The following is a 71285-nucleotide window of genomic DNA, read 5'->3' as shown; positions in this document are numbered from 1 at the left end:
ACATCTCTTCTAGTTTTGTAAAACCAAACAAAGAAATTGAATCTAAAACATAAAAACCAGAGAAAAGCAGAAAATCGTCACATTGAGAACAAAAAGTATTCAATTATTTAATTATGTATCTGTGATTGATAAGATCGACAAGTTATGGGTTAAGAAGACCAAAAAAAAAGACCAGACTAGGGTTGTAAAGGTATATGATTTTCATGGTATGATAACCATCTCAGATAAAATCAGTTTCACGGTATCATGGTATTACACTATTATTTTTATTAGTACTATTAGTAGCAGTAATATTATTATTATCAGTTACAATGACCCTTAAAGGAATGAGAACAAAATTATGATAAACAGAATTATAAACCTGATAAAAAAATAGCATGTAACTATAATATGTTATGCAACTAAAGCATGTTAGTTTACATGTTAGCAGTACTATAGCGTGTAAGTAACTAAATGAAAACTAACATCAGCTGTGAGCTTTTAAAATGGCCTTTGATTATTAACAATTATCATACACAGTAGACACACTCACTTGTGTCGGTTTTACTCAATATCGTAGACAAGCAAATGTACACGGTATGAAAACCTGGAAAAGCTGTGATTCACAGTAGATTTGCTTGTTGTGGTTTTGAGTATGTTTTGGCGTTTCTGTGCTGCTCATCTGTGTCTAAACTCCATCGCCCCTCATCAGTGCTGTGTGATAGCTAACCTCCTCGCCGTCTGGGTCACAACTCACATCAAAGGTCTGCTCAACGCGCCAATCACGGCCTCGCGCTGGCTGATAAAGCAACACTTCATCCGTAACTTCAACCACATCCCTCACTTCTGTGTAATCTTCCTATCTGCTTGAAACCGGCCTGTACTTGTACGTCTGGAGCTTATTTTTCAAGAACCCCAAACAAAACTGCAGTCAAGTGCTGGAAGTTGGAGAACTACAGCAGAAAACAGAAGGCCAGTGAGAGAGTCAATGGTTTGCACACTTAACTTTACTGCAAACGTCTGTCTGTGACAAGAAGAGATCCAGTTACATGCTTGAAATACTGTCTGGGCAAATCGGAAGCATTCAAGACACCCAACCCCCTCCCAGATATTGCTGATTAAATAATAAAAGCATGATAATCGGAGCTGCATTTCTATTAATGAAATCTAACTCACAGGCTGGTCTACCGCAGGGGCCGTCGTCCCGTCGCCCCAAATCATTCCCAAACAGTCTGCCTGACTTCTGCACCCCATGCCAAATGCAGAGAGGGAGAAGGGGAAGGAGAAAAATAAATAAATCCTCAAATTTAATGGCTCATTTCCGTGGGACACTACCCTTAAGCCTTGGGCCTGACATCAGTAAAGAGACAACCCCTCAACCCCAATCCTCCATTAAATCTTCCCATCCGCACACACTCTGTGTAACGCATAAGAGTGGAGAGTATGTCTAATCTGATTTTTCAGTTTGGTCCTCTTCTCCAGAGAGCAGACAGACAGACATTCGGACCCGCTGGTGGCAGGTGAAGCTACCGACCCAAACAGGCTGAATTCATGATTAGTTATTTATATGCTCGCTCATGTTTGTTTGTTTGTGTGTCTCGGAAAATTAACTGTGAGGCTATACAAACTGAGCTTCGTGAAACATACGAAAGAGATAAGAAGTAACAGTGATGGTTCATTAGTAGTAAAAGTTGTATTTTCTGAACTTTAAAACTTAAATCTGAACTGTTTAGCCATATCAATTATACCGCTGGTATATTTGGATATATGAATGAAGAGTTTGAAAAACATTTAGCTTGTGTTTTTGTAAAACTAATCATAATTGAAATTATAGATTACAAAATAATACAACAACAAAGGAAGAAAGGAGAGGAAATAAACAACAAACTTAAAAAAAAATAAAAAATAGTCCATGCCATGTTTACATATTTTTGAAAAGAAATGCAAAAGAAAATACAGTATATGACATGTTTTTTTAAAATGAAGAAAAGTTTGCTGTATTTCAGAATTAGTCATTTTTGGGTTAGGGTTATTATCACACAAAATATCTTCATCTATAGAAGCTGAATTTCTTTGGGACCTGCTGCTGATGTGAGCTTAAAGTCCACTGAGACGCTGTACATGTGATACTGGACTAAGCAAACAAACTTGACATGGTCTTTTAAAAAATAACCCTACTTATTAAAACTTTACTTTAACCCCACAATTTGGCATTTGTAAGCAGTTAAAAAAAGTTTATAACACACTAGTGTACTTCTAAGCAGTGACGAGGGAAGCGTTCATTTATGTATTTGTCAACAACAATCTGTGAAGCATCCATAACGGGTGTATAATGACTGACAGCATAATATAACACAGATGTGAAAATCAAATGTTATGAATTTATTTATGATATCCATTACTTGTATTTATTAATGAAATGCTTGTTGTTAATACTTATTTCAAGGTATGTTTTCTTGAGCAAACTGAGCAATTCGTCCGCCGATGAAGGCCATAAGATGTAGCTGTAAGCTCTGGAAGAAATCTCGTAGGTGGACCTCAAGTTAAGACTTCTTTTTAGAAATCAAACTATTTCCAATATCTTCATGAGTTTTTAACACATTCATAAACAGTTTAAACCGGCCTGTGAATGATTGTACAATATTTGTGTATAAATGGTTAATAAATGTTTTGTAGTGTGCTGTAAGAGAAAATGTATGTAATCATACATCATAAATATGATAACACTGTTATCAATCATTCATTAACTGTTTATACACCAGTTATGGATGCTTCATATTTATACACCAGTTATGGATGCTTCATAGGAGTTATTGAAGAATAAGTTAATAAAAAATGTAAAATGTCTGTACATAAGCTTACAACTACATTGTAATATGTTATAAACACTTATTAAATAGGGCTGCAACTAACAGTTATTTTAAGTTGATTATTTTCTCGATTAATCGATTAGTTATTTGGTCTATAAAATATCAGAAAATGGTGAAAAATGTTGATCAGTGTCAAGCGTCAGCGTCCTCAATTGTCTTTTTTTGTCCACAACTCAAAGATATTCAGTTTACTGTCATAGAGGAGTTAAGAAACCAGAAAATATTCACATTTAAGAAGCTGGAATCAGAGAATTTTGACTTTTTTTGTAACAAAATTACTCCAATTACTTAATTTAATAGTTGACAACTAATTGATTAATTGTTGCAGCTCTATTATTAAGTGTAACCACACTGCTTATAAATGCTTAATAGGGGGGTAAAAGTTAAGTGTTACCCAACAATTGATCATCAGAAAAGGGGATAGGTACATATCTCAAAATGCATGATCATTTGCCCATATAACCTGTGTGTACTTGTGTGTACTTGTGTGTTTTCCAGCACTGATACGTCCTATAGAGAGTAGTAACATAATAAACCGGCCATCTGATGCTTCAGGACGCAGATGTGGAATCAGATGAAGAAAGAAGAGAAGGAGATATTTTGTTTTGTGCAATCAGTCGCTGTATCTGCCGTTCAGTGTCACCCTCGAATGGCCTCTGCTCCTCTGTTGTCTCCTCGCAATGATGTTATGTACACACACCTGATTATTAATATGCAGCCGTGAAGCAGAGAAAAGAGGAGCGAGGGTAGAGGCAAGACAGAGGGGAGAAAGGCCTGATGGGAATCTTTTCAGGACAGTAAACACTGCATGAATTAACCTATCAGAGCGCTGACAATGTGAGGCGTGACCGGGAAACAAATGAGGAGAGGGCCAGAGGAGAAGCAATATATATACCGATAATATAATGTCCTTAAAAACATTACAATAGAGCTGTTGATAGTGTGTATATTATTGATTTAACTACAAATATCCTGTATTAGTTTAACTCCAGATGATACATTCTTAGTATTACTGCTATTACACATGTCAGAGGTATATTATATTGTTTTACAGAACGCTTATGCATGCATGTGTGTATAAGTGTGTAGAGTGCAATGTCAATCAAGCCGGTTTCTAATTAAGAGTTGCTGTGCAAGGTTAGTGATTGTTGCTAGGGAAGGAAATCACTATCAGCGTCCCATTTTCATATGAATGAGCTCTTTTAATTAAACTGAACAGCTAATGAGAGCCTATATCAAAATAATACAATGTTTTACCAGCTATGTAAGAAGTGAACAAAAAAGAGAAAAAAAGGCAATGATGACATATAGGACGAAAAGGAACTGAAGAGAGAGAGAGACAAACGGAAGTGAAAGGCAGGCAGATTAACTGGTTCTGAGCAGAAAACAGATATCCGTTGTCTTTGAACCTGTAATGTTATTTCTGCGCTGACAGAAGTTCAAAGAATCCGGAGGCCGAGATTGAGTCAGACTTTGGTGCACAAAAGGAGCGAGGAGGAGAAAGAGAGGGAGAATAAATGTCGACTTGCATGTTGTAAAGTCTGCTGCGTACCAGTCTGAGAGAGAAAGAGGCAGGAAGGGAGATCTCAGATGAAAAGCAGAAAAAAAAAAAAACTCTCTTCCATTGTTGGCGTCTGTGTGTTTGTGCGTGTGTGTGGTTGTCAGGCGCATACTTGTGTGCCGGCTATAATTTCTCCATTTGAAGGTTAATTAACGCTTGAAGTAAAAGCTACAGGACTGCAAATCAAAGACAGTAAACAGTCTTCCCGCCGCCTCAGGGGATTATTAGAAAAATAAATGAAAGCTGCATAAAACAATTAAAATATTTGAAATGTGAACTTTGAGCGGCAGTTTTCCCTCCGCTTTCCTTTGATAGCACTAAAATGATCAAGGACAAGTGAAATAAACTTAGAGGAAAAGTGTGTGAGCATGATGACGTACAGAACCGTACACAATGTGGAGGCTGTCACTGCAATGTATTAATAGAAAAACAACATATAGAGCAATAAAACAAAGTGTTCTGAGTTTGTTTACATGTCAATTTACACACAATTATCAATGCAAATTACAGTAAACTTAATTTCAAATACAGAAAAATGACAATAATAATCATAAACGGCGAGGTTCTCCACTCTGCATCTGCCACTTCAAACAGAAAACAACAGATTATTGCAGCAGCCAGTGGGCAAGCAGCGAAAAAAACAACAGGGGGGGAGGCACTGAAATGCAATTTAGGGCTCCTTGAAAGTAGAATAAGTAAGAAAGTGTGTTAGTGGTTGGGAGGGCAGTATATTTATTTGAATTGGGGCTGTGCCGTGTGCATGTCAACACCCTCAATCTGGCAAACCAGAGGGATATGAGCTAATTAAGGAGGAAGACAACCGAAGGGGCAAGAAAAAAATCAAATTAAAGGCAGGAGGGGATTAGTGAGAGAGGCAAAGTACTTTCTACTTTTTCTAGAGTTTAGCTCAAACATTTGGAAAAAGAGAGGACAAGACAAAAAAAAGGGAAAAAATAGTTAGAGAGCTTTTGCTAAAACTGGTTTAGAAGTCATTTCAGATCACATTTACGTACATCAAATGAAACCCTGTTTTTATATGTTCTGTTTGTCTCACTGTCCCTTTTTCTCTCTGTCTTTGTCTGTCTTTCTGTCTCCTTATGGTTCTCTCAGAGGAGCTGTCCCTGTCCCAGCCCCGGCGCTCATATCTGATGGGCAGCGGGCCACTGTTTTCATAAACACAGTTTTTGGAGGGCTAGCATACATACATAAACAGCAGCACCACAGGCTGCAGTGTCAGATCTCCTCTAAACCTCCGTCACTCACTCTGCTCTTCTAAAAGCACCCATCAGGCAGTGTTTGGGCCAGCCTGACAGTGCCGGGCTTTCAGACGGGTCCCAGACAGAACCAGAGCCATGTTTGGGTCCCCCTGCAGACGCTGAGCCCCCCGGCCCCGTCAGGACCCCACTGTCCCCGCCTGTCAGTCCAGGATTAACTCTGTATACACGCCGGCCCATTACAGTACACACAGCGTAGACCTAAGGGCACAATAAATATCCTTTAATCTGATAACCTTGTGTTTGCTTAAAAAAAAGAAAGTATAAAGGTTTGTGTGGGTTTAAAATGGTATGTTATTATATTACTCTATGAAGAACCTCTAAATCTGTAAACAGTTAATTAAAGAACCATTTGTGGTTTCCTACAGCTGAGAGTCTGAGGTTCTTAAGTGTGCTTTTGGTTTTCTGTGGCACCAAAACACTGCATGGCAGTGCAGCAGCTGTCACATACATGTAAATATTTATATGAATACATAAAAAAAAAAAAATATGTATGTACCTTCATAACAACAGTAGCCCAGCAACTCAGTCCCTACGGATATAAATGTTGTCAGACCACTTGTGCATCAGTGAGAGGTTTTCTCCTAATAATCAGTGTTTTAAAGCTGCTATTAATCAATTTTTTTTATATTCACAATGGATCAAATAACTACATCTGAAAGGGTCGCACATAATGATGAACCCACAGATAATTATCACTCATATTTTAGCGTCTTTCAGCTCATTGGTGTTGGTTTCAGGCCCATAACGTTACTGTTTTGGTTCACTCTCACCGCTCTCATCAGTCTGTTAGCAAAAATAAAACTCTCAAAACCAAACTGTACACTACCTGCTCAGCACCAAACAGGAGAAAGACAAAGTTAGTGACTAGCTGTTGAACATAGTGGAGCATGTAGCAGCTAGATATTTCCCTCCGGAGGTGGTGGAGACCAAAACAGAGCTAAAATAAGACCGTATATTGGACTAACATTCGTCAGGTGAACAGCAAATGAATGATAATGTTGCTCCATGTCTGCTTGATGTGTAAATAACTTTTTGCTGAAAAGTTCTCCATATCAATTTAAAAGGTGAAAATATGTCAGTATCGTGTTTACAGAGTGTTTATGCTGCCCCCAAGTGGCCAAAAAAGACTTAAGGCAGCTTAAAATTGTTTTTAAAAGGTGAAGAATTGTCTAAAGTTAATGCGACAGAACATGTCCTGCTTGTTATTGGTTACCAAAATGTCTAGCCATTAAGATTAACTTGTTAATACAACTACAGTGGTAGAAAGTAACTAAGTACATTTACTCAAGCACTGTACTCCTGTGCAAATGTGCGGTATTTGTACTTAACTTCAGTATTTCCTTCTTATGCTACCTATACTACCTATATTTTTACTCCACTAGATTACAATGGGAAATACTGTACGTTTACAGATACAGTTACTAGTTACTTCACAAATTGAGATTTTACATGACAAAACATATGCTCACAAAATATAATGCTTTGCTATAACTCAAGCTACCCAACAATATGTAAAGTAAATAAATCAGCCACACCTCCACCTGCTTCATCAGTAAAATGCTGCTTATATATTCATGCATCAGAAATAATAATCTAATTAAAAATATATAATGCTACTGTATATATTATTCTGCATTGAGGACTTGTAGTTTTGATTTGAACATGGAGTATTTTTACAGCATGGTATTGCCACTTTTACTTAGTAAATGATCTGAATACTCGCTCCACTACTGAACAACTACATTTTAGTTGTGAGATTTAACTTGAATTCAACCGCCATAATAACACATCTGTGTTTACCATTTATCTCAGGCTTGATGCAATATAATACAGAAAACAACAACAATAAAGAGATTTTATGTGTCACAACAACAACAAAATGATACATTGTGGAGCGGTTCCTTTTCTGAGGGAATTCACTATTTAGAGACTTTTCTGTTCGACACATTGACATGAATATAATCCTGTCTGCAAATACTCTAATAAATTAAAATAATTCACTAAACATATTTTAGGCTCAGTGGATTCAGAAAGCTAACAGACAGCATGACACATAAGGAGTGAGTTAGGACTGGTTTCTTTGTTTAGGACTATCATGTTTGGCGACTAATCTAAACATAACATCTACCTCTGGGTTGCGGCGGACCAAATGGACTCCCCTGAAGACATTTCATTAGATCGTGAAACAAGCATGAAAATCCAGGAATAGTTGACATCTCTTTGACATCTTTTAGAGTGGAAGTGACTTTTCACATGACCCTACACATCACACGACCCCACCAGCAGCAATTTCAGCTGAACTGGACCCCCGGTTTTAAACGCTTAAAGTCCCCTCAGCAGTAACACAATGCTGGAAAAGGAAAAGCTTCAGGCCTTTCCTTCAAATTCATTACTATGTTGGTTTAACATAATTATTGGGAACATTTTTGTGCCTACACAGGAACTCGAACCAAAATTCAGTAGTTTAATAATAGTTAGGGCTCTACACGGATCTGAAAGCTAGCTCGACAAAAACTCTTATTACGAGAGAAAAGTAAGATCAACCTACTGTTTTGCAGAGAATGTAAATTCACTTTGGAAAAACACACATTTTTGATATAACTAAACAAAGTTGTCAGGTGATAAATAGCAGTGTGCCTCGTAATATGTTGTATGGGATGTCATTTTTTGCCTATTCTACTTTTAGATAATTTTCGTCATTTTTAAAAAGTGACTAGCAGTTTATAAGTAATTGCAATCTTGTCAACTATATTGTTAATAGTATATGAGGGCAAAAATTATAGTTGTAGCATAAGTGCAGCAGTAGTTTGTAGTTATACTTTATGGGATTAAAAATATGTGAACTACAGAGAGCATAGCTGTGATTAACAAGTATGCAAGGAGGATGAACAATGAAGGGAGGCTATGGGGGAGGTGTTCTCCATCTCGTTCATATTTTTCTCTGACAACTGAATCAGCTCAGCTTCCTTTCACTCGTCACCTCCATCTCTGAGTCACAACTGCAGGTCGAGATTGTAGGTAACACTTCATTTTCCATGTTCGCAAATTTCATGGTAATTAGATGATAATTTGCAAGTAACCTATTTGACATTTCTTTGGAATTACTGCCAAATTACCCCAATATTTACCTCAAAATTTATAAATATATTATAAATATTTATAATAAATTACCAGCTATTGGGAAATAGCGGAATATAATTATTAAATAATGTTTATAATAAAGCATTTTTGATATATTTTGAGGTAAACATTGGGGTAATTTGGCAGTAATTCCAAAGAATTTTCAAATAGGTTCCTTGCTAATTATCACCTAATTACCATGAAATTTACGGTGTTACCAGATTGTGTTTCCATATGTCTCTGCCTCCCCCTCTCCTCCATATGTGAAGGTGAGTGACGTCTGCAGGTGCACAGAGTACTGGCGGGCATTTTTCAAGGTGATGCTGCAGGTGACCTCTGACCTGGACAACTGGACTCTGCTGAGCTCAGCTGTAATGATTGAATGTTATTCTTCGCTCATCAGGCTTTCACTGAATGTCCCCTCGTCCTGAGGTGACGAGGAGGGAGATGAGAGGATGACAGCGGCAGTAAAAAAACAGCCGTTTGTGTTGTGTGTGTGTGTGTGTGTGTGTGTGTGTGTGTGTGTGTGTGTGTGTGTGTGTGTGTGTGTGCGTGTGTGTCAGGGTATGGAAGCAGTATATCAATACATTGCTTTATTAAGGTGCCAGCACTAATTTGCATGTTTTTTTTTCTGACTGTGTAAATGAGACGGGAATAGATATGCAAACAATTCAGCGGTGATGGGAGAACAATGGTGGTCTTAAAGGTGTTTCTTTCATTAGGGTGTACTGCTTAGCCTTGGCAATAATGTTGTGGACATAGCAGCTAATGAGCCTCTTTGGTATGCAAAGGAAATTTGGTTTTAGTAGCTGATCGCAGAATTTCCGGTCTTTTCTAAAACTAACTGACACACTTAAAAGGCTCAAAGCGTCTGTACTAAAAATCTAAACATCATTCATCGTTCATTAAGAAATGTTTACTACGGCCATGCAGAGAAGAAGTTAAGTTGTGAATTGAAATGGTCAGATTAAAACAAAATTTAACAGCACATTAAAACAACAGCTCATCACAAAGTGAGACAGTTGGACCAGGTTCATAAAGATTCTCACTGCTATGTTTTTATTTACAAAGCTATCCTTGGTAAAATTCCTACTTTCTTATCTTCATTTATGGAAATTACAATCTCTGTTCACAGGACTTTTTGTGTTTTGTTGTTTCCAAAATCAGAACTGAATTGGGAAAGAAAGCTTTTTCGATTTTCTGCACCTACTGCATGGAACAATCTACAGACTGATCTTAAAATATAATAACCCTGAACGAGTTTAAAACTATGGTAAAACCTATTGAGTCCACGATGTCAGTGTGCAAATGTTTTATAAGTTTCAATGTTACTCAATTCTACGTGCTTTTATGTTTCTTGTTTATGTTAATTGTTGAAACTCTGTGTTGCTGCTATTCTTGGCCAGGTCTCTCTTGTAAAAGAGATCTTTGATCTCAGTGGGACAAACCTGGTTAAATACAGGCTAAATAAAAAATAAAAAGCACAGAGGCTGACTCACTGAGGCTCTGGGATGTTTGTTGTTGGCAGACAAGGTGAGAATGTTCACGTTAATTATTTTCATCCTTTTCAGTCTTATATATGTAACTTTCATTCTTAACAGTAACAACATATGATATTAGTTTTACTACTTGTTTAGAGTTACTTGAGTGCTACTCTGCTCTACTACTGCTGCAACACAAAGGCTAACTATCTAATCTTGTCTTCTTGCAGTTACATTTAAGCTGCTCCGCTGAATATATTCTTTGATAGCAGCTTATATTTTGCTGATACTGCACAAAGCAACAAGTAATGCCATACAATTTAGAGGCACTAATACTTTGCTTGAGTACTGTGAAACCTTATACTCCCACTTGAACACACCACACTATTTCCCTGCACTACTGTGCTTCTTATTCTACTTTGATTCATAGGTTGGCTGAATTCATAGATAGAATTCATTCTATCCAACAGGATATAAAGGAGTTAGAATAAGTACTAGGGGTGTTTCATCACGATGCAATATTATATTCTTTGAACAATGATGCGATATTTGCTGATATCACAAAGTCTGCCATGATACGATTTTGATTTGATTCAATTCAGAGGCCTGCGATCGATATGAGACGATGTCACTATTTAACACAAATCAGTTACATTTATATCAACTCACAAAAAGCAACTAAAACATGATTTGACAATTTTATTACTGTGCTCTTCCAGACATTTAAATGAAAAACAATCTATTATTTTTAATAAAAAAGAATAATCATATTTTAGATATTGGATCGTTGATCATTGAATCGATATATCGATCCAGATCGATGTATCGTTACATACCTAGTAGGTACAAGCTAGTGCATTAATACATACAATAATGCATAAATAAATAAGAGTAAGAACATAAGTAAGAACATTTTGCTGCTAATACTTTAGGATTACTTTCAATGCAGGACAATTACTTTGTGGAGATCTGACAACTAAAATAATACCAGAATTCAAACTATTTTAGGAGCAGTGAAAGCAAGTCTGATGTTACACCTTAATATAGGTATAATTGGCAGGCCCATATTTGTGACCATGATTTACAAAGGCATTAGTAAAAAAAAAAAAAGGCTTCCACAGCTGATGGGGGGGGGGAAGGGAGATAAGCAGTGCCGGAAATGGAGGAGTCGACTGAAAGAGGCTGCGGCGGTATTAATTAAACAATGCCCGTTTTAATCACAGCTAATTATATTTGCAGGCGAGGGTTGAGAGGAGTGAGGGGGCTGAGGGTGATTCTATCTGTGTCTGTGCTCATTAGTACGGCGGAGCTGTCTGATACAGCTTCTGTCATCAAATAATCAGCCATAAACATAATCTCCGTCGGAGGGAGGTGATACTGTTAAAACTGGTAGAGTAAAGACCAACACCGCCACGTAAACACAGCTGGTACGGGATCGACCACAGACAAATGAGAAAAAAAAAGTACTTTCAAGCTAGAAAAGTGAAACAATAAAGAAGGGAATATAATAGTCTGGAGTAAGATGGGAATATAAGTGAGCTAAAGAGAGCCGCCTAACCACCTCCCCACTGGTTAAATTGTTAATTAATGTTGCAGCCATTTATCAGTCAAACGGCTGCTAATTAGTCTTTTCAATCTCCTCTGCCTTGAACCACAATTTAAACTCTTTTCCTGCCCTCCTCCTCCGCCTTGTCAATAATCCAGCCGCCGTTCCCTTCTCTCTGTTTCTTTCTCTTACACGGCTGCCTGTTATCTCGGTTCATCAGCCACCGTTTCCCATCTATAAACATTCAGGAGCTCAGATGTTGACCCTCGACTCCTGGCTGACCTGGAGGTCACCAGAGAAAAAGGGACAGGGCTATTGAAGGGAAATCATCCTGGCTGTGTCTTATCGCTACGGTGGAAGAGGAGTGATTTAAAATCAAATTATCACGGGGGAATTGTAGTTAAGAATATGAGCACCGGGCCCTAAAACACAGGTCAAAATGAACAGGAAGAACAGTAGGTGTGATCATTTTCCCATGTCAGGTATCTAGTCTACCTCTTATCCTGGCTTGGTGACAGTGTGTGTGTGTGTGTGTGTGTGTGTGTGTGTGTGTGTGTGTGTGTGTGTGTGTGTGTGTGTGTGTGTGTGTGTGTGTGTGTGTGTGTGTGTGTGTGTGTGTGTGTGTGTGTGTGTGTGTGTGTGTCTGTGTGTGTGTGTGTGTGTGTGTGCGGTGAGCCGAGGTGAGAACACACTCCCAGCTGCAGTCCCGTAGCCTCCCTGTCTGTTACCTCCTGCCACAATCAGCTACGGCTCTAAAAGCGGATTACGGAGTCCAACCAAACCTCCTCACCTAAGCTCGGAAAGGACTGCAGTGTCTCTCTCTCTCTCTCACCACACACACACACACACACACACACGCACACACAACAGGATTAGCATGCATGTTAAAACATAGTGGGGGGAAACGCGGCGAACACAGCGTCTGTGTTAATGAAACGCGAGAGGATCTTTATCAAGATAAGGAGGATGAAAATAATCATCTTCTCACAAGACGCATTGGCAAATTGATTCAGTGTTTACAATTATATTAAGGCAAAATGCATTTTATTTTGTCAATTAAGTTGAAACGCAAGACGAGAATGGCTTTCAGCTAATTTATATACTAGTGTGTATGTTTTTTTTATAGTTTAAAGAAGGATAACATGCAGATAAAGATACAGATTAGATATTAGATATGGATCTGACTAATATGATTACTAGTTTTAGATCTACACTCTTTAGAACACACATTCATCTCCAATTAGGGCTGAACGATTTTGAAAAAAATATCTAATTGCGATTATTTTGACTGATATTGCAATTGTGATTTGCAATATTAGAGGGGATAATAATTTTTACATCATTATTCTCATTTTCATTTGAAAACATATTAAAATGATTATGGTGTGATTTTTGCAGGGATCTCTACCAAACACAAAGATGTTTTTTTTAAGTCTGAAGAATATGAGGTGTAGGCCAGGACATCTCTGCAGCACCACAATATTTAATTTAAAATGGTATTTTGACACATTTCGCCTTTAACAAATATTGTGCCTCCTGCAATTTGAAAATTGCAGTGCGCCATACTGCAATTTTGATAAAATTTTGATTAACTGTTCATCCCTATCCTCCTAATTATAATGTTGCAGCAATGGATCACATATGTGCATCGTCATGGTGTGCGTGTGAAATTATGCCATTAAGGGAAATATTTAGGAGCCTAAAAGATGATTTCCATTACTGAAGACATGAAGAGACATCAAACCAGTAATGGACAGAGAAAAAGGTTTTCAATAAAAACTGGAATGGATGGAGAATGAAAGAGGGGGGTGGAGCGAGGAAGAGAAATTGGAGAGACACTGGAGTAAAAAGCGACAGAGATTTCCCCCCCCCCCCGTCTGGTTTTCTATAAGAGGAACGAGAGGAGATAAGACTAAAAGGACTGTCACTCAGAGGAACAATCCTTCCAGTGTCCCCTCTTGCTCCTGCTGCTGCTCCTCCCTCCTCCCTCCAATTTCCACAGATTCCTGCTGAGATAGAGTCGCTGTTCACAGGGACAGTTTGCTGACATCATCCGCTACATACTGAGCGTCCTGCACTCTCACTGCCCCGCCCCACAACATGTCTGTGACAGGGTGGACACGCACATACACAAAAACACTCACAGAGACACAATCCGCCCCGTACAGTTCTCACTGACTGGCTGATTAATAGCACCATCAATCAACTACAACATGGGTTGTCATTGTTACGTTTTTCTTACTATTTCCTATTTGTTCGTTCATGGTGTACTCATTCAATGTACTCATTCAAACATGGCAAATCTTACAGTGAAAGAGAAAGAAGTTAAAACATATGCAGAATAAAAGACACATACAGTAGATAATGTCCATCTCTAAATACTCTAGTATATGATTCATTTTAGGGCTTCACAATTAATTGAATATTAATCACAAATTTAGCTTCCCACAATTAAATGAACATGATTGACTGCGATATTGATGCTTAAAATGCTACGCTCATAGAAAACCCTGCTGCATATCAAATCAAGCGTACCACTTGATATATAACTCCTTTTGACTGTCAAAAACAAAAAGCAATGAATTCAGGTGGAGAAGAACCTTATTTAAGTTTTATTTTGATGCAAAGATTTGTACATTAGCAGGAATGTAGCACAACATGGAAGTGAAAGCAGTCTGTTTATTTCATGTGGAAGTGCAATCAAAATATTTTGTCCCTAAACTCAATGAATAAGGGTGATAAATAATCGGGATCCAAGTATTGTAGGGCTGACCCGAATGCTTCGAAGCTTCGACCGTTGCCATGGTAATCGACTTCCAAATCAGTATTCAAATGCTTCGTTTTTTTGTCTTTTTTTTAAAAAATAAAATAATAATAAAGTATAAATCCCAAAATAGCCGATGAAGTATGGAATAATCCCACAACCTTATTCATGATTCATATTCAACATTAATTATTATTAGTTATTCTCAGACGGATGTCGCTGTTTGTAGAGTAGAGCGGCAGCGGCGCCGTCTCGGGCGCTGAAACAGGAAAGATGGAGACAGACAGACAAAAGAACATGTCAGCCTGCTGCGCTGTGAAGCTTCGAATATTTCTCACCGAAGCTTCGAAGCCCAAAAAATGGTATTCGGGACAGCCCTACAATATTGATCAAAATAATCGTGATTATCATTTTGGCCATAATCGTGCAGCCCTATTTATTGCTTTTTCAATTCAAATAGCAACTTTAAAACCACTATCAAAATGACTATAATGTACATAAACGTGCACAATTACCAGAGATCCCATTTCTAAATTTTACACCAGGTGTTGATCATGCTTTTGCAGACTAGTGTACTACGCTTCAGTAGGCAGTTTCAAACGGCATACTATAGTTCGGTAAACTTGTTATGCATATTAGTTACAGCTGGGATTGTATATGTATCGAATTGATTCTGGAAAGAGTGACATCTGGAAAACTCATTTAAAATGTGCCCATTATGCTGCAAAGTACGGATGGCAGCATAACAAACTAGCCGGAGAGAAACGTGGGTTAGACACGCATTAAAGTTTAGGGTTCAGTATATATCTAGTGTGTAGGATTTGCAAATAAAATATGTGGATACAGTTTTTCTTTTGACTGTTGTACATATGCCGCCGTAGGTACTGTACATACAAACTGCAGCGAGCATGGAGAAGGATTCATATTGTGTTTATGTAAAAAAATTAATTGTACATAATTACTGATGAATTCTGCAAATCGAATTTGGCACACAACTATTATATTCATATTGTGTACATCAAGGTCACTACCAATGATCACACAGAAAATATCAGTCAGAAATAAACTTTCAGCACAAGTTTGCTTTATTTGTCTTTCTGTAAAGATCAGTATTCAATTCAAGTCAAGCAACCTCTGGAATAACTGCTATTCTGGGTAAAATGCAGCTCTACAAACTGCCATTCAAGTCAAATGAAATGAAGAATATTGAAATATAGACAAATAACTTTGAACTCACACAGCCAATGAAACATAACATGACCTTTATCCCAGCTGGAGAGCAAGACGCATAACAGTGAGTACAGAGATCTGTAGAAATCTGTGAGTTCAGTGTTTCTGCAATGCTAGCTGATGTGTTTATGCCAATCAAGGCTCAGCTGAATTAGAAACATACTGATAAGTTTTCTGCAAGTCAAAAAAATGGATTCAGACTTACAAATAAGAACAAAAGTAGTGATTTTTGTTGAAGACAACTCAAATGCATTAAGGACAGATGGTCGGCTTCCACCCTTGTGATGGAGAAAACTGGATTAAGTCCATCTCCATAAAGGGAGATAAAAAAAGAAAAATCAGCATTCCACAATCATTGCATTTCAGCAGACTGTCTCCATCAGAGGCTGATAGAATAAAATGATCATACCTCTGATACAGAGGCCAGTATTCCCCTCACCTCTACACGACCTCTGAAACACTGAAGCACTGTGACACAATGCCAGGCTCAAGAGCGTGCAACGAAAGGTCAAGACTGAACCATCTTTTTATGTGGATCGAAGACATACCGCTTGAAATGCAAGTGAATGCTAACAGGCTGAGAGTCGGTTTTGGGCTCCTCTTCATTTGGTGGTTCTCCTTTGCTTCCACCCTTCCCTTTCTTCTTAGAGGTGGAGGATAACAACTGCTTGGTTCCTGGGCAAAGGCCCTCTGAAGAAAAGAGAAACAGGTAGGTCAAGCAAAAGGGTTGATTATCTAACTAAAACAGTTATATAAATAGATCCCCTTATGCAATACATCTAGATTACAACTGTCCTACACTATGTGCTTAGGTCAACCTAATCATCTAAATGTAGGTATATCTGATGTTTGATAGAGATCTTTTCTTCCTGGTTATGTGTGCTGTATCAGTGCTGGAGCCTGTTCAGTGTGCTGACCTCGAGATCAATTGATGCCTTCATCCTCCTGATGTAACTGTTGAACAGCTGCTCCTCGACTCTCTGCGTTAGTACTGTCTCATCCTGACACTCTTCCTTCACTTGGGCCTCGTTCTCAGCCTCACTGTAGCTGCTTCCTGTGAACGCTGACCTCATGCATGCACTACAAATTCTTCTACGCCGTCATAACTACCCCCTCGCCTTTCTGTATGCGGCTGCTTGTTTGCCGTTTTACACACGGAAGGTAAGAAATGTTCTGGGTTCACTGCTTCACACGCTGGCTGTCTGACCTCACGCACAATGGCGCCAGCATTCTTGTTGTTATCGTTATGCCAATGTGAGGGTTGTTATGGTTGCAGCGCAGACAGAAATCTCTTCTTGTTATCTACAATCTGCTGAAAATGTCCGTTTACCACCACAGAACACGCCCAAATTTAAATGATTTGTTTTCACATACGAGTGACTCATAGGAATTGCACTTTTACACGTCCTCAAACACATTTCTAGGTATTTGTGTGTAGAAAATGTATTTAAAAAACATGTACTATGTAGTACAATTGCAGACTTAAAAGGGAAATGGGACTATCACTGAAGCCTAAGAATCAAGTTACGTGCATGTGAAAGATAAGGATATGACTAGTGGCGTACTCATCAGACAGTGTTTATCAGACAGGGTCCAAAATCAGCACCCAATAAGCACCAAATATAGGTATAAATTAGCTTTGGTGGAAAACTAAAATAAGGTCAGTTGGCAGCAAGTTTATTTTGGAGGAGTAGTATAACATCAGGTTTAAACCACTCTTTTCTGTGCTCATAACAGATAAGTGATGAATGAATCGACAGAAAATTGCCAAGCACACTCTAATTCCAGCTTCTCAAATGTGCAGATTTCCTGTTTTATTTGTATGTTACAGTAAAATTAATATTTTAGGGTAAAACAAAACAAGGAATTGAATGGTATCATCTTAAGCTTTAGGAAATTTTGATGGACAAATGTGGACAAAACAATATTAATTGAATAATAGAGAAAACAGTTGGCAAATTAATAAGCAGTACAAATAATTGTTAGTTGCAGCCCTAGAAATAATGCAGGTATGAGCAGTAAAGGTGTGAATAACAGAAAAGCATTGACCAGTGAAGGCTCCATAAAAGCAAACATGCTTACACATTTTCATTAATTCTCTTTATCTTATATACTAGTGCAGTGCCGGTTCGGAGTGCATGCCCGTCCGGAACGGGCCGAGTGTTTGCCCACCAGAAGTCCTACTTGCAGTAGCACTTGCTTGTACCCACCAAGTGGGAAGTTGATTGGATTAACGGTTCTCAAGATATGCGATGGCACCAAATTGTCATGGTAACTCAGACATCATATCTACATGTGTCCAACAAATGTGGTCCCAATAGCACAAAGTGTTCAGGAGATTTGACATTTTTTTTTAATGTAAGCCCTGCCCACCGCATTTGAGCTAACTTTGAGGGCCAGCTATAGCAAAACTGAATGGAATATCAAAAATCCAAAAAAGTAACTTTTTCCGGCAAATTTGGTGACGATTGCTCAACATTTGTGGGAGTAGTAGCAACAAATCTGATTCGGACACAATTCAAAATGGTGAAAAATCAATCTAGATGCAAATCGGCGTGGCTTATATAGATAGATAGATACGTCTGAACCTACAAAATCCAGAAAAAAAAAAAATTCTGAGCGTTATGGTTCATAAGTTACAGGCCAGAACGTTCATTGTTGTAGCGCCACCTTCGGGCCCAATTGTACAACATTCAACACTGCCCTTTCTTGGGTACTGAGAAATACACCCGCCATGTGCGAAGTAGATCGGATGAGCGGTTCTCGAGATATGCAGAGGACACACAGAAGGACAGACAAACAGCTTGCTTTATAGTTAGATGTGTGCTTAAGAAATGACAGAAAATTAAAGAGAAAGTCTATGAAGCAACAGGCAGTCAACGGACAACATACATGATACTGACAAACAGCAACAAGTCATGCATTACCCAGCAAATCAAACAGCTTCAGAGAGATTCAACATGTTCATTTTTGCCATCATGCAAATGTAAAGCTTGCAAAAGGCTTAACTGCCATAAAGCAAAAGTTCAGAGTAAAAACGTCAGTAGTAAGGTTAGATACGCCTAAACCTATCATGACATTGACACTAGTGTATTGATAAAGTATTATAGGAGACCGTATTGGCCATATCAATAATTTGACCTACCCCTTATCAGTGGAATAGTGCCATATTTGCCCTAATGTTGGGAGTCTCAAATGAACACCACTGGATGTTCATATCATGTTCCTGCGTGAAGATGTGTGTGTTAATAATATGTCAGAGACTTTTGAGTATGTGAGGCAGTGAAGAGGATGTAGGTGAGGTTCTCTTTCTAAATGTTTTTGTTTTCTCTTCCCTCCCGGTGTGGAGCAGTGGGTTCGGAGCAACAGAAGGTAAAATAAACACAGAACAGACTTCCCCCGGAACACTGGCAATCCCCAGAGGAATCCTGGGAATGTGGCTCAGGATGTCGGGCCTACCACTCTTACCGCATCCTGAAAACTGTCCGCAGAGAGAGCCCCAACGTCCAAGGAAAGATAGAGAGAGTGCTCTGGGTGTGTGTATTGAAGAAGAGGGAGATTTGTCTATGGAACAGTGAGTTTGATATGTGTGACTCAGCCTCCAGTAAACGGTATCAGTAGTTTGATACAGGTGTGACAGAGGTGAAGAAGAAACAGTAACTTCCCACCTCAGGTAATCCTTACCTTGTACTCTGATCTTGTACTTCCCGCTCTGTCCAAACCCGCCCTCGATAACGCCAGTCTCGCCTGTCGACAGCGTGACCTTCAACCCCACAAACAGCTGGAGGTTGGTCTCCTTCTTGAACAGGCTGCGGCCAATCACAGTGTAATCGTCAGTCACCTGAGCACAAGAGAGCGGGAAAGAGCCTTATGAGCTGCAGCACTAATGGTGTGAATGTATGTGATCTAATTATGACTGTGAAAATGTGGATGTGTTTTAGTTGGTAGAGTTGTTCCGATACAGCCTAAAATGCTGGATCGGGTATCGGCTAGTATCTGCACCGATCCTATATCACGTTATCATATCATTTATCAGCTCATTTACGCTACACAGGAACAACAACACGGGTCACTCACTACCGGATCCGTACATCCTGCACTGCACATGTGCAACTCTCAACAGAGATGAGGAAGAAGCGAGATTGCTCACTCGAAACGATTGTTGCATCCGAAATCGATGATGGAAGTAGCTAACGAGTGAGCCATCTCGCTTCTTTCTCATCTCTGTTCAGAGTTGCACACGCGCAGTACCGAGCGGGCGGCTGTTAGCGGAGAGTGCAACGTTAGTCAGAGCTAGCAAAATGTCAGCAATTTGGCAATATTTCGCACTGGAAAATCTGTCAAACTGGATAATAAAAGTCCTATTGCATTCATTCTCTGTATGTATTTGTTCATGTTTTACAGAGGGCTATCCCGAATACCATTTTTTGGGCTTCGAAGCTTCAATAAGAAATATTCAAAGGTTTTCGATATCCGTCTGATTATAACTAATAATAATTAATGTTGAATATGAATAATGAATAATTGTTGGGTTATTCCTTATTTCATGGGCTATTTGGGGATTTATACTTAATTATTACATACTTATATATATGAAAAAAACCAAAAAAACAAAGCATTTGAATACTGATTTGGAGGTTGATTACCATGGCAACGGCCGAAGCTTCGAAGCATTCGAGTTAGCCCTAGTTTGACCTGAGCAAGGTCATACAACAATGATAGCAATCATATCACATCCATACAGGGTTAGCTATATACAGCTGTTGGTTTTTTTGTTTTCGTTTTTTAACACACTGGTATCGGTATCGGTATCGGGAAGGAAAAAATGGTATCGGAGCATCGCTAATTTAGTTGGATCTTGTGGGTTGTCCTGATTTCACTCACTCATCATGGCAGAGTGAGGAAGAAGAGCTGATCCTCCACCCTGTGCACCTCATCAACTGTACAACGCGCCGTAAGCCACATTCTTCGAGGCTCGCCGCCTGGCTGTCTCGCACTTTCTCTTTCATCCTGCACATTTTATGCTATATTTGTTTGTATTTCTTTCTTATCATCCATCACTAAGTCGATCTAACCCGTCACTAATCTGATAACATGAGGGCACCGCTCTGTCTCCAACTCACCCCCCCCCCCCCCCACCGCCAGCTACTCCTCTCTCTTCTGCCTAACCCTCATTCATTCTTGAACATTTGACCCAGACGTCCCTCAAGCGTGACTGATGCGTAGATAAAAAAAAATACAGTTGCTGTACAAGTCTGACAGACTGTATGAATTGTGACTGGATGACACCGTCATATCTCAACAATGTCAGTAATGTGTTCTTTTAGAAAAAGGAATTCTCAAGTCTTGAGACATAACTGCCTCTTTCTGGGAGACAGATGAAGGACAAATGTAACGTCACATGACCGCGGTCTGACCTCTCGAACGCACGCTGTTCTACTAATGAGTCACTGACTGGAGCTGTCAACAGCCTGAGGTGCTAACAGCAGGAAGCTAGTTCACACACTTGACCCCTAACCTGAGTCTGACCCTGCACAAGGGTGCACACAGAGAAACTTAACTGTACAGCGCAGAATGACAAGAGTCACAACATCTTCAGTGCGCCCACAGATAAAAATACAAACTGTGCGAAGTTGGTGGCTGTTGACTTTTTTTTTTTTTTAAAGATCATTTTTGGGGCTTTTATGCTTTTAATGAGAGAGACAGTGATAGTTCTGAAAACGGGAGAGAGAGGGATTGACATGCAGCAAAGGGCCGCAGGTTGGATTCAAACCCCAGGCCGCTGCGGTAAGGACTCAGCTTTGGTACATGGGGTGCCTGCTCTACCAGGTGAGCTACCAGGGAGCAGTGTGGACCTTTTGAAAAATTCCCATTATCAGATGTTAAAATCAATAAGAAAACAACAGCATTAGATAAGATGAGATATGGATCGGATCAGTATGAACTGGAGTGCAGGATTTAGGACACGTCAGTAACACAAAACCGCATGTGTGTGTGAGAGAGAGAGAGAGAGAGAGAGAGAAAGAAGCTGAGCCAGAGAGAAGCGAAGGAAGGTTAACTCACAGTCATGTGGGTATTCCTGTGCCACTCAGGTGTGTCCAAACAGTGCCAGCCTCTGACAGCTAGACAGGACTAGTGGCGTCAGTTGGCCACCCACGCACACCCTTGTGTCACAGCACATGCTAAGGCATGCATACCCATCCATGCCTCAAACACTGATCACCAGGGCTGCATGTGCATGCTTGTGTTTGTGTGCGTGTTTATGACTGTGTACAATAGGGGCTCTGTCTGAGAGGCACGCTCCAGTGCCACCAGCAATGAGAAACATCCAAAGAAGAAACCACAGCCAGAAGAAAGAGAACAAGGTGATAGAGAGGGCAGTGGCGCAAGGGCAACACTAAAGGGTAAGCAGAGAGGATGACAGTCAGAAAAGAACTGCTTAGTGTCCCACTCACCCTTTCCACCTGTCCCTCCTTGTGTTTCGTCTTGTAGATGCGCAGACGAGGCAGGGCCGTCTCAGCGTAGCCTTTATCTTCAAACCCCTGGAGCAGACGGCCTTGGAAGGCCAACCGGCATGCATTGGCGTGGATGTCTGTGTCCAGCTTGGAACCGATCACCAGGCAGAGTGAGGGGCATGTGACTGGCCGCTCAAACTCCAACAAAGCCCATTGCTCTGGGTCAGATCCTGGACTCACCTCTCCCTGACCGGTGACATATTCATCCTGGTAGAAGTATTCCCTCTCGAAGGTGAAGGGTGTATCCAGTGAGCAGGGCTGTAGTGGAGGTGGTTCAGCGTCTGCGGGCGGCTCTGAGGCAGCCACAGGTGGCAGGCCGAAGAAAGCAACCCTCGCCATGATTGTCTCATGACCCATGGTGATGTGGAACTTGGCACGGTTGGCGAGAGAGCCCTTGAAGTAGCCTATCTTCCTCACAGAGATGACTGCTGCATAGAGGGTGCGCAGGGACCCTGGGGTGCACACCACACCCCGCTCTAACAGTTTAGGGTCAAACTGTGTCACACACACACCCACACGATCCCCCTGCATGGCCCCTGACACAGGCTTCCGAAACATCTGCACCGACTTTATCTTCTTGGTCACCTGATGTCAGAGAGCGTAGAAATACAATAAATAACAGATTTCTAACATCAATTTAATACCTATTTAATTTAACATCAATAGAATAGATTTACTACACAATGATTCTCATAGCTCACACAATGCTTCAGCCATGTGTTTGTTTGTTTTTTACTATTTCAAAATACTTCTTCAGGTCCAACTTTAATTTTTACATTTAAAACCTAGAAACTAAAGATAGAATACAACATGAGATTAAACAAAAGCAAACTAGGGCTGCAACTAATAACTATTTTCAATGTTGATTAATCTGCAGATTATTTTCTAGATTAATCGGTTAATTGTTTGGTCTATAAAATGTCAGAAAATAGTGAAAACATGTCAATTTCAGTTTCTCAAAGTCCAAGGTGTCTTTAAATGTCTTGTATTGTCAGTCCAAAATCCAAAGATATTCAGTTTAATATGATATAATACAGGGAAAAACAGGATATCTCCATATTTGGGAAGCTGAAAACAATATTTTCTGCCATTTTTGCATTAACAAATACCTTAACGATAATAGTTGACGTTTATTTTTCTGACGACTAAACGTTACAGCTCTAAAAAAAACATGTTTTTATCTCTACAGTACAGAGATGATTTATAATATATTTAAGGGAAAGGCCCTGTAGAGGACAATAAAATATGCACGTACAGTACGTCAGTACACGGCTCATTGAATATGTACAGCTTGCAGTTAGTTATGTTATCATATCTGAATGTGTATTTCAGTGATATCAAGATTTGATTGAAAAATTAAAAACTTAATTGCTTTATTTTTTAAACTCTACATCTCCAAACTCATCACAATTACACAAATGAACAATTAAAAGATATCCGTCTTACTACCTGTCCATCTACCCATCCATGATACCACAATGTTTCTGTGGTTGTTTTTGTTGTCTGACCAAATCAACAGTGGTGACACAGATCAAGGCTCTGCAATAAATGACTGTTAATTCAGCCATTTGCTGCCACCAAGAGGTGAACATGAAAACGGCAGACAAAACTGCTGAGCCTGGCTGAAAGTGTGCATCTGGTCTAAATTACCCAACTCCTGAGCTGCCAGTCCACCCCCAGTCCCCTCATCCTTCCCTCACATTAAACTGACACATCCTCTGCACCCACTCGGACATCCCTCCCTCCGTCTGCCCGCTTCCAGTCAACTACTGAACTTCCGAATCTCTGTGGTTTTCCATGAAAGACTTTCCAGCACTCTGGTATGTTACCTGCCTGTAAATATCAGAGATTCAGAATTCATGCCCATTTTTGGAGCATACCTTTAGTGTTGGGATTTCCACAGTGTCATTGATGGCCAGCGACCCCTGCAGGATGGTTCCAGTCATGACTGTTCCCTGACCACGGATGGAGAAGCAGTGGTCCACAGCCATCAGGAGGTCACCTCCGGGGTCTCTCTGAGGGAGGTATGTCTGTTTCTTCAAAAGCTGAGACAGACAACCAAAAGGGTAAGAAGAAAGACACATTTATTTAAACACACAAAAGATAAGTGCTGTCATAATACTGCAAGGTCACACATACACAAATATGGAACCAGATCAAAGAGAGGCACTAATTAGATCCATATCTGGCTAGTCTGACTGTGTGGTGGCTTCACAAACACTGCCTAAAACACCATATCGCTCATGTTATAAGAGCTGTTCTGGTCCTGATGTGTGAGTCATACTGTCGTTATTCACAGCCCAGGAAAAAAAGGTATAACCTCTTCAACTGTGGCAGACTGTGTCAGGACTCAGGTAAGCTTGACAAGACTACAGCCTGACCGAAAAATCAGCCAGGCTGACAGTACATTGGTATCAGCGTATACGGTATGTCAGCCGATAATTAAGAAACTGCAGTACAGAAATTACAAAGATATGTGTAGGAGACAAAATGTGTTTATCGCTTGAGTTGTTTATTATTTGTATTGGCTGAACACGTTCTTTTTGGTTGCTTAAACTTCTGGTAATTGGCACAGGGGAGTGGTATTCACCTGTTAACTTGGACCGCGGGATTGAGACAAATAGGGTGAGCTAGGCTCCAATATTTTCTGTTGACCGTAACCTACTTTAGTTATTCCAGTTAAATTATTGCTTGTTACTCTTTTCATTTATTAAACAGCATAAACACATCTTGACATTAGGATTTCTTTGAACAAGTCACAGTTAAGAGCCTACTTAGCCTCTCAGCGGCTTTTGATCGATAGTAGTCGCTACAATATGTTTGCAGTAATTGATAAACAGTGTATCCATCAGAGAGCACTCGCAAGTTTATTTCTCAACTGAAAAATGTGCAGCTCAGTACATATCTTCATCTCGGTTTTTTTAAACAAATGTAAGATATCAAAAATATTTAGAGCTGCAACGATTAATTGATTAGTTGTCAACTATTAAATTAATTGTCAACTATTTTTTTAAGGAAATAAAAATTCTCTGATTCCAGCTTCTTAAATGTGAATATTTTCTGGTTTCCTTACTCCTTCATGACAGTTAACTGAATATCTTTGAGTTGTGGACAAAGCAAGACATTTGAAGACGTCATCTTGGGCTTTGGGAAACACTGAGCGACATTTTTCACCATTTTCGGACATTTTATAGACCAAACATCTAATCACCAAATCGAGAAAATAATCAACAGATTAATCGACAATGAAAATAATCGTTAGTTGCGGCCCTAAAAATATTGGTTTATGTTATGTAAAACAAAAAGGATTATCATCTTTTTTTAATATCGAAATCTGTAGGCCTCAAAATCCAGTATTGGTTAGGCTACAGACAAGAGTTGACTACGCTAACTGAATTGAATTTCTGAAACTAATGCTTCTCCTTGTTATTTGAATCATTACCTACCATGAGATAAACCACTTTGAATTTTTGTAGCACATCAAATAAGTAATATACAGTTGTTAACAGTTTGCCAGTGACCATTTTTCAAGTACAGTACACACTGTACTAAGTATATACTTTATTAAGTGAACAAAGAAAGTATTCTGTTAGTTTCAGTTGTGTGGTAGAAAACACAGCTAAAGGACTTGCTTTACTATTTTACCACCACTTGAACAATGTCTGCTGACTAACAGCACTTGCTCATAAGTGAGAACTTATGTGCTCTTTTGAGCTAAATTAGTAACAATGGAGGGGGACCAGTGTGTTTCCGGACTTTACCTCTATTAACTCTGGCACTCCATGTGGCTCCTCTGTGTCAGCAGCCTCGGGGCCCCCGGGCTTCGCCGCCACAGCAATCACTGGACATTCCTTAAATCTGGCCAACAGAAAAAAAAACAGTCATATTGAAATGACTTCATGCTTTGATGTTGAAGTAATGATTGAAGTTACTTTGAATAAAAAACAAGTGGATCTGACAGACAGACCGCTGGAATGCAGAGAGAGGAAGCTTGACAGCAATGCTGGGCCACTGGGAGAACATGGGATGCCCTAACCCACTTAGCTGTCTGGGCCCACATTTCCACATTATCCCGATTTATTCTTTTACTTGTAATAAATGCAGACCTGGTGCTCTCCAGAGTTTTGTGCAGTCTCTTGGTCATTTTCTCAATGGCACTCTGTCTTTTGTTGGGTGGCAGCAGGTCAATTTTGTTTAGGACGACCACCATGCGACGGCAGGTCAGCTCTCCTATCAGCAGACACTCTGCAGTCTGAGTCTGCACCCCTTTCACCACATCCACCACCAGCATCATCAGGTCAATTATTTGGGCACCTAGAAGAGAGCAGAAAATGCAAACAATAATCAAGAGGATGTCAGATATTACTGACATGGAAGAAAAAGCAGCAAGCTGAATCAGAACAACAGAGTCATTTGCTGTTAAAGACATTCCAGCTTTCCTGTTGTGCATCTATGAAAAGATGTAAGAAGAGAGTTGTGAGTAGAGACTCCGAAACCGACAACAGCAACATAAGTAGGAATGGACACAGATACCCAAAAATAACAGTAGAACAAGAAGAGAAATTAGGGGAGGGGTGCACAAAGAGAGTAAAAGGCTAGAGGGTTGAAACCAGAGCTGCAGCTCACTTGGTTGTCTTTCCTTTTCCTGACTTTGGCAGTCTCTCTTTCCTGTGTTCCCCTCTTTTCTCTCCTTCTATTTGGCTCCCTCTCTTTCCTGTGCTCTCCCCACTTGGGACAGGAGGGGAAGTTTAATACATACCCCAATCCACACACTTTCCTTCCTCCCTAATCTACAGCATGTGCCACCCCACTGGCTCATAGGTTTCATTTAGTATGTCGGTTACACGACATAGCAGCAGTCAGTGTTTGAGTGCTTTTAGTCTGCTTTAATACCAAGACCATTACTTCTACCAAAGTCTGAGTATTTAACAGTCTTTAAGTTTAAAAAAAGTCTGATCCTGGTTGTTCATTAATGTGACAAACAAGAAGTATTAAAAGAGAAAGCAGATAACAGAGACAGACGTCATTATCTGCTCTGGACACCACTCTAGTTATGTCTCCTCATACTCCCAACCGTCCATGTCAATATGACATGATCAACCTGGCTGCTTGCAGAGAAAAAAGGCACCCTCTGCTGGATAGTTCAAATTTGTGTTACAGTGAGGATGTAGTATAAGCAGCATCCTACAGTGACCATGACTGCAGCATTTAGACAGTCAGACCTTTGTTAAGAACACAAGGTGGGACATGTAATGATGTATCATCTTATGTTCTATTGTGATGTGTTATTGACACACTTTGCCTGAGGGAATTACCCACAATTCATAGCGTTGTGACGTTAAACACAGGGTTACCACGGTTACCAGGGGCGTAAAAAAAAAAGGTAAACAAGAGGATGGCACATGGGTGTTCAGCCAGGCATATTTAAATTTACACAGAAACATTAATTACACCTGTGTTTACCCTGCAATGACATGTCAAAATGCCTGCTGTGAAAAGGGCCTATATTGTGCATGCTGGCTCACTGTCAAACTGGCACTTGAATGTGTGCTGTTTAGCTGTAAAATGAGAAAGTTTGGTATTTCCTCATCTGATCTCAACATGGCTGCCGGGTCACAAACTTTCTCATTTACAGCTAAACAGTACACTACAAGATGTTTCTGAAAACATTTGAGGACAGAAATAGGCATTACAGTAACAGAATATTGATTCATATTTGATCAGCGCTGCCTAGTTTGACCGTTTGATCAGAGTTCGCGAGAGATTGACAGCTGCTCAGAGACGGCAGACTCCAGCTCGGCTCTCATTGGTTGTTTTCCTCCAGTCTGTGAAATCTTGCAGATGCCATTAGGAGCACCGGAGGACACAGAGGCACATGATTTTTTTTTTCCAGATTACCTGTCTAATGCACTACTGTCAGGATATAATGACTGTTTTATAAAAATATATTGTTTTAAAGTGACTGTTTGTAACTTCTTACACGTATAAATCACCTGGGTCCGTGTCCCATGTGCACTCGCATATGCGCGTTCGTGTGTGGCTACGCTGTTCAGACAAGAATCCAACCCAAACTACACGGAAGCACCAAAACCTAAAAGTTATATCTAGTGAAGCCCGTCTTGCAAAACAGTGTTGGCCGCGGTCGGAGGACGCGGGGGAGACCGTAGCTTTGGTCTTCAGGGCCGGAGTCTCTGCTGTACTCTGCTCCTCTGCTCCTCTGCCTGCCTGCCTGCCTGCCTTCACTCAGCTCGCTCCACCTCACGTGCATGCACACACACTATACACTGCAGAAGACTTCGTAGCTCTGAGAATATCTAGTGAATGTACGTTCATGTCTATGTAGAGCGAGCAAGCGCGTACCCGACGCTGACTTTCGCTGACTTAACGGCCACAGGTGTCGCTGTTAACATTTCTGATTCTTACAAACAGTCCCTTTAAATCATATTTGCTCCAATTCTACCTACCGTTGCTTTAATATAACGCAATACAACCCCTCTAAAACAGTTAAATGAACATTATAACCTTCATAAAGGTAGAATTTATTTCAGGGTCGTTGTGTTGTGACTGCATGCGTGTATAAATTAGCAAGTAGTTGCTGGTTGCTGGTATCCTGAGTGTCTCCTGTATGTGTTTACGACTTTCATTCACTGTCTGTCATCAGGGACATCTAGCACCAAAAACCTGGCAGAGAGTTCAGCTCACCCCCAATGATAGTCCGGATAAGAGAGGCGTGTCCCGGACAGTCCACCAGAGTGAACTGCAGGCTGTCATAGTGCTGCTGCTGGCCTCCTCCTCCTCGCAGCTGATCAGGCAGATCCACCGTGAAGGAGGAGAAGCCGAGGTCCAGCGTGATGCCTCTCTCTCGGGACTGCGGGTTCTTGTCGAAGGCAGCCGTGGAGGCGGTGCTGCTCAGCACCCTGGCGAGGCTCGTCTTCCCGCTGTCCACATGTCCGAGCACACCGACGTTGAAGTTCAACGTCCTGGTGCGACTGTCATCAGACTCTGACATCTTGTGTCGCCAGTTTGGACGTTGAACTCGGCTCCAACGGAAACGTCAAACGGCGGTTTGCTGCCAAAAAACAATCTTTTCCTTCGTGAACAATCGCTTATTAAACCAGAAACACCTTCAACAGCAAGCTGCTTACTTAGTTAGTGACTTACAACACGTATATAGCTCTAAAATAAGACTTTAAAGTTACTTCTACAGCACGAAAACAAGTTGAGAGAAACGTCTTCCTTGCTGTCAGTGTGCACTCCATCATCCTCCGGACAAAGCGGAACGTTTGTTTTCAGTAGCAAACAAAAGTAAAAAGAGGACCTGATATAATAAGTCTTTGATTACAACTTAACTGTAAAATGTTTATGGGGGATTAAACACCTCTATCGGTTTAGTTCTGCGTTCATTTGAGGCTTTCTTCCTAGCAGTTTCTAGTACGACAAAAAGCAACGGGGACACAACCGGAAATGAAAACTGTCATGGGCGGGTTTTTTTGTTGGTGGAAATGATTGACAGGGATTTTAGCCAATCAGCGTGTTGCATCATCCGACAACGTCCAATAGTATTACTAGATGGTCTAAAAGGGGCGGTGACGTTACTGCAGGGTATTAGTCATGGGAATTCCGGCTCTTTTTAGTGAGCCAGATCATTTGGCTCAGCTCACCAAGAAGAGCCGGATCTTTCGGCTCCCAAACGGCTCTTCATTTTACCGCTTCTGCCTTTTATAATTCAGTCAAATTTAGCACTGTTTTGATCTATGATTAGTATGTGTGCACATATATTACTTAAATTATTCAATATAATTATACTAAACCTTGTAATTTCCAGAACACCATAATTTTACATGCTGCTTAGTTTCCGACTGTCACTCATTTTGTCTGCTATTCGCGCACCGCACTCCTCTCTCTCTGTCTCTCCTCCTCTCCCTCCTGCTCTGTACTTGTAGACCGTCAGCACGCCGCGCATTCCCGCCCCTCCCTGCTTGTCTATATTTGTCTGTGCAATATATCCTTGATGCAATATACACCTCAAGTGCAACTACCTTTGTTTACATTTTATTTATTACATCTACCCTACCTATTTTACAAGTGCAATTACCTCTGTTTACATTACATCTATTTTTTATATTTTATACCTCTAGTGTAACACTTCTGTTTATATTTATTTATTACATCTACTTTACCTGTTTTATTTGCTTTATAACTGTGTGTGTTTTACCTGTTTTATGTTTTATCTGCCTCGTTTAGTCTTGTCAAGTATTTGTTTTAAAGCACTGACCAGAAGTGGCAACTGTGTATCTCGTTGTATTTAATACGATGACAATAATGCTTTCTATTCTATTCTTGATGGTATGATCCTTGTCTGTCATCACCTGATTGGTCGCACAGATGTCAATAACACAACTTCAGTCACAGTTAGTGCATGGAGCGGAGAAGATCATCCTATCATTCTGCCTTGAATTAATATAAAACAAAATAAGAAAAACTCTTATCTCTTATCGTTCACTTAAAAGAGCCGGCTCTTTTAGCCGGTTCGTTTGCGACCGACACAGCACAACAGGGTATCACTTCCGGGTTATTTTCCCTAGTAACCCCACATGGAAACCGATTTCTCTGTGTTTTGAGTTTCGGCGCCGAGTGTGGCGGTGAGAGATTATCTGAGGAACAGGAGGTATTTTGTTCACCGTAAACCTACCTGGTAGTTTTTTACATCACATATTTGTACAGTAAACAGTAACTATGAAGATCGAGGAGGTAAAAAGCACCACGAAGACGCAGCGGATCGCCACTCACAGTCATGTGAAAGGACTCGGGCTGGACGAGGCCGGCAACGCCAAACAGTCCGCATGTGGTCTGGTCGGCCAGGAGGCTGCTAGAGAGGTGATGTTTATGTTTCACTGCACCTACGGTATTCCTGTGTAGTTTGGAGGGGTGACTTTGAGAGCTGAGTATCGATTGCAGGGATTATTTGGGCTCATTGTAGGCGATCAGCTGCAACAACAAGCTAGTTCCGTTAGCACTGTGTGTGTCGCTGTTTCACACTCAGGTCAGAGGTCAGAGGTGAGATAAAGGGAAAGTTCACTCTAAACACAAGTCACACTCATTCATATATTTATTAAATATATATTATGTTAAACGTTGCTTTGTAAAGTTTTAACAGTCTCCTTTGCAGCTGAATATATATACACATATATATATACAGTACATACATACAGTATATATATTTATATATATACTATATGTGTGTATATATATATATATTTATATATATATATACACACATTAAGTATATATATACAACATTAAGTAATCCCAAAGAAGGAAACACAAATAAATAAATAAACTGATAAAAGAAAAAAATAATAATAAATAATAAAATAAATATATAAATACAATTTTATATATAAAATAATAATGTAGACACCGAAACAAGCATAAAAAAGAGTTAGAGGTTGCTGACACTCATGTTAGACTATTGGAATCTGTAGACAGGCACAAGGATATTATACTGAGGGCCTGTGTGGCAGACAGGCAGCGAAAATCACACTCAACGCACGCACTTACAAGACGCATCCTTAACTGTGGCAACCGGGTACTATATATATATATATATATATATATATTTATTTATTTTTTCTCCTCAGGCTTGTGGCATCATTGTCGATCTTATCCGTTCAAAGAAGATGGCAGGAAGGGCAGTGTTACTGGCAGGGCCACCCGGTACAGGAAAGGTAAGTGTGCAGTGTTCATTCACTAGCAAGACGGCAGTAACTGAATGTGGCCTCCGTTGTTGCTCCAGACTTTGACTCTTTTCTACTCGTTCCTCCAGACTGCCCTCGCCTTGGCTGTAGCACAGGAGTTGGGAAACAAGGTACCTTTCTGCCCAATGGTTGGAAGTGAGGTCTACTCAACTGAGATTAAAAAAACAGAAGTACTGATGGAGAATTTCAGGAGGGCCATTGGTGAGTGTCACTTAAATATGATTTGGCTTCTTGGCCATAGCTCCTACCCCCAAAACCAGTCATTGTGGCTGAAGTTGTTGTCTTTGATAGGCTCCTATCTATCGGGGTATGAGTTTGGGGGTTGTAAAACTGTCATGATTGGTTACACACAACACAAGTGACATTTTTAAATACTGGCAATTGGAAAGGAGAGTCACGCTAAAAGAAAGCAAATGTTAAAAATGCAGATTAAAAAACAGACAAAGTTATATAATCACCAGACTTTCTACTGAAAAAAGTGTCAGGGAAAACAACAGTGAGGTCTGTGAAATATCCTGGCCAAACATTACATTCCCATTCCCATTACATTCCCATTCCCATTTCAACTCCATTCCCTTACATTGCATAGGGTCAGGGCAGTATAATTACTGTTTTAAAACCTCAGCACATAAAACCCAAACTGTCTGTATGACTAGATACCACCTGGGGTAAATGAGAAAAATATATATACGTATATATATTTTTTAGACCCTCCCTTAAAGGACCTGATATGTTCAACTCGTTCCCTCAGTGAGGAATCCTTGAGCAGGCAGAGCAAGGTGCCCTGCACACACTGTTCTCATGAGCTGAAAGGCAACACTTGACAGCGGATTTATGAGAATGGTGTTGAAAAGGAAGGAAGGCTGGAGAAGGGGGAAGGGGTTTGTCTGACTGCTGATGGTACCTGTCGCAGGGTAGGAAATGGAGCTTAGGTAGAGGGAGAGGTGGTCATCAGCACCTTTTGCTCCTCCCCTAGAACAGGATCCCCAGGGGGGAAGGGGGTCTCATTTTGAAGTTGTCATCACTCTGCCGATAAGAGCACCGTGTGACAGACGGTCCCAGCCTTAAGCATCGCTGTCTGACCCTCACCACAGCGGATCAGCCACCTGCTCATACTCGGTGCCACACCGGCTGCATGAAAGAGAAACAAGAGTGTGATTACGTTACACAAGATGATGCCCAGGCCTTTCATGGTGCACGAGCACACGTGTTCCCTCTCTGTAATAAAACGCATTGTTCAGTAGACCGAAGGAAGTAGTTGATACAGGAATATAAAGGCCCGATTGAGCTCTCCCTCTGCGCTGTGCGTGCGTGTGTGACTGTAATGTCGCCCACATTCAGGTCTGCGTATCAAAGAAACAAAGGAGGTGTATGAGGGGGAGGTGACGGAGCTGACCCCCTGTGAGACTGAGAATCCCATGGGTGGCTACGGAAAAACCATCAGCCACGTCATCATCGGTCTGAAGACGGGCAAAGGCACAAAGCAGCTCAAGGTCATATTGTAATCTTTGTTTTTTCTCCTATCCGTTGCATGTAAATAAAAACACCTTCTTGCTTCCTCCACATGGTATTCTGGCTAACCCATTTTGGCACTAACGATCCAATTTCATCTGCAACTTTCACTGGTGTCTTACTCAAAAATCTCTTCTCTTGTTTCTTTAGCTGGACCCCAGTATTTATGAGAGTCTTCAGAAAGAACGCGTGGAAGCGGGAGATGTCATCTACATTGAAGCCAACAGCGGAGCCGTGAAGGTATTGTGTTACTCCCCTCACAACGGCCACACATTTTGATCAGCCGAGCCAAGTAGAAAACGACGCACATACTAGGCTTTGATTCACCAAATTGTTTAGTTCACAAACGAGACATTTGGTTACACCAAAGTTCAGTGTCTTCTGTCTTGCATGTCCTCGTCAGTCCCTTCATGGTGGCGTTCTGTCATCTCTTTCAGCTCTGCATCAAAGCTCTGCTGCATTTCTACTGTACTCTGGAATGCAGCTCTTCATGCTCCCTCTATCTCTCAATCTCCCACAATGCCTCTTTTTCCAGCAGCGGGGCTTGTGGCCTGTGTTGACAGGCCACGACGACAGTTCCTTTAATCGGCGCAGGTGGTCCGGGGGGCGCGGGGCGGCTCAAGTCAGAGGCCAAAGGAGGAGGGCTGGACAACACATTTGTTACTGTTGACAGCCGTGTCATGACCTGCCTTCTGAAACTCTTTCATCCCTCGGCCTCTTGCCCTCCTCTCTGCGATGGCCTGGCACTGGGTTCAATCATACACCTGCTCTCCCTCCTCCCCTGCACTGTCTTTTGTTTCACTGTCGTCCAGAGCAATGTGAGGGTTGATTTTTAAATTATTATTATTAACACATATTGGTGTGCTGTGTCTTTGCAGAGACAAGGTCGCTGTGACACTTTTGCTACAGAGTTCGACCTGGAGGCAGAGGAGTACGTGCCGCTGCCCAAAGGTGATGTCCACAAAAAGAAAGAGATAGTCCAAGATGTCACACTGCATGACCTGGATATTGCAAATGCCAGACCCCAGGTATGGACCTGCAAAATGTCTTGTAATTTAATATCAGTGCAGCTGTTTACATCTTACCAGTTTGCAGATGTATCCCCTGTATGATTAAACTAATCGCTCTTTGTTTGATCTCAGGGAGGCCAGGACATTCTCTCCATGATGGGACAACTGATGAAGCCCAAAAAGACAGAAATCACAGGTAGCTAGAGAAACACCTGACAGCTTCCCAGCTCACATCACCAGCTGGCTTCGACACTTTTTATCACTATTTATTCATTCCCTGTTTTCTCTCGTATTTTAGATAAACTGCGTGCTGAGATTAACAAGGTGGTGAACCGCTACATTGACCAAGGCGTGGCTGAACTCGTACCCGGCGTGCTGTTTGTGGACGAGGTGCACATGCTGGACATCGAATGCTTCACATACCTCCATCGAGCGCTGGAGAGCACCATCGCCCCCATCGTCATGTTCGCCTCCAACAGGGGAAACTGTTTGATTAGGTAGGAGGTCTAAGAAATTGTCAAAAATTCAACAGAAAAGAACATCCCGCTAGGATTTAAGATCCGTGGTATTAACATGTATTTGTTGCTCACCAGGGGGACAGAGGACATCTGCTCTCCACACGGGATTCCTCTGGACCTGCTGGACAGAGTCATGATCATCCGCACCATGTTGTACACATCACAGGAGATGAAGCAGGTGAGTCTCAGTACCTCAAGTACCTGCATGTGTGCCGTCTGTGCATGTGTCACTAATGATGATGTGGTTTGTAGATCATCAAGATCCGCGCTCAGACTGAGGGGATCAATATCAGCGAGGAAGCTCTGTCACACCTGTCAGAGATCGGCACCAAGACCACCCTCCGGTAAGAATATACATTGTGTGTTACTGAATAGAGTGAAGAAATGAGCAACCTTATATTGAGTGTCCACAGTGGTCCAGTTGGGAGCAATTATCAAGTAAAGAAAATGAAAATTACATTTTCAAATGGAAATCCTCGTTATCATAAACTGGCTTATACTGTAAATGTGTGAGTATACTGAGTGGCTCTTACTTGCTGTTTCCTCTCAGGTACGCTGTACAGCTTCTGACGCCAGCCAGCCTGTTGGGCCGCGTTCAGGGAAAAGAGAACGTGGAGAGGGAGCAGGTCGAGGAAATCAACGAGTTGTTCTACGACGCTAAGTCCTCCGCCAAAATCCTCCAAGATCAACATCACAAGTTTATGAAATAAAACTGGATTTCCACCTTTTTTCTTTCACATCTCGCAGGGCTGGTGTTCAGCCAGCCGTTATGTGGCGTTTTCTTTGCATTTTTCCATCTTTACCCTCCACACCACGGCTCATTCTAGCGTCCCGACATCATCTGCTGCAGTAGTTTTGTTCTAATAAAGTTTTATTCATTTTGTTTGTTGTTGAAAATAATTTTTTTGAATAAAAAGAAAAAACAGAAATTGACTCAGTTTTCTTTAACATTTACTATATTACAGGTACTTCTTACAATGAAACACAGGTTGGTTGTGACAAATTTCCAAAAGATATCTTTTTTTTTATATCAAAACATACATTTTCTTAATTGTCTTTCATGGAATTCTTTCAATTGCAGTATTGCTCCTGTGTTCCTCATTATTACCCTGCAACCTGCAATGGAGGATGAATGCTGGTGTGACAGAAACAGCAATAAAGGTTAAACAAAAATTATCTATTTTAAAAATGAAAAACTGGCTTACCAAGAATTTTTTTTTTTAATGGGAAACACTGCAGACAAAAGCATAGTTTTTCATTCACTGGTCAATTTTGAGATTTTGGTTTATTTTTGCTTCCATAACATGTCTTCTTTCAGACTAGTGGAAAGAAATCACCCAGAATACATATTTAGGTGTTTATTTTAATACACTTTGTCTACATGTATGTGTGATGTTAGATTTCTCCTAAATTCACCGAAAGTTACCATTAGATAATGCCTCATTTTCATATTTAAACATAACATTTCAGGAAACTTGTAATACAAAAAAATCATCTTAATATAAGTAATCAACTGGGGACGTTTCATGGTGATATCTATTAGTTCACATGTTTTACCCTATTCACCTGAAGTGTCTTCAAAATGTATGGAATTTTACAGTTTTAAATCTTTTTCTAAAAATCTCCACTTCCGTAGCACCAAACTTCTTATTCTGCAGGTTTTTACAGAGGGGTTTGTTAATATATCATTCATAGCCTGATTTATAGAACATTTTATTCCTAAAAACATGGCGAAAATGGATTTATTTTATCACTGTTGACAGTATTTTCTGATTTATGGAGTGATAAAAAGAGGTATCAACAATTTTCTTTGTAAACCTTTGACTCAACAAAGTGAAACAAGAACTTTTAACCTGGCTTTATCCAATGTTCACATTTCTGTTCTGGAAATGTATGCAAAATAGCACAACTTTGATAAGATAATGCCTAATTTGCATATTGAATCATACAATTTCGGGAAACTTGTAATACAAAAAATAATTGTCTTAATGTAAGTCATCAACTGGGGACGTTTCATGGTGATATCTATTAGTTGCATTATTTACCATATTCACCTCTAGTGTTTTCACTTAAGGAAGTTAATTATCACCATTATAAAAGTGCAAAAACATGCCATAACCAAACAGAACAGAGTGCAAAAACAAAAACTTCAGACAATTGGAGAACACCCAAAAAAGAGGCTTTAAACAACTCATCCCAAACCCATAAGATGGAAAAAGTGTTGTCCAATCATGGTCAGGAAGTCCACTGCTACTTCCTGATTGGTCGACCTGAGCGTGTGTTCAGAACAGTCTCCGTTCCTGACCTCGCTCCACTGAACACAGAGGGAGCAGTTTTGCCAACTTTCTCTGTGAAGAAAGAGAAACATCAATCAGAATATTTCACTGTTAATGAGGCAGTAAGAAGGGTTATGTATTACTGTGGATATGTTCTCTATAAATAAACACACACTTCATCCCACTGGATGAGAGCCAAACACTGTTTGACAGGAATCTCCCATCATTACAACCCTCCTCTCCTCTCTGTATATGGAGTGGAAACTTGAGCATGACGAGGGAACGCCCCTCTCATAAACTCACAGCCATAATGTGATTTTAGCTTAACCAGATGCAGAAAAACAAAACTTCCTTTCAGTTTCATCTTTAAGACAAGTGTCAAATCATATTTGCATGTGTGTTTGTGTGTGTGTGTCCTCACCGCACTCCTCCATCACTTCAAGTGTCTTGCTCTTCGCCGGCCCACCTGTACCCAGTTTGCCCTTTGCTTCGGTTAGGTCCTCGTCGCTCACCTCAGGACGCTCCATCTGTTCACCTTCTTCCTGACCTGGCTGAGAAGAAATAAGTGCGACAACACACACCTGTGATTTCTGGCTATTCAACTCTGCAGAAAGTCCTTTCAACAATATGAGAAAATGTCAGAGGTCTTACTTGAGACATGTTGTTTGAGCAGTTGAAGATGTGCTGGAAGAAAATCTCTCGGTCTTTCTCTTTTTCTCTTGTGAGATCAGCCCAACACGCACTCTCATAGAAACACAACCTAGCAGTGATTCTCCAGTGGACAACACATCTGTTCTCAAGACTTAGAAATGACGTAATGAGTGTAAACGCTCCTCCTCTTCTCTGTCTCTCTGCCTCTGGTGTTTCTCCTGGTCTGCTGTCCTCCCTGCTGTTTCATCAGGAAATGATGAGATCACTGCTACAACTTGTGGCGTTACATTTCCCCAAATAAATCCAAGAGGTGCAAGAATGTGACAAAAGTATGTCTGCGTATCCTCCCCCCTGGTAATAAGTAAGCCAAGCAAATTGAACTCAAAGTTCAAAAGGTAGGACTCAAAAGATATGTAGCTGGCTGTCTCAGGACATCAACAACTGGCATATAAATACAAGATACATGTAAAGAAGAAGCAGAGAGGAGAAGAGAGGAGCTTTGCCCTGCTGTAAAAGAATGCTGTACCCACCCCTTCCTGCTCACTTTCCACAATTACATCATTAAGGAGCCCTCAGGGACCCTAAATTCAGTGGCGATTAGTACAGAGGGAGGACAAACTAACAAGAAGAAAGTGTTTCCAAGCAACATGTCTAATAATCGCTGAACTCAAATCTACTTAGTTTCCATAAAGCTCGTGCAAACAGTGTGTGCAAGTCCATGCTCTACAACGCGTATACTCCGTCACATTATACTGTATATTGTAGCAATGAAATTGTCACCAGACATAAAAAAAATATATAAGTAACAAATGTCAAGTGGAGATGTACCATTATGCTTTGTTGGTGGTTTACGAAACACATTTCCTCCCTGCTTCTTCACCTTGTCAAAAACAAAGGATATGTGAACAGAATAAGTATGTGATGCTTTAGGAGATGACTGAACTGCTACTTAAAATAGCCTTGAAACAGCTGCTCCAAAATGGTGAAAGGCAAACCTGAAAATTGGGAGTTTTTGGTGATTTTTGGACACACACACACACCACAGATCCTTTGGGCTGCTTACATTTTATAAATCCATATTTTGCCCATTAAATAAATTATAATACCGCAAATATGAATGAGTTTGTCTTGTTTTACTTCTGTGGGACAAAGCATTCCTTTAACAAATTCAACAGTTTTCTTAAATTGCATTCATTTCTTTATCGGCCATAATTGGACCCCAAAACAGTCATGTTTGTTCATACTTGTATGAGCCAACACAGGAATGACCCATTGCAACATATCAGCATCATAAATACACAGATTCACATACAAACATGTGAGGTCAATTGAAAAAGTTGTTCCCTCGTTGCTTTCACACAGTCAGTAACTGTAAATCAGCAGCTCTTGTTAGAATCCATCTGTAGTGAAACAGAAGCTTTCTTCCAGTTCAGTGACCCAATTTCCAGACTCATTTAAAGACGACCTATTATGCTTTTGTGCTTTTCCCCCTTCCTTTAGTGTGTTATATAGTTTTTTTGTGCCTGTAAAAGGGAGTTACTCTCCCCGACAGAAACACTGCTCCTGAACTGCCTAAAACGCCTTGATTGGAGTCCCGCCTTTTCTTCTGTAACGTGGAGCTCAAACACAGCGTTTCAGACAAAGGGTGAAAAGAGGTGCTGAAGTACAGACGGAGAAAAATAACAACTTTTTTGAGCACTAAATCATGTAGACATGTTCCAGTAGAAACCCAAAATACCAGTATGCACCTGAAAATGAGCACAATAGGTCCTCTTTAAGAGTCTTTCTTTCTGTATTGAGGCAAGAGCTGAGTCCTCACAAACTGAATAAGTCGAGTCTCTGTGAAAAAAAAAGTCACAAACACACCGAGTAGACACGCAGCTCCGACGCCGATATGGACCAGCCTCAGCATTGAGCCTCTGTCACAGCAGAACAAACCCTGCAACCAGAGAATAAAGAAGCTCAAGTTAGGGCCACTGATTTGCAGAAGATTCAATATAGATATAGATATATAGATATTAGGGCTGTCAAAACGCAGATTCGTTTTAACGCCACTAATTTCTTTAACACATTAACACAATCAATTTTTGGAGGTTGTAGCGGGCTCAGCTTTAAAGCTAGAGTGAAGCTTTTAAAGCTTGACCTCTGACCTCCATGTGAATTAAAATGGGTTTTTATGGGTACCCACAAGTCTCCCCTTTACAGACATGCTCACTTTATGATAATCACATGCAGTTTGGGGCAAGTCATAGTCAAGTCAGCACACTGACACACTGACAGCTGTTGTTGCCTGTTGGGCTGCAGTTTGCCATGTTATGATTTGAGCATATATTTTATGCTAAATGCAGTACCTGTGAGGGTTTCTGGTCAATATTTTTCATTGTTTTGTGTTGTTAATTGAATTCCAATAATAAATATATACATACATTTGCATAAAGCAAGCATATTGGCCCACTCCCATGTTGATAAGAGTATTAAATACTTGACAAATCTCCATTTAAGGAACATTTTCAACAGAATGTGCTATTGATCACGATTAACCATGGACAATCATGCAATTAATAGCGTTTAAATATTTTAATCGATTGACATCCCTAATATATATATATATATATATATATATTTATAGAGAGAGAGAGAGAGAGAATAAAACTGTCATATAATGGTCGATATTTAGAGATAAACCCTGAGTGGAGAATGAAAAGACATAATTTTCTTGTACCTCAGACAGCGCTGTGACAACGGCACTGACAGCAAGTGCCAGTAGTAGGAACGGGGAGGGCAGAAGACCTCGCAGAGGTTTCCATTGACTTGACTGGAAGTAACGGTGTATGTAAAGCAGGCTGTTCAAAATGCGGAGGCCCATGTTGAGGCAGTTTGCCAGTATGAAGCCCACACCGCCAGCCCACCATGTCAGCATGTAGGACAGGAACAGGAAAGACACAGACAGAGCCAGCATCACCAGGTTATACCTGAGGATGAAACACAAACAGTGTTAACTGACAGGTTACGTGATGTGTTATGACCGACTGTATGTGGTTATTACGATACTTACTTGTCAACCTCTTTTTGGCTCATGGCAGCAAATACAAAGCACTCCGTTACACCATTTACAGCGAGCATGAGAACATAGAAGCTGTAGCATCGCAGCAAAGAGGGCCCTTTAACAACGACAAAACAAAAAAACAAAAACAAACACAGAGCAGTGACTAAGAACACCAAGCAAAGCAGAATATTTTCACATATATCCAATACAACTAGTGTGTTGTGGCTCTGTTACCTGCCCCACTGCTAAGTAGAGAGCCGCCATAAATGTCCAGAGCCAAGTAAGAGTAGGCGTATCCAAACGCTGAGATAATCAGACCAACCACCAGCACCAGTTTCAGCAGACACTCCAGGACCTCTGCTGCAATGGCAATGTCTTCCTGCAGACAAAACCCCACAACATGAAGTAAAACCAATGATTCCTTTCTAGCTGTTAACAAAGATCTTATATTCAAGACTCGCACCTGTTTCTGACTTTTGACGTCACGTCCTCGCTCCAGCACTTTGGCAAAGAAGATGTAGAAGCTTTCCTCGACAGGAAAGAAGAAGAAGCGGGGCACCATGGAGCCCAGATTATTGACGATATCATAAACTCCCTGCTCTCCAAAGCTGAGGACGTTGAAGAAGGTCATGATGTACCGCTCACCCTCTGACAGGATCTGCTTCAGGAAGGACTGCTTGAAGAAGCTCCATGTGAGCCCGGCCAGAGTCCTATCAAGCAGCGGCTATAAACAGAGCAATAGATGAGGATCATTAGTCCTGTACGGTAACTTGTCGATTTGATTTTGTGAAGATAGATCATGAATAATAAATAGTAATATATTCTGCCCTACTACCTCTCCATCAGCTCTACAGGGCAAGAGATCTCCAACCCGGTGCAGAGGAAAACCCTTCTTGGCTGCCTCTTCAGAGCCTATGTAACGACTGAAGTAAACTGCGTAGCACAGCACCAGGGATCCTGTGAACATCATCTAAGAAAAGCCCACAGCTTAGAATCATTACATACAGAGGAAAAAATCACAGAAATAATGCAGAGGGGACTTCTTACCTGTGCAACAGAGAAGATGTAAAGGCCCCATTCACGGGCAAACACCACCAACACCACGGTTATACTGCACTTAGTGATCATTGCCAAGCTCTCGGCGATCACCTTCACTCGGACAAACATGTGAGCTTGAGCCAGCACCCAGAGGGGCTCAGCCAGGAGCTCCTGCACTCCTGACAATGCAAACAACACCACAGCAGGGCCGTAGTAAGGGACAGTCTGGGGGTCGGGGACCTCCAGGAGCCACAGCCACACACAGGTTAGCAGGGTCGCCCATAACACTCCCAGAGGAAACCTGAGAGGTAAAAGAGGCAAAGACAAGGTAAATGTCCAAGTAGAATACACAAGATTAAACACGCTTTACTCATTTTAAAAGGATTTTAAAATGGACAAGCAAATAAACGCAGTTGTGGAATCAAATTATTTCCAACTGCGGCTTTTATCCAGGGTTAAGTCCTTTTTATCTTTTAATGATTTTAAAAAGGTAATGCATGCTTTTATCACCACACGTCTTGACTATTGTAATTCACGTTGGTGTTAAACAAGCCTCTTTGTCTCGCTTGCAGCTTGTCCAGAATGCGGCAGCTCGTCTTTTAACTGGTACACGTAAACATGAGCACATCTCCCTGATTCTGGCTTCACTTCACTGGCTCCCTGTGCGTTTTAGGATTGATTTTAAGATTTTATTATTAACATATAAATCATTAAATGGGCAAGCTCCGACCTATCTCTCTGATCTTTTAAAACCTCATCTTTTATCAAGGACACTCAGATCAACTGACCAGTTGCTTCTGACTGTCCCGAGCTCTAGGTTGAAGCTCAGGGGTGACCGAGCCTTTGCAGTTGCAGCTCCAAAGCTCTCGAATGTTCTGCCTCCACGTGTTCGGCTGTCCCCCACGCTGCCTGTTTTTAAATAAAACCTCAAAACGCACTTTTATTCCTTGGCTTTTGGCTCGGCATGAGAGGTGACTATTTTAATCCTTTTTCCTTTCCTATTGGTCTTAACACTTTTATTATGTTAATTTCCTGTTAGTTTTAAGTTGGTCTTGCTGTGTTTTATAGTGTTGTTTTTATGTTATTTATGTACAATTGTACAGCACTTTGGTCAACTTTTGTTGTTTTTAAATGTGCTTTATAAATAAATTTGGATTGGATTTTGTAAAATCGCTCAACTCACGTCAGCCATATGAGGTTGATAGCTTGTCTCCAGCTGTGCTTCGTCTTGGATCCCCCACTCAGACAGGCTCTCCGGAAAGCTTCTCTGGATAAAAATACTAATGTGGTGTACAGTAGTGTGAGCCTGCATGATAAAGACACACACACACACATATACATGTCACAGCAGCTGGTGCAGTGAAATGTGCTGGCATTGTTCTTCTCCCATCTGTCATCCTTACCTGACGTTGACAACACCAATCAGCTCTTTGGTCACAAACCTCAGTGTGAATGCATTCAGCAAGAAGGTGAGGATTCGGAACAACACCTGAGAATAAAGAAAACAAACAAACAGAGAATCATATTCAACATTTAACAAGACATAATTATTAGTTGTCTGAACTTTTAAACACTGGGCTGGTATGGTGTTATATTTCAACTGTGTTGTGTGTGTGTGTGTGTGTGTGTGTGTGTGTGTGTGTGTGTGTGTGTGTGTGTGTGTGTGTGTGTGTGTGTGTGTGTGTGTGTGTGTGTGTGTGTGTGTGTGTGTGTGTGTGTGTGTGTGTGTGTGTGTGTGTGTGTGTGTTCATGTACCTGCAGCAGCACATTATATGATAACAGAGTGGAGGTATTCTTCAGTACTTCCTGAGAACTCATTGTGGACTTCCTGTAAGCTGCTGGAAATCTTTGTCAAGCGTGAATTTGACAACCTTTCTGCTTTAGTATCATACTGTAAAAACTGTCAGTGTTGGCTGCATGAAAACCGATAACAAAAGCGCCAAGTTCCTGATGGAAAAAGTGTGAGATTGCATTTGTCTGTAGAGCAGCAGCAGAAGCTAGAAGCTACAAGCAGCTATCAAAGACGTGACACTTCCGTACACAGTATACGTTACGTGGTGACGTCACATAACGTTACGTCCAACGTGGTGTCGCTAGAGGGCGTAACCATCCTTCTGATAATCTGCATGTTAAATCCCTTGTATTGTGAATCTCCATCTCTATGCAATGACAAAATAAATGTTCGTTACCAACATGATAGATAGATAGATAGATAGATAGATAGATAGATAGATAGATAGATAGATAGATAGATAGATAGTAGCTTTATTGATCCCGAGGGAAATTCAAGTTTCCAGCATCACAGTTCCATAGTGCAAAACATGTTAGTAAAAAGGCAGTAAAAAAGTTAGTAGTACAAAGTACAAAAAAATATACCAGATATAAAAAATACAAAGAGATGAAGAAAACTGTAAAAACAGAATATAGTGCAGGGTAACAGCGGAGATACAGGACTATTAAAAATGTGAATATAGTGCAGAAGAGACTGTTAAAACTGAATATAGTGCAGGGTAACAACTGAGATACAGGACTATTAAAAAAGTGAATATAGTGCAACAAGTGATAAAGTGCTGAATAATAAAATATAGGAGATATACTGTAGAGACCAGGGGATTAAGAAATGTCAAATATGGAATATAATGTGGGATGAGAACTGAGGTAGAGAGTTTTTTTTAAAATAGACTAAAGTGCAGAATAAAGCTGTAAATTATTGGTATAATACAGTAAAAACTAGTCTATAAATGTGCAGAGTAGAGCTGTTGGTGGTGTGCAATAGAGGTAATATCTATAGTGTACACAATATAAAGAATATATTAGAACGACTACAACTATCTTAGAAAATATAAAATATGAACATAGAATAACAACAACAAAATATATACAATAGATAAAGTGTGCAAGTTAAAATCTTCCTTTTAAATAAAATGTATATATTAATTATATATTAATATAAATTAATATATTGATACTATTAGAGAAATTTTACATTCATGAAATTAATTCTGTTGAGAAAAAGCCTATTTTGTCTCACAGATCCCAATATATATATATATATATATAAATTTATATATATATATATATATATTAACATTTTATTACAGCTGTTTTTTGTTGTTTTTGTTGTTGTTTTTTATTGACGAGAAGATAATAAACAAAGAATTCAGGTAAATAGAAGCAGCACACACAGAACAGATAAGAGTGGTACAATATAAATACACAATCTATAAAATAAGATTAAAGGACAATTACATAAAACAACTTACATTGATCAGGTACAAGCTAATGTAATCTATTACACTAGTTTTTCAGTTTTATGTAAAGTCCTCCTTCCTTTCTTTGTTTTTTTTTCATTATGTATGTTTATGTTTACAAAAACAATGTTCCCTTTATTCCCCGACAACCTCTTAAACTGCATTTGTTTTTTTATCACCTGAAAATGTCACACCAATTATAAGCAATTTTGCATCACTGTAAGAACAACTTGTTAATTAAGTTTATTGAGGTTTATGTCCCTGAGCAGGTAACAAAATTACCCCAATAGCATTTGCAAAACTATCTTCTGTAGGTTTTATTGATCTTAAAGGTTTTATTGATATCATTTACATTTATTATTTTTTAGATGAATATTTTAAAAATAATACATCCACAGAGCCTTTAGAAAGGTGCCGAACAAAAGTATGGATTTTTCTTTTTAAATAACGCACCAAACTTGGGAGTTGATGTTTTTTAATCAGATGTAAAAGATGGAGACAGTAAAAAAAGTACATCCTTAGCGAACCAATATACATGTTACAACAATATACATATCCATTTTCTATATACAGCATTTCAGTGACTCCCCACCCACTGTTTGAAGTCACGTACCTTTACTTGACCTTTTGCACCCGACTGCATCCCCGCACACAGACAGGACTTTTCACTTCAGCTGAGACCAGCTGTTACTTAATTTGTTCTTTACATGGCACAGGAGAGTCAATCACCACAAGTTCTTCTTTGTCAGCAAGCCATGATTAATGCAGTCAAGAATTCAGGCGTCTCAAAGACGGATAACATCATTATTAATCTATATTTAAAGATGGATGGGTTTTTGTTGGTCTATACATGCAGTCACCTCATTCACACACATTTGAAGTATACAGTATAATTTATTCCTCTAAGTTTCTTTCACTCTTTATACTTTTCCATCATTGAATGTTACAAAAAGGGACATAAAATGGCTGCAGGTGGTAGCGGCGACGCCAAGTGGAATGTAAGGGTTTTCAACCTCCCGCCCTAATATTATTACTCATACAGGCCTTCACAAACTAGACAAATAATAAGCATGCACACAAACACAATAACGTCAATATGTACAGTACAAGGGCCCGTTTCTACTCTTATCATTTCTACACGTACCCAAGGAGAATAGTTCGTGCTTGGAATAAGGTCACACAAATACTGATTGTGGAACAGCTCACTCATTTGTAAGTTTAGCAATGTGACAGAAAAAGGGAACTGTCCTTAAGCAGCAGTGATGTAACCCACATCTGACTGTCATCAAAACGGTCACTTTTCTAAAAGGTGCTCCATCTTAGGGTTGATGAATGAAAAGCCAGCGAATGCCGCCTGATCCATGGAGTCTATGAAGTTCTTATCGCTGTAGGAGAGACGAGGCTTCTCGCTGAGGAACTCCCGATCAAAGTTGCTGCAATCATTTGGAGCTTTCTGTAATCGACAACAAACTTATCTCAGCAAAATGATAAAATAGAGGCAATCATCACAGATTCTAGGTATACAGTATGTAAACACAGCACATGATCCATATTTCTTCATAATTTATCCTCAGTGAGCTGTATGTTGGGCTTACCACTTTGGGTTTGAAGGGGGGTTCAATCTCTCTCCTCTCCAAGGCTGGCCAGCTGAAGGCCTTGAAGAAGGGGTGTAAACGGATATTACCCACGATTCCTAGCCTGCGAGTGGGGTCTCTCTCGAACAACTGCAGGGACACAAAGTCAGTAAGGGTACGTAAGGAATCATCTAAAAAAAAGCTCCTTTTCAGCTCCATACATTTACATTGTTTAATTGGATTTGAATAAGGGCTGTCAATCGATTAAAATATTTAATCGTGATTAATCCCATGATTGACAAATTAATCGCACATTTTTTATCTGTTCAAAATGTACCTTAAAGGGAGATTTGTCAAGTATTTTATATTCTTATCAACATAGGAGTGGGAAAATGTGCTTCTTTATGCAAATGTATGAATATATTTCTTATTGGAAATCAATTAACAACACAAAACAATGACAAATATTGTCCAGAAACCCTCACAGGTACTACATTTACCATAAAAAAAATATGCTCAAATCATAACATGGCAAACTAAAGCCAAACAGGCAACAACAGCTGTATGTGATTATCAAAAAGTGGGCATGTCCGTAAAGGGGAGACTCGTGGGTGCCCATGAAACCCATTTTCATTCACATATCTTGAGGTCAGAGGTCATGGGGCCCCTTCTGAAAACGGCTATGCCAGTTTTTCCTTGCAAAAATTAAGCTTTAGTTTAGAGCATTCTTTAGCCTCATTCGCGACATGGTTGGTAACAATGGATTACTTAGGTTTTTTAGTTTCATATGATACCAGTATCTTCACTCTAGCTTTAAAACTGAGTCCGCTACAACCTATGCGTTATAGAAATTAGTGAAGTTAAAACAAATTTGCATTGATACATTATTATTGCGTTAACTGTGACAGCACTAGTTTGAACAGATTTCATCAACCCAAGAGCTGTACAATTCCTAGAGATCCTTAAATTTAAAACATAAAATAATCAAACCTTTCAAATACCAGATTTTCCCGTATGACAGATGTATTTTGTATAAAAGGTGTGGTACAGACCCGCTCCAGCAGGTCCTTGGCCTCCTTGTTGATCCAGCGCGGATAGTGGGGAGTATCCATGCGGATGGACTCAAACAGCTCATCCTCATCATCTCCATGGAAAGGCGACTGACCGACCATCATTTCATACAGCAACACGCCAAATGACCACCAGTCAACGGAGAATGAGTATTTCTGTCCCAGCAGGATCTGAGTAGAAACACAATAAAGATTATTCTAGACAGACACCGACACATGTTTGTATGCAGATATGCTAAAAAAGCAAATCAGTTGCACATTAGAATATTTCAGAACAAGAAAGCGTCTCTACAAATAAAACACTATACCTCTGGAGCGATATAGTCAGGAGTACCGCAGAAAGTTGTAGCACGATTCTCTCCAAACACGTTCTCCTTGCACATGCCGAAGTCAGCGATCTTTATGTGTCCCTCCTGATCCAGCATCACATTGTCTAACTTAAGATCTCTGGAAACGAAACAATCATAGCAGGATTGGAAATAAGCACGCGTGATTTCGAAGATGATAATCGATTGTGAGTTTGCAATTATAAGATTTGATCTGACAATTTTGTGTTTATCAGAAATAAGTTAGAATGCCACTTAATGCTTGCATGTTTTGAATGAACCTTTAGAGGATTTAATATGTGATAAAAAAAAAAGTGGCTAAAACGTTTTGCCAGCTGGACTGTGAGATCTTGAACGCTCACTGCCGCACAACACCAAGAACCTTATAACTCACGGCTTACATGTTGTTAAGAACCTTACAAGTGGTTTTACAGGTCTTATGCATTAATTATAAGTTGCATGCGGTCATATTTTTTCAAAGCATACCTTAAAATCTAAGCTTGATTTTTATTTCCAGACAGCCATTAGGTTATTTTAATTTCACTTTGATTTGAAAAATCAAATTCTTGCCTGAGATAGGTGATCCACCGATGTGAATATTTAGTCACCTGTTCATGTGTTCATTTACTCGAAACTTTGTAGAAGATATTATTATTCTTACATGGTTATGCAATTGCAAACAGTTACACTTTTAGTGTGCTTTTTACTGCAAGAAATTAACAAATTCACAGTTTCCTTAGCAGTCCCGGTTCACAACTGCACAATAATAATGAAACTTTCAGACGTGTCAAAATGTGTGGGATTACCTAACCAAGCAAGTTTCGAGTGTGATCAAGTTCACTTTCACATTGCTCTTGCAATGTGTCTGTGTCTTTATCTTGTGGAAAGTAATGCAATATGGTCAGCAGCTGTGATGCAAAGAATAGAGTGTTACCTGAAAAATTACCAGTGTGGTCATTTAGTGTATGTACTGTACATCCAGATGTAATACATATTTTAATGCTCTGACCTGTAGATGATCCCTTTGGTATGTAAGAACTGAAGACCACATATGATCTCAGCAGAGTAGAACCTGAGAAGACAAACATGGCAAAGACAGACAGATATCAGCGACTCATCTCTGGTGGAAAGCTACAGGTCCGCTCGCTGTCGCTATCTGACTGGTGAGCTGGCAGCTGAACACCGGTGTCACTGTGCAGACTCATTTCAGTGTAGAGCTGAATTATTAAGGAGGACATTTGTATGGAGTAGCAGACAGGTGAATAACGCTCTCGTAATGTGAAACCTGAGAGCCGCCGCCAGCCGAAAGATTAGCCTATCTCTGACCTGCTTCTCTTGTCATCTGTGTCAGCTGAAATGATTGAGTCCTGAGAAGAGACAGAGCGGCCTCCGCTCTATCCCAATAACTGGCTGTTCACTGTAAATGACCAACTGACAAGGACTGAATAGGCTGTCAGGTTTTATCTATTGATCATCTCTCACTTAAAACCCTTACAAATCAGCTCTCATCGAGCAAGTTAGAAAGTACACACACATATGTACATGCACCTCTAAACCTGCTCTAAAAAACACACTAAAAATACAAAACAGATTTTAAAATGAAGTCTAGATACAGTATAAGTAATTAAGTTGGGCTCTGCTATATGAGGAACGCTCAGACGTTGGACTAGACGCTCTACAGCACTGGGTCAACAGGTTAGCTGCCATAGACACTGCTGGGAGAACAGGGCCTTTGTGCTGATTAAGAGGTCATCAGAAACTCTACAGTTCAGTGGCTGCCTAGGGAAAAATATTGCATAACCAAATCCAAGAGATACTTGTCATTCTAAACAAACACCACAATACATTTTGTTAAAAACCAATATCAGATGATGAGAGATAATGAGAGATAATGAAACAACCCACTATCTTTTTTTTCTCACTCACTGAGGGTAAATTATCCATCCAGGCTGAATACAGTCACTGAGTGAGGAGGGTTTTAGTGGATGCCAACACCAGATCAGGTGTCTGTGTTTGCTAAGTAGAGAATTACTCCTGTCATCTCATGGGTCGAGGACACACAGCCACTAGTTTAACTACAGGAAAGGTAACGACAATGGTAATGTCAGTGTTTAACCTGCTTTTTAAACACGAGTATGTTCAAAAAGAATACTGGTGTATAAGAAAGATAAAAGTAAATGCATTGATAGTCTTGACATTCTTCAAGATATAAAACTAGCTTGCACTGAAGTCTACTGTGCATATCTTTGTTGTCCTCTGATACTTAGAATCAAACCAAACTAGCTTTGCTTCACCTTTAAGGTAAATGTCCAAACTGAGTTTGTGTATTTTTCCTTCTCAGTTTGTGAACATACTTAAAACCATAAAATACCTTATTGTTATCCCTATTTGTCTATTGTTGAGGTGCTCAAAATAATAAATAAAAAAATTCTACAAAAAGAAAATCATAAAAAGGTGCTTAGGTCTAACAGCACTTGCAAAGAAATGTTTCACTTCAATCTCTGTTTGTAAATGTGAGACTTTTTAGAACTTTAGTTGGCGGTGGAGCAGGTGCCACAAAGCTTGAGACTTCACAACACTCTCTTTTACTAGTGTGCCATTGTTTTTTTTTGGAGGGATTCCCACAGCATGATGAGTAGAGAGGTGGGTGGCAGTAACTGATACCTTCCCATACAAACAGTACACAGGCACTAAGAGCTGCTTAGTCCTTACAAGGCCAGTCTGCTAGTGAGCAGCAGCTAATGGACGCCAGCCCCAGTCCATCAGGGTTCAGTATATCATGTAAACGAAAAAAAAAAAAGCCATAATGGGAGCGAGACAAAGAGAGTGACATGGGGAGAGTAAACATGGGCTCTTCTTTACAAGTATCTGCTTTCCATCAGCTCATTGATTCTGCAACTCGAGAGCACTGAGTAACGATGGCAGGTAGTTGTGTGTTTTTTAAAACCAAGTCTGTATGTTGTTCTGTCTGTGTGGCAGGTTGGACTCACGTGGCTCTGTAGAGTTCGAAGCGCCCTTTCTCCTGAATATGAAACATCAGGTCTCCTCCGTTCAGATACTCCATCACAAAGAACAGATGCTCCTGTTGACAAGGTTCACTTTGAGTATTAAGGATACAATTCCAACTAATGATGTAGAGTTAGGAAAAAAACACTGAGGGGGCTTTCACAAGCCAACACTTCTGGAACTCTGTTGCGGTTCGTTTGGGCAGTTGTGAACACAGTTATTGTACTCTGGTGGGGACCAAAACAACCAGACAATTTCCAATCGAACCAAAACACAGGCTGCCTGTGGGGGCATTTACTGAGATGGACGTAGGTAAATGACAAGTTAACACAAGTGAGGGCTGACCTGGACTTCTGCAGAAGTCAGATGTTTGCTTGACATCTGGGCCGAAGAGAACGTACAGAATATGCTAATTAAAGTCCACAAAAATAGTAATGTTTATAAAGTCATTCGAGATAAACTGGAGGAGAAGGGATTCGTCCGCACAGTAGATCAGTGCCGAATCAAAGTGAAAAAACATCGACAGCAATACATCAAAGTATGTGATTCGCTGCATAGAAGTGGCAGCTCTTAAAAGATAAATTCACTCCGTATACGCCCCTCAGCAAATAAAATGTTTTATTTGGTCTGCTTTAATCTGTGCACTTAACCAAAAGTATCAATTTCACGGACCAGCCAAATGGACTATAGCTAGTGAAAACGCCCTAAGACACTAATGAGATGGAAGCGGACTACCTTGGTATGGAAGGTGGAGTAAAGGTGTGTGAGAAAGGGGTTATCCCAGGCTAAAGCCAAGACCCTCTTCTCTATCATAGTGCACTCCACATCGTCATCCATCAGCACTACATCTTTCTTCAGAGCCTTCACTGCAAAGTACTCTCCACGACCCTTCAGCTCTGCCAGGAGAACCTGAGAGGCGACGAGAAGAGAAGCTTTAATTGTTTTCTGTCTTATTAGGAGCATGAAGCTTGACATGTTAAGTTGTTTGCAGTTCACAGTTTGATAAAACACCTTTAATTTATGTCATTATTTCTATATGAGGCCTGTGTACCAGCGAATATGACAGTTAAGTGTTAACTGGAGTGTTGCTGATTTAATCATGGTTATCTTCTCATTCTTGGGCTGTTTTTTTTGTTTAAAACAGCAGTCTGACAGTTAGCTTCACACTGATATGGTTGATTTGTACCTTGCCAAAGCTGCCTTTTCCCAAGACCTTGTGGAAGATGAAGTTGTCCACATTGATGCGGGTCGAATGGGTAATATGAGACTGAGGCTGTGGCTTGGACCCCTCCCACAGTGTGCCATAGGGAGATCCATCTAATGGACAAACAATATCCAATTACCATACATAAAAACATACTTATTCATACATTTATCTTAAACACTGAACACTTTTGCGTCTTATTCTGCAAGTATTATTATTAGTACAGAGCTTATACTGCTCACATGAATACATGTAAGTACATGCACATACAGAAAACCACTCACTGACCGTTGATATCCAGTCCAGCAAGCTTGCTAACTTCATCGTAGATTCCAATATCAGACAAATCGGGCAGGTCTGGATCTGAGCGGCGGGTGGACGATTTCTGATTGAACAGAAAAAGAAAAAATAAGCATGAAACAGCCAGACAAATAGTTCCCATCAATGGTTATCCATCTAGCTGTGGTATATCCAATGTGAACACATTTTGACTGATTTTTCTCTTAAACAATGATTGCACTGATTGTCCCCCAAACTACCCACGTTCCACAGCGAGTCCTTAAACACACCAGGACAGGAAGCACAGGTTCCCATCGGGGTCAGATGTCACACTCTCAACAATTCGTCAACACACACTGGGGTTTTAGAGTTTCACATTCAAGGGACACTCAGTTTGATGGTTACACTTTATTTTGATAGTCCACTGGGATTATAATGTGTTATTATATTATTAAGTGTTAGTAAACAATGAACTGAGTGTTGTGTGATACTCACAGATAATATTGTGAAGCACCTGTCTGGGTTAGGATTGGCTTTAGTGATGGAATTAATGTTAGAAATAGGCCCAGATAAGACTTGGGACAAAAATGGGGTCACGGTTACAGCAAGGATTGGCTAAAATCATGCAAAGGATCAACAACGACACTCTCACAGTGGGGCAGGGCATTTAAATGTATTCAGTGTTTGTATACAATTGTGTTCATCATCTCATCAGCAAGATCCATGAATATTCTTTAAACCCATCTCAGTATACGAATAGCTAAGTAAGAGATAATGTAATCAGATATCCACAATGTGTGAACGAGCCATGGTGTGATTTAATTAGGTGGTATGGTACTTGAGTCAGACTTGTCCTTCAAAATTCTTTAGACTTTACTTTGACTTGACACTTTATTGGACCGTGCGTTGAATAACTGTCTGCATGAACTCACCTGGCTGACTTGTGTGAGTGCTTCAGCTAGTAGTTTCTGGTTGATACCACAGAGGTTGGCAACTTTACCCTGACACTTGTGATGGACATTCATGGCACAATCTACAAACAGAACAAAAAAACAGGCTGTTTAAGATAAAAAACACACTTACGCTCCGTCAGTTAGTCAATCGTATCTGCACTGTACCTTCACACTTGAGGCCTTGTTTAACAAGACCCCACAGCAGACTTCCACAGTGGTCGCAGAAGGTGGGACTCATGTAGTTGTGGTTCTTGAAACGGTGCGGCATGTCAATTTTGAAGCGCTCCTTCTGGAACTGCGGGAACAAACGGGATTCATCGGCTCCATGAACGACACGTGGCAAAGGAAGTCTAATCCGTGGCATGTGATACCTCACACACCTGCCCACTTGCATCATTTTCTTCTTTTCTTTTCGCTTTGTCGTCTGTTTCCCTCTCTGAGCTTATACTGTTAGAAGTGACCACGCTGCTGGATAAAAAATTCCTTGTTTGTCCCCAGGTCTACCTCTACACTGATTTAGAGTGCCTCTCTCAGACCACACCCCATGTGTGTGCTTGATTATTTCCACGCAACCATTATCTAGGTCAGTTGCTCTTTGATCATCTTTATCCACCAATATTGATGATCACTGGGTGTGGACCCTAACTGGTGTCTGCCTTTGTATTAAACTCTGACCTAGCAACACCTATCAGTTCAATGATATTACCATCATTGTTCAAACTGTTAAGGAGGGATACTTTATTATAACAGCGAAAGAGTGAGAGAAAGCCCACACTAAAGTGAAACTGTGAGACATATGGAGAACACTCACAGTACATGGTGTGCTGTGCAAAAAAGTGATACGTACCACAGTGTCCCGACTGTTGGCAGCAGTACCGGTACATCTGCCGATGATTTTGTCTATGCATTTCTTGTGGATGGCTGCATTGCATTCTGAAAAAAAACCAAGATAAAAGAGATTTGTACACCTTGATCCAGTATCTGAACATATCATGTACATATGGCCATGCAAATAAAACAATTGAAATATGTATTTTTTAATATATACCATCCATGCACTGGGTTACTATTTCAAGTATTGCACAAAGCACAGGAGTTTTTAAATATTGTACACTTACGTCTGCATTTATATCCTTGCTTGTTGAGTCCCCTGGGGGAGGCAAAGTGACACAAATGGGTCAGTCTGTATCATTCTTTGATCATGAGTGTTTGCTGATTAATCATTTAGTTAGTGATAATGAACAGCTGCAGTACGCCCGTGCTGATTTGTGTATCAGGGTTTCCTTTTTTTATAAACTTCCTCTCCAGAGACCAAAATGAGTTTCAAAGCACATCTGTAGCCATCAAAACATGACAAACAGTGTCACAGCCATAGACAGGCGTTACAACTTAAAAGGTAAGTTGAACTTATTGGTTTTATCAATAACATCATAAGCAGCCAGTTTGTCTAACTCACTTTGAGGGAAATCAGCCAACTATACTACTATACAACTATACTAGAGTAATAAATACTGCTAAATATCAGGAAGTTTGTAAATACTATGTTTTTAATCCCACTATGTCGTTCTCTCTGCTGTTTTTAGTTTATCTTATCTGTGGTTTAGGAGTTCCCCTTTAGCTGTCTTGAAGGTTTGTTTATACGGCTGAAGAGTAGGCCCGACTAACCAGACAAATTCTCTGCACACGGAGCAGAAAGTGGGCTGTCTGAAGAACGTGGCGGTGAACTCGTGGTTCTTTATGTTGTGGATCTTGGCCTGCTTGATTGCCCCTCGTCTACGATTCAGGGTAGGAGCCTCCTCCTCCTCCATGGCAGCCTGCTTACTCTCTTCAAGATAGAGAAACACAGATCAGTCATCCCACAACACTGCAAAGGGAAAAACAATGGTCAATTTGTATACGTCACAAATTGATAGCCTTAATGATAATCAATGGGGACACAAAGGAATTGCTCATGTGAATGTCTGTGAATGATAAGATTACATTAGCAAGGCAAAACACTGACATGTGGCTGGCCAGTCTGTGGATATATGTGGGTGCAGGGTTTTAAAATTCAAAGGAACGACAGACTAGAAATCAGACAAGCTGGTTGTAGAGCTTCAGATAAGGTTTTATCAACATGGTGTTTGATGAATGCTAAAGTTAAGAGACAGATGTAGGAAAGATTCTTCCCCATTTTCATACTATTCACCCACTTTCTGACTCTACTCTATTTCTCAGGCAGCTTCTTACTATGAGTGAAGGATTGGGTCCTACATGAACACAACATATTCTGCCAAAAAAACAGTAAAGCTTATTTCACATGAGCAATTTCTGCATTTGTTTGTGTTTTATTCTGTGCTCTGATTGGAAGTGGGTGGGTTTAAAAAAAGGTGATGTCCAATATGTCTGTGCCCCGATCAGAATTTAGCAACCCTTGAATCTGAATCTGATGACAGATTAGGGTCTGAGAGCAGTTTTGGAAGGGATCCAGCCCTCTCCCTGACTATTATTATTATTATTACATCAACATCACATCAACACAATACCCATCAACTAACACCACCGTGTTCTCTTGTTCCCTGACAAAACTGCCCTGTATTCAATGTTTTATTTTCCTCGCGTAATGTTGTTAATGTTTCTGTCTTTTGTTTTTTAAAAAGAATCTAATGACAGCTACGGGTTGTCTGCTAATGTTGCCAGGCCCCTGTCAATCAAGTTTGATCAAACCACAACCACAAAGTCCTGATGAAGCAGATCAGCTGAGTTTTTGAATGTTAAACTCTTGATAAATAATAATCAAGGAAGTTTTACGATATTCTTGAGAGTTGCTTTTTAGTCAGAAATATTTATTGTTATAGAGCGATTGCATTAAATTAAAATTGAGGTCGAGTTACTAAAATGTCATCCCAGCAAAGGTCCGAGTCTCATAATGTCTAAATTGCGTCCTATAGTCTGCATTTCCATATCATTTCAACAATAGCGATTGTCAGTTTTCAAAGTAGGATACTTCTAACATACAGACACATTTAACTTGTATGGCACTTGAATGGAAAACAAATAGCTATCTTTATCATAAATATAATTAGTCCTAGCACAATGAACTTAAGGCCTACATTTCAAGTATAAAAGAAAACAAGACAGAATCTTCTGAATAAAATAAATAAAAAGTACCTCCTTTAGAAACAAGTGCAAGCAGAGCTTTGAGCAGCCCCTTTTCTCTTTATTTGTACACTTCTATCTACTTCCTTTCCTAGCAAGAGAAATGGGCCTGTGACGTACTCTTGAATGGATTTAGTGCCATTCTCCTGCACATGTGTAGTTGCACATTGATGAGCCTGGAATGGTACTTAGTTTTAATAATGTTCATACATAGCGGAGAAAGCTGACTCACAGCTGTAAGTCGATCCAAACATGGTCATGGTGTGTAGTGCTACTTTGACCAGGAAAAACAGCAGCCTGAAAGTATCAGGGAGTTGCTCCATGCTGTCATCCCTCTCTCATCTCTCTTACACTGTTGCTCTCTCTAGCAAACTGTCTACGTGCGTTAAACAATCGATTTGATTGGCTGTTGGCTATTGACGTTTTAACTGGATTACCTGTACCTTCAGTCTATAGCCGGGACCGACAGAAAAAAAACAATGCTCCTTGAAGATAGTAATTTATTCTCGTTCATTTATCAGAAATTAGTAACGGGTCCGGATAGAACCGTCACTCGGTCCGCCATTTGGTGATGCCCGTTATAGAGGAATACTTAAGATCTGAAACCAAGTTTGCAGGGGCTTTGGTGACAACATGGAAGTGTTAAACTAGAGAAAACAAAGACATAACCAGACAACTACAGAAAATGAGTCCACAAGCTGAGAACAGAGGAAAGGAGAGAATGTTTCCATTTTATTTCATTTACCTGTGTCCACTCCCTCCAGAAAATACTGCACTGCCATCATCACTTTCCCAGAAGGATGGAGATCCACCTGAACACAGTTAGACACACAGACAGTTACACTTAGCCAGCCTAAAAGAGATTGCTCTACAGGGACAGAGGACAATCTGTAATGTCCTACCCAGAACTCAGCGCGCCCGTTGGCTTTCTTGCAACGCTCAGCAAGGACAGACACTCCAACAGTGACCTCAGCCAGCGGCTCCTCTGCTGTCTTCATCAGCAGTATCTCCAGCACACGACCCTCATAGATGTGCGCATCGAAACTGGCCTTCCAAGCCGGGTACATGGTGGGTTTCCGCTGAACCAGCGTCTTACCTCGTTCTAGGAAAAAGAACAGAGAGAGAAAAGTAAGAACTGTCTTTTGATGGTTTCAAGCGCAGGAAATGAAAAGGAAGTAACACACTTTCAACAGAAATAACAACTTCTGTAAAAGACAGGATGGTGTAGTTTAGTGTGGTGTGGTGGAGTTTCTCACCAGTCGTCAAGGCCTCCTTCATCTTGATTGCACAGAAAGGCGGGTCGACCAGAGGAGGCAGGATGCCCAAGTCGTACGAGTTAAAGGCGATCCTCAAGAAAGGAGCCATGGTGACGAGTACCAAGGTCACCTGCTTTCAGAGAAGGTCAAACACAGTGTTACCCTGGTGAGATTTATCTATAATGACATGTTAGTTACACACACAGCTAGTTCGTCATCATATCCACTTATTATATTGCATACACACACACACACTGTTGCATATTCTGCAGCAATACTGCTGGTTCACAGTTAAGCATTAAGATAAGTGTTAAAGGTATCTCTATTTACATTGTGAGACACAAACAATATCAGAGAAAGAAGATAAGATAGTGCTACTTTAATTGATGTAGGAAAGGTAGATTTAAAACATATTCTGACATCCTGTCAGACACCTGCACACAAAACAGTAGATGGCTGTGTCAGCAAGGACAGAGCGACTTCTGTTGAAGTCAAGTCAATTTTATTTATGGCTCAATATCACACATCCCAAATTTGTCTATAGAGGCTTTACTATCTGTACAGCATACGGCACCCTCTATCCTTAGACCCTCGATTCAGATAAGGAAAAACTCTGCAAAAAGAACTTGTAACAGGGAAAAAAATGGAAGGAACCTCAGGAAAAGCAACAGAGAAGGAATCCCTCTTCCAGGACAGACAGACATAAAATATAAAAAAAAAAAAATTGTACTCAGTCACACCCACACGGAGGAGGGACACAAAACATGTTTACACCTCCGTCAACAACACCTGTTTTTGTGTGGAGGGCAGACTATTGAAGGTGTTTTGTATCTGATTACAAAGCTGGTAGTTGGAGGTAAAAACACACACACAAGGATCATATGACACATATTTTGTATTTTATATTTTTTCATTATGACAATTTTTGTGTCTTACATTTTTGTGGCTTGTGCTAACAAGTTGAATACTTTAAGATGTTCCCACTGATAGTGAAACTAATTAACAGTTTGAAAACATCATTTTGGGCTCTTGTTAGGGATGCACCGATACTGGATCGGATATCTGGCCGATACTGACTCAAATAGCTGGATCAGATATCGCTGACAATGGGGCCAAACTATTCAATTCAATATGTTTGTATACTATATACATTATATATTGAAATTCTTTGACCAAGTTGTTGCTGCATTACAGGTTTACACTTGAATTGTAATTCTGGTTAATTTTGAAGATTTTTTACCAAGTTGCTGGTGTATGATTTATTATTTTAATAATAAATAATAATAATAACAATTCAGTAAATTTATATCTATATATTTATTTGTTACATTTAGTTTTACAAAGTTAAGAGAGCAATGTTTAAGTCAAGCCTGATGTTGCCTTACACATAAAAGAATGATCCCAGTCACTTCCACACAGTGAGCTTTACAGTTTTTAATTAAACACTGGTATTGGATCGGTACTCGATATCAGCCGATACGCACAACCCAGGTATTGCCATCGGTATCGGGACTGAAAAAGTTGGATCGGGGCATCCCTACCTCTTGTGATGGGCATTTGTCATTTTTTATAGATATCTGAGATAGAGAGACCAAAGTTATTGGCAAAAATACATTAAAGATGATGAACACTAGTTGCATCCTTGTGCATTAGAGGTGAAATATATGCGGATATTGACATATTAATGAGAGATCAATATCATCCAACATGCTGTGCACTAGCTGTTGCATGCATGGTTTACTAGTTGCATAAGCTTACAGATGGAACCGCAACTTTCACCATAACAGCCTGTGCACCACCAGTTTCTGTATGTGCAATGCAAAAGGTGACACCCATCAATCACACTTGTTGGCCAGACACTCCAGTCACACCCATGCTGTCTTGCATGTTCTGTCCACACCTCGACAACAAAGTCAAATGTTCCAGCATCATTTGAGCCTCTGCTACTTTACTACTTGTTTGGTTCCCTGTCACTGTGTTTTCTTGACTGTGTATTTTCTGAAAGGCTGCAGCTGCAACAGTGGAGGTGTTTTCCTGTACTACGACGGCAGAGCGAGCCTCAACATGTCGCTAATCCAAATACAAGCATGCAGCGCACCACAGTAGGCCTAGCTGGTATTCACAATCCTGAACCCATAACCGCCCACACTGAGACCAGAAAAGTAAAACACAGAAAAAAAAACAGGGAAAGAAAAAGTAAGAGGGAAGGGTGATGAACGACCTATTCACTCACTCACCCACTGCTGCTGTTAGCTGTGATGTCAGGGTTTTTGGAGTTAATCAATAGCAAGCACACTGTGTTATTGAGGGCGGTAGTGATTGATTACCTAGCAAACTGTTCATGTGCAGTTTCGATTTGTTCCATCTGGTAAATTCAGTAGTTATTATGTTCCATGAACCAGTATACTGTAACTTGCACACTTCCACCTAACTTCCTAATACTCATTTTAGACCATCTACTTCCTGGTACCTGCATTTATGAACTACACAAAAGTGTGTTTGTTTGCAGGGGTAACAAATACTGCTACAAATGTTAAATTATGTTATTACACCTAGAATTTGGACTTAGGGGCGATGTAAACACACTGAAGAAAAGTCTGTATTTGTGCATGTTTCCTTGTATTTGAACATCATATGTTAAAAATAAGATAAGCAGCTATAATACAGACATTGGATGCGTGGTGTATAATACAGTTGTAGTAGTGACATTAGTAGCTCGTCTACAGGTATGTCAAGTGAGTGAATTGTATATGAACTACAATCCAGTTATTTGATTTAATACGTGACTAAAGATAGGGAGGAGGTTTAGCACCCTCCCTCCACTGTGACAGGAAATAAGAGATAAGTAAAATACAGAAAAAGAGAGGGAGCTTGTAAAGAGATCTGCTATAGGGATGCACCTCACAATGTAAGCATCAAATTTGCAGCAAAACTGCATTAAATTACACTCTTACTGCTTGGTGATGGAAACATGCCCTCACTTGCACTTCTCTGAGTCACACAAAAACACATAGGTGGTGTAAAAGTGTACTATGAACATTTTGCAGCCAGTTTTGAATCATATGCATGATGTTCAAATTCTAAAACACCGTACAAAAAACTAGTCACAAAGAACAGTGAAGCTGTTGTATTGATTTACACCACTACTGTGACCATGCAACCATTTGAAGAGACTCAACCGAGAATCAGTCTTTGCATTTGATTTTCCGTCTCTAAAGGATGTGGTCGATCTGTCAGTTGGCTAAAACGCAGGTGTCACCTCACGTCTGTCTTTCAAACAACAGCCTCTTCATTTATTTATTTATTGTCCTTTATTTAAACAGGTTAGTCCCATTGAGAGCAAAGATATCTTTTACAAGGGAGACCTGGCCAAGAATAGCAGCAAGACAGTTATAGTGAAAGTAACAGACAACACATAAATTAACAACATTAAAACGTGCTCATACAAAACACTTGCACACAGACGACCAGGACAGCAGGGATTTAACCAGAGCCTTAAACTCATTCAAGTTAACTAAGTTTTGAAGTTGAAGATCAGATTGTAAATTATTCCAAGCAGTAGGTGCCGAAAACCTAAAAGCTTTCTTTCCCAATTCAGTCCGTACTTTGGGAACAACAAAACATTTATGACACATGAATGTTAAAAAAAAGTTAATTTAAAAATAGACTCCCCCTTTAACTTGCTGCCCAGACCTGCCCGCCCCGCATTCCTCCTTCACGCCCGGTGTTACAACATATTCTGTGAGCTGTGAGATTCTGTGACCCTGAACTGGAATTCCATATCGCCGCCATGCTTCTAAAAGTGACCCCGTTGTATTAAGAGAGGTCACACATTTTGAGAGCTGTCATATAGATAAAGTGGTGGACCAGTATCGACCATGTTTGCAGAGTCCTACCACTTAAACCTGTTGATGTTTATTCAACCAATATTTTTCCATAGCGGATCCCGTAGTTGGCAGACAGTTGGCTGAAAACGCAGGTGACACCTCACGTCTGGCTCAAACAAGTCTCTTAATGACACATGAATGTAAAAAAAGTTAGACTCCCCCTTTAACTTGCTGTCCAGACCTGCCCGCCCTGCATTCCTCCTTCACGCCCGGTGTTACACTGTATTCTGTGACCCTGAACTGGAATTCCATATCACCACCATTGCAACACAACTGTTTACTATAATAGTTTGCTTTTATAACTTCTAAAAGTGACCCCATTGTATTAAGAGAGGGTCACACATTTTGAGAGCTGTCATATAGATAAAGTGGTGGACCAGTATCGACCATGTTTGCAGAGTCCTACCACTTAAACCTGTTGATGTTTATTCAACCAATTTTTCCTACTTCACGCCCGGTGTTACAACGTATTCTGTGACCCGTGAGATTCTGTGACCCTGAACTGGAATTCCATATTGTCACCATGGCAACTGTTTACTGTAGTTATAGCTTCTAAAATCGACCCCATTGTATTAAGAGAGGGTCACACATTTTGAGAGCTGTCATATAGATAAAGTGGTGGGCCAGTATCGACCAGTTTGCGAGAGTCCTACCACTTAAACCTGTTTTTTTTTTATTGAAGAAAATTCATTTACAAACATTAAAGGGACTGTTTGTAACTTTTTAAGTGTATAAATCTACCGGGTCGCGCTCGCATATGCGCGCTCGCGTGAGGCTGGAGTCCCTGCTCCTCTGCCTGCTTGCCTTTACTCACACACCACGCGCGTTCTCGCTCCACCTCTAGACGTGCGTGCGCGCTCACTACACACTTCAGAAGAGTTAGTTTAGCTCTGAGAATATCTAGTGAACGTTTGTGCATAAATAAATGCTGCAACTCCTCCAGACCAACAGATGTTTCCCGTGTCTTGTGAAGTGACGAGGCTCCGCAGCAAGTAACGTTATCGTCTTCAACCGGGTGCCGGTGTTTTCCTGCGGGCGCGGTCGGGAGGCGATAATGTTTCTCTTCCTGCTTCAGCCCCGGAGGCTGAAGCAGGAAAAGCCAACACTAGGATCAGCAGTGATTCATGGAGAGACCTTCGTCTGGTCAGCTAACATTACTGCCAAGCAGGTGAAATATAAAGTGATATTGTGGTTTTAGCTGACATGTGTCGCCTCACTGTTTTGAGCGATGCTCGTTCATGTCTATTTAGAGCGAGCAAGCGCGACCCCGACGCTGACTTTCATTGATTTAACGGCCACAGGTGTCGCTGTTAACAAGCATTTCTGATAGTTACAAATAGTCCCTTTAAGGCATTTTAATCTAAACTCAATACTTCTAACATACAAGGCACAATTGGATAGGAAAGATAACTTAAATTATAAAAAATATATATATAATAACAAAAATAAAAGAGGGGGTAGAAAATAATTAAAGGAACAAAAAAATAAATGCATAAATAAATAAATAAATAATAATAAGACTGCACTCTTCCATAGCAGCTCTAGGGGTCATCATCATATATGTTCAGTTCTTCATCAGCTCTGAGGAGAGACTTTGCATGTTGTCCTTTCATTAGTCTTAAAAACCTGTTGATGTTTATTCAACCTGTTGTTTCCAGAGAGGACCCCGTCATCAAATATGACAGGTTACAGATTCCGTCGCAACACCTCAGTTTAATTAAACGAGGCGACGCTATCCGACTAAAAGTTAATGGTCTGGGCTTATTATCTCAATCAGAACAGCTAGTTGGCTGGTGACAATGTTTTAGATAGGTTATAGATAATATGTTAACGTTACTACTGTAAGTTAATGTACGTTTTTTAGTCAGGCAGACTGTAAAGATCTAAACTAACGTCTAGCGCCAACGGTCAACACTCCGTTTCCCCGTTGATGACAGAAGCAGAGGAGGTAGAGGAGAGACGTTATAACGTTGTTTTAGGTCGTTAGAATAACTTTTTACAAACGTAAAAGACCCTAACTCTTGTAAAAAGACTAAAGATGATAATAAAAGCAGTCTCACCTCGTCCTGCAAACTCGGTGTTGTGTCTTTTATTACCGCAGCAGCACGATGTAAAGTTGCTCTCTCTCTGTTTCTCTGTCTCTCTCTCTGTGATTCCGTCGATTGAGGAAGTGTGGCGCGCGCGAGCAGTTGGCTTTCTCGGCAAGCTGTGACGTTTACCTGCCACACACACACACACGCGCGCGCGTGCGCATACATACACGCGCGCGCACACACACACACACAGTAGTTTCAATGCACTCAGCTTCCCTATTTTGAATAAAGGTCCCATATAAGTTATTTGATATATAGATATATATATATATATATATCTATATATATATATATAGATATATATATATATACATATATACTCATGTGGAAAAATGAATTATAATAATATATATATATATATATATATATTATTATTATTATAATGCATTTTTTCCACATGAGTTGGACCGTTCACTTGTCCTTCTCACCCAAATATATGTTTCAGCCACACATATATAATTTTCCATTTAAGCTGCAGTGGGTAGAATTGGAGCAAATATGATTAAACATTTTTTTTTTTTTTTTTTTCCACAATATTTTATTGAATTTTGAAAATCAAAATACAACACAAAAACAGAAATCACGTGACAGCAAGGACAAACACGAGCAGGTCGCAGACCCCAAGGGTTGGAAAAACAGCATGGTATATAGGTCTATACATTACATGAAAATATATTATTCTCAGGGCTTAGATATATTATACAAATCAGGGAAAACAGCCAAGGCAAGGCAGTAAAATGCCCAGAGAATAACGTTAGACACTCAGGGGTCACTGGAAGGGCGCCAGTCCACAGTGCAGTGCCCCCTACGTATTAAATCTGCTGTACAGTTTGGGAGGTGGTTTAGAAAAGGTGCCCACAACTCATCGAAAACCCTCTCATTCCCCTTCAAGATTGAGCTCAAGCACTCCATTGGCAAAACTTTAAAGATTTCACCATACCACTGGTTAACAGTAAGAAGTCTGGGCTTAATCCACTGGAATAGAATGCATCTTTTTGCTAGTAGGAGAAGCTTGTTCAGAACTTTTTGTTGGATGCTTGTCAAAGAGAGCCCTTCCCCTGAAAGATTCAGCAAAAAAAGTCATTTTATAAAACGGTCACTACAGTCACTGACAGTAGTGCATGAGACAGGTAACCTGAAAGAAATCAGGTGCATCTGTGTCCATGTTATTACACCTAGAATCTGGGTTTAGAGGCGATGTAAACACACTTAAGACTTCAAAATTCAAGGTGGAGCAAAAATATTTGCTGATGTATTTTATGTTGTAGAACAAAACGTTAAAATTACTTAAGCGTGTTATAACCACAGATCTTATCAGGCATCTAACTAAAGACCCATTCAAAAAATCCACTGACTCCCAGATGAGGGAACCAGAAGTGCTACAATGCACTAACTAATTTCCGGATTTTATTCCTCCTGACCTGCAGCAATATATTTCTCGCCTTAAATGTTTTCAGAAACATCTAGTAATGTTCTGTTTCTGTAAAATGTTTTTGACCAGGCAGCTATGTTAAGATCAATTGAGGAAATACCAAGCACTGCCCACCAGCCGGAGCAAACTTTCTCATTTTACAGCTAAACAGTACACTACAAGATGTTTCTGAAAACATTTGAGGCGAGAAATAGGCATTACAGTAACAGAATATTGATTCATATTTGATCAGCGCTGCCTTGGTTGACCATTTGATCAGATTTAGCAAGTGATTGACAGCTGCCTCCGTTGACTGAACAGCCAATAGGAACACTCGCTCTCTGAAATGACCTGTGATTGGCCAAAGTCTCCCTTCACAGGCTAGATTTTTGAAAGCCTGAAAACAGAGCCATGAGGAGGTGCAGAAGTCTAGTTTTCTCTCAGAACAATTGAATTACAATATGCTGAAAGGTTATTATGGAATTTTTACTCAGTGATGCCAAAAACATTCTGCATACTGCAGGTTTAAAGCCCCCCGGCTGATTAATAACACGATGATGTGTTTTCATCACTGCAGACCTGTTGATCACCTGAGGTGAAAGAAAAACCTGCCCAGGCAACTATAACTGAAGATAAAGATCTGAATTGCTGGTGAGTGTGCCCTAGATTAAGGCAGCATAACCTAGTATGTGGGATAAGATATGGCTTTCTTTCCACTTCAGTGTTTGTGTGGCAGGGGGTGGGGTTGCTGGAGGCTGCGGGGGTAGTTGTAGCTGGGTTTTTTGCCGGTGAGGAGGTGGCAGATCTGGCTCCTGCAGCCAAAGGATCTTTTCTTGTTCTAAACTAACAAAAGCGCTCCAAATGATCCATGTCCTTTATTTATTTCATGCCGGCACTCACCCCCTCACGAACACACATCCAAAATATATGTTTGTACAAATGAGCAAGGGCAGCTATTCTCATATGATGACACTAATGAGATTTTGGCTGAAGTAAACAAACATCTAAATGAAGAACTGGGCAGATAAATTCCTGCAGAGTGAATCATAATTAAATGTTTAGGTGCGGTTTAAAAGTATGAGACTGTATGTGCTGTGGACTGAAAAGTGAAGTTAGAGTAAAACCTGCCAGGAACAGGTGTGGAAGAGTTCCCCTCTCTACTCTGATGACTTTTACATAACAGGCAAATTGTGAGTCATGGCAGACACAGGATGTCTATAGAGGAGACTAGGTGTGTGCACTAAAAACTTCATTGCCCGGCTGTTCTTCTCTGACTGATGATCATTCAAAGCTTGAGGAAGCCTCTCCTTCTGTTCCTCCTCCAGCAAACACACACACACATCCACACACATCCACACTGTCATGATCCACCCGTGGGATGTATAGGCTGTAGAACAGGCGGATGTTAAATTTAGCATAGAGAGAGCCTGATGAAGATCCACATAGAAGCTCCTTGTGCATGGAGTAGTTGATCCATATGGCTGTATGGCTCTGATAAGAGACATCATTTGTAGCTGAGTTTGCTATTAAGCCGTGTTAATATGCAAATAGGTTATGATTTTATTGGGGTCAGTACCACGCCAACAGATTCCAAGATAGGGGTGTAAGAAAATGTCGATACACTTGAGTATCGCGATATTATGTTTTGTGACACTTTATCAATTCGCAAAAACACCATAGATTTTGAATTAATAGTTTACATGCAAAGATTCGTGGCTCATTTTGTGTTGTGTTTAAGCTGTCGCCATGCTGGGAGCCGTGTGGAGGCAATCCCTCAATTATAGATATGATCTGAATTTGGAATTTAGCACCTTCAATGAGCAAGTTATATCTGGATTGTTTAATCCGTACAAAAATACAAAAAAAAACACAATTCCTCGTGGCCGGGTGTTGTGTGCCAGACTATTTCTTAGACTTAGCAGAGACTTCCTGGAGTCTCCACTGGTCGCCTGGCAACTGCTCCCGGCTAAGAAATAGTCCGGCACCACACAACTTGTCAGATTAAACAAAACAAGATGTAACATGTTAATTAATGAGTCTTAGAAATCCTAGTAACAAGCTTTTGTTAACTTTTGGATAACATTAGCTGTTTCACCCTATTTCCGGTATTTATGCTAAGCTAAGCTAACCGGCTACTGCCGCTATTCATTGTGAATGGACAGACAAGCTTTTTCTTCTTATCTAATTCTCGGCAAGATTTCTTTCCCAAAATGTCGAACAACACCCTGACTGTCTTTGTCTTGGCTCAAAGACTCCAGACAGATTTTTACATCCCTCAGTGACAGCTGCTGACACGTGTTTATACTCCTCTCTCTGCAGATAGTGGCCGATGACAGAATGGTCACATGAGGATGGAAAGCACGATGCGGTCTCCATGTTTAGGCAACAGGGAGAATAAATGTTCAGTCGTAGGTGCAGAGTGTGCTGAAGGCTGTGTTTCTGTGTTTGTCCTGCTGAGGGAGAGAGGGCTATTTAAAGCTTTAGGGGAGGTGGAATAGGTGTAACATTGACTTGGCAGTGTAGGCTGCAAAGAGTTTGCAAAGTGGGACATGAGAGTGTGTCCCTCTATTCTTCCAGCCTCTCCACATCTTTTTTTCTCTCTCCCTCTCCCCATCTCTGAAGGGCGCCGAGAGACGCAAGATAAGGTGCAAACCCAGAAATGTCAAGCCAATATCAAGTGGGCATGGCTATTTTCCCCATATGTCCTATTTCCCAGTCTTTTTATTTAAATCTACAGCTCTTACGTAATGAAGTCTTTCCTTTACCCCTGAGAATCTGCCACCCACACACCACTATGAAAGATGAGAAGGCATGCTGTTGTAACTCACGACAGCAACACAAACACTGCATTGCCTTCTCAGGCTAAAACTGAAAATGGCCAGAAAGTTTGTCATTAAACAGAGTTGACACAACTCTGCTGTCGGAGCATCATGGGTAAGAAAGAAGCCGTTCAATGATCAGAAGAATAGTTCAGCTTCTTTGGCATCAGCTGCTAATGACTCCTGAGGCACATAACACAGCTGAATGCATCCGGCCTTATTGAGTAGGCTGTGTGTGTATGATTGATTATTTGCTTCTCTCTGCATTGCTCCTGCCTGCAGCGATATGGAAGTAAGCTTGGATTATGACACTGTTGCTGCCCCACTGTAAAAATGAAAGAAAGAAGTATTTTCAGCTCCACAGCAAGCTTTCATCACTTGTTTTCCTAATTAATTAGCACATAGAGGACAATAAAAGTGCAACTGGACTTTCCAGTTTTACTGTTTACTCTTCCACCAGCTGAAGACAATGATTTCCTGTTTCTTGCTGCTTTGCTGTGGCCAGAAAATCACAAGCAGAAGTATGGCAAAAATACAAACTAGGGTTGTCAATTGATTAAAATATTTAATCGCGGTTAATCGCATGATTGTCCATAGTTAAACGAGATTAGACGCAAATTAATCGCACATTTTTTATGGATTTATGGCGTATTCAATACATGTTATCAACATCTGAGTGGACAAATATGTTTGCCTTATGCAAATGTATGTATATATATTATTGGAAATCAATTAACAACACAAAACAATGTCAAATATTGTCCAGAAACCCTCACAGGTACTGCATTTAGCATAAGAAATATGCTCAAATCATAACATGGCAAACTCAAGCCCAACAGGCAACAGCAGCTGTCAGTGTGTCAGTGTGGTGACTTGACTATGACTTGCCCCAAACTGCATGGGATTATCATAAAGTGGGCATGTCTGTAAAGGGGAGACTCGTGGGTACCCAGAGAACCCATTTTCATTCACATATCTTGAGGTCAGAGGTCAAGGGAACCCTTTGAAAATGGCCATTATGTGAGGGCTTTGGTTTAGGACCCAGAAGCAGACACAGACACAGCTGGATGGTGGTTGAAAGTCAGGTGGATTTATTATAATTAAAGGTGGTGAGGGCGCTGGAGAAGGCAGGGGACAGGCAGGCTGTTGAGCAGGGTGGAGCAGCTGGAGGAATGAGCTGCGGCGGCGTGAGGATGGCTCGATGGGAGGCTGGCATGGTAGGCAGAACAATCTGGCGAGGACTGGCAGGAAAGCTGGTGTTCTTGTACTGTGGGTTGATTAGGTGATTGTTGACAGGTGCAGAGTGCAGAGTGGAGAGTGAGACCAGGTGCCTGATGAGGAAGCCGCGCCCCTGCCACACCCACAGGCAGGGGAGGGGGAGACCCAGGGAAAGCAGAACACTGAAAAACTCCTGGAGTCAAGGCCAGAGACGTGACAGGACCCCCCCCTCAACGGGCGCCTCCGGGCGCCCCAGGCTTGTCTGGATGCTCCCGATAAAAGTCCCGAATGAGGGAGGCATCCAGAAAGAAGCTGCGCGGGACCCATGAGCGTTCCTCTGGTCCATAACCCTCCCAGTCAACCAAGAACCGGAACCCCCGACCTCGGCGACGGACGTCCAGAATCCGCCGAACAGTGAAGGCAGGGTGATTGTCGATGATCCGGGGAGGTGGAGGGGGTTCGGCTGGAGGGCACAAGGGGCTGGAAGACACAGGCTTAAGCAGCGAAACATGGAACGTGGGGTGGACTCTCAGAGATGAAGGCAACTTTAACTTGATAGCAGTGGGATTAATGATCTTGTCAACTTCAAAAGGTCCAATGTATCGGGGAGCCAATTTATGGGACTCCACCTGAAGGGGCAAGTCACGGGAGGAAAGCCATACCTTTTGACCGGGTTGGTAAGTGGGTGCAGGGGATCGATGGCGGTCAGCAAGGCGTTGATTCCGGACAGCTGAACGGAGAAGGGCAGACCGGACCTCTCTCCAAATCCGCCGACACCTTTGGATGTTGGCTTGGACCGATGGCACCGCCACAGCCTCCTCCTGGACTGAGAAGAGGGGAGGTTGATAGCCTAGAGAGGCCATGAAGGGGGACATACCTGTGGCAGCGCTGGTGAGTGAGTTATGGGCATACTCAACCCAGGGTAACTGTCTACTCCAGGAGGACGGGTGGTGAGCAGTGACACAACGCAGGGCTGCCCCGAGATCTTGGTTTGCCCGCTCCGTCTGCCCATTCGTTTGAGGGTGGTACCCAGAGGAGAGACTAGCTGTGGCACCCAGAGCCTGGCAAAAAGCCTTCCAGACCTGGGAGGAGAACTGTGGTCCCCGGTCAGAGACGATGTCCTGGGGGATGCCATGAAGACGAAACACATGGAGGACCAGGAGGTCCGCAGTCTCTGTGGCTGAAGGTAATTTAGGGAGAGGGACAAAATGCACAGCCTTGGAAAAACGGTCTACCACAGTCAATATGATTGTGTTACCTTCTGACGGGGGTAAACCGGTGACAAAGTCCACAGCTATGTGGGACCAGGGTCGGCTGGGGACGGGCAGAGGCCGCAGGAGACCAGCTGGGGGTTGATGGGAGGCCTTGCTGCGGGCACAGACGGAGCAGGCGGACACAAAGGCACGGGTGTCGCGGGTCATGGATGGCCACCAGAACCGCCATTTGATGAAGGAGAGGGTGCGGTGGAAGCCAGGATGGCAGGTGAGCTTAGATGAATGGCCCCATTGTAGAACTTGAGATCTGGCTGAATCAGGCACAAACAGACAGTTAGGAGGGCCATTACCTGGGTCTGGATGAGAGCGCTGTGCCTCCCGTATGCAGGTCTCAATCTCCCATGTAGCTGCGGCCACCACACAGGAATGAGGTA

General features: G+C 40.7%; 5 protein-coding genes across 7 annotated transcripts; 1 reads left to right on the top strand and 4 right to left on the bottom strand.

The window, feature by feature from the left end:
* Positions 1-15670: 15670 nt before the first annotated feature.
* eefsec (eukaryotic elongation factor, selenocysteine-tRNA-specific) lies at positions 15671-29610 on the bottom strand. 2 transcript variants are annotated; one of them, XM_074634029.1, is made up of 7 exons: positions 29046-29610; positions 26450-26657; positions 26105-26201; positions 24224-24388; positions 22284-22928; positions 19513-19669; positions 15671-16518 (listed from the first exon to the last, which is right to left on the bottom strand). In XM_074634029.1, the coding sequence occupies exons 1-7, from the start codon at positions 29350-29352 to the stop codon at positions 16337-16339; spliced, it is 1761 nt and encodes a 586-aa protein (XP_074490130.1). In that variant the 5' UTR covers positions 29353-29610; the 3' UTR covers positions 15671-16336. The 2 variants fall into 2 exon arrangements, with proteins under 2 accessions (XP_074490130.1, XP_074490134.1); XM_074634033.1 differs by lacking the exon at positions 15671-16518 and adding an exon at positions 18430-18590.
* A 1319-nt stretch (positions 29611-30929) lies between these two features.
* Positions 30930-36070, top strand: ruvbl1 (RuvB-like AAA ATPase 1). The gene is made up of 11 exons (XM_074634052.1): positions 30930-31220; positions 31985-32071; positions 32170-32302; positions 33443-33594; positions 33764-33853; positions 34492-34641; positions 34756-34819; positions 34922-35120; positions 35217-35319; positions 35394-35485; positions 35692-36070. Exons 1-11 carry the CDS (start codon positions 31080-31082, stop codon positions 35849-35851), a joined length of 1371 nt encoding a protein of 456 aa, XP_074490153.1. The 5' UTR covers positions 30930-31079; the 3' UTR covers positions 35852-36070.
* A 272-nt stretch (positions 36071-36342) lies between these two features.
* mustn1a (musculoskeletal, embryonic nuclear protein 1a) lies at positions 36343-38227 on the bottom strand. The gene is made up of 3 exons (XM_074634058.1): positions 38069-38227; positions 37839-37968; positions 36343-37489 (listed from the first exon to the last, which is right to left on the bottom strand). The coding sequence occupies exons 1-3, from the start codon at positions 38075-38077 to the stop codon at positions 37392-37394; spliced, it is 237 nt and encodes a 78-aa protein (XP_074490159.1). The 5' UTR covers positions 38078-38227; the 3' UTR covers positions 36343-37391.
* Positions 38228-39243: 1016 nt separating this feature from the next.
* On the bottom strand, positions 39244-44198 carry rft1 (RFT1 homolog). Its single transcript, XM_074634043.1, has 10 exons — positions 43908-44198; positions 43556-43641; positions 43336-43458; positions 42162-42453; positions 41950-42084; positions 41578-41838; positions 41349-41493; positions 41124-41229; positions 40791-41040; positions 39244-40007 (listed from the first exon to the last, which is right to left on the bottom strand). The coding sequence occupies exons 1-10, from the start codon at positions 43968-43970 to the stop codon at positions 39843-39845; spliced, it is 1626 nt and encodes a 541-aa protein (XP_074490144.1). The 5' UTR covers positions 43971-44198; the 3' UTR covers positions 39244-39842.
* Positions 44199-45861: 1663 nt separating this feature from the next.
* prkcda (protein kinase C, delta a) lies at positions 45862-64307 on the bottom strand. 2 transcript variants are annotated; one of them, XM_074634026.1, is made up of 18 exons: positions 64157-64307; positions 58210-58342; positions 57856-58055; positions 57699-57765; positions 55481-55640; positions 54934-54965; positions 54663-54748; positions 53981-54110; positions 53795-53895; positions 52872-52968; positions 52566-52696; positions 52115-52288; positions 51364-51455; positions 49383-49445; positions 48356-48494; positions 48030-48218; positions 46999-47127; positions 45862-46856 (listed from the first exon to the last, which is right to left on the bottom strand). In XM_074634026.1, the coding sequence occupies exons 2-18, from the start codon at positions 58316-58318 to the stop codon at positions 46698-46700; spliced, it is 2058 nt and encodes a 685-aa protein (XP_074490127.1). In that variant the 5' UTR covers positions 58319-58342; positions 64157-64307; the 3' UTR covers positions 45862-46697. The 2 variants fall into 2 exon arrangements, with proteins under 2 accessions (XP_074490127.1, XP_074490118.1); XM_074634017.1 differs by having other exon boundaries at positions 58210-58339; positions 64157-64290.
* Positions 64308-71285: the final 6978 nt, after the last annotated feature.

The sequence above is a fragment of the Sebastes fasciatus genome, chromosome 1 (genome assembly GCF_043250625.1).
Source record: "Sebastes fasciatus isolate fSebFas1 chromosome 1, fSebFas1.pri, whole genome shotgun sequence".
Taxonomy (NCBI): Eukaryota; Metazoa; Chordata; class Actinopteri; order Perciformes; family Sebastidae; genus Sebastes; species Sebastes fasciatus.
This window is presented reverse-complemented; position numbering and strand designations above follow the sequence as displayed.

Coding starts and splice junctions, on each gene's coding strand:
- mustn1a (XM_074634058.1), bottom strand. Junction 37,490..37,838: donor TGAAGTGATGGAGGAGTGCG/GTGAGGACACAC, acceptor CTTTCTTCACAG/AGAAAGTTGGCAAAACTGCT.
- eefsec (XM_074634029.1), bottom strand. CDS start 29,352: ATGTCAGAGTCTGATGACAGTCGCACCAGGACGTTGAACTTCAACGTC. Junction 22,929..24,223: donor TGGAAATCCCAACACTAAAG/GTATGCTCCAAA, acceptor CTCTGACATCAG/GTGACCAAGAAGATAAAGTC. Junction 19,670..22,283: donor AGGAGGGACAGGTGGAAAGG/GTGAGTGGGACA, acceptor TCTTGTGCTCAG/GTGACTGACGATTACACTGT.
- ruvbl1 (XM_074634052.1), top strand. CDS start 31,080: ATGAAGATCGAGGAGGTAAAAAGCACCACGAAGACGCAGCGGATCGCC. Junction 31,221..31,984: donor GCCAGGAGGCTGCTAGAGAG/GTGATGTTTATG, acceptor TTTTCTCCTCAG/GCTTGTGGCATCATTGTCGA. Junction 35,121..35,216: donor AGGGGAAACTGTTTGATTAG/GTAGGAGGTCTA, acceptor GTTGCTCACCAG/GGGGACAGAGGACATCTGCT.
- prkcda (XM_074634026.1), bottom strand. CDS start 58,318: ATGGCTCCTTTCTTGAGGATCGCCTTTAACTCGTACGACTTGGGCATC. Junction 58,056..58,209: donor GAAGGAGGCCTTGACGACTG/GTGAGAAACTCC, acceptor TCTTTTTCCTAG/AACGAGGTAAGACGCTGGTT. Junction 52,697..52,871: donor TGCTGGACTGGATATCAACG/GTCAGTGAGTGG, acceptor TTTGTCCATTAG/ATGGATCTCCCTATGGCACA.
- rft1 (XM_074634043.1), bottom strand. CDS start 43,970: ATGAGTTCTCAGGAAGTACTGAAGAATACCTCCACTCTGTTATCATAT. Junction 43,459..43,555: donor ATTGGTGTTGTCAACGTCAG/GTAAGGATGACA, acceptor TTTATCATGCAG/GCTCACACTACTGTACACCA. Junction 41,494..41,577: donor ACGTCAAAAGTCAGAAACAG/GTGCGAGTCTTG, acceptor TTTTGTCTGCAG/GAAGACATTGCCATTGCAGC.